This window comes from Chrysochloris asiatica, unplaced genomic scaffold (assembly GCF_000296735.1).
Source record: "Chrysochloris asiatica unplaced genomic scaffold, ChrAsi1.0 scaffold00007, whole genome shotgun sequence".
In the NCBI taxonomy this organism is placed as follows: domain Eukaryota; kingdom Metazoa; phylum Chordata; class Mammalia; order Afrosoricida; family Chrysochloridae; genus Chrysochloris; species Chrysochloris asiatica.
The window spans coordinates 30575393-30645365 of NW_006408525.1; the positions used below are offsets into that span (position 1 = coordinate 30575393).

General features: G+C 46.3%; 5 protein-coding genes across 7 annotated transcripts in view; 2 read left to right on the forward strand and 3 right to left on the reverse strand.

Annotated features, from left to right (window-relative positions):
* EFTUD2 (elongation factor Tu GTP binding domain containing 2) overlaps nucleotides 1-9060 on the reverse strand; it is a 38268-nt gene extending 29208 nt beyond the window's left edge. The window contains exons 1-2 of one of the 3 annotated variants that reach the window (XM_006833514.1): nucleotides 8952-9060; nucleotides 1-113 (exon numbers count right to left, since the gene is read on the reverse strand). The exon at nucleotides 1-113 is cut by the window's left edge and continues 53 nt beyond it. In XM_006833514.1, the coding sequence (XP_006833577.1) occupies nucleotides 1-113; nucleotides 8952-9056 (218 nt within the window). In that variant the 5' untranslated portion in view covers nucleotides 9057-9060. The remainder of the gene's footprint in view (nucleotides 114-8951) is intronic. The other 2 variants (XM_006833513.1, XM_006833515.1) reach the window with 2 other exon arrangements.
* Nucleotides 9061-14237: 5177 nt separating this feature from the next.
* On the forward strand, nucleotides 14238-16818 carry CCDC103 (coiled-coil domain containing 103). The gene is made up of 3 exons (XM_006833516.1): nucleotides 14238-14380; nucleotides 15113-15245; nucleotides 16366-16818. Exons 1-3 carry the CDS (start codon nucleotides 14238-14240, stop codon nucleotides 16816-16818), a joined length of 729 nt encoding a protein of 242 aa, XP_006833579.1.
* Nucleotides 16819-17785: 967 nt separating this feature from the next.
* On the forward strand, nucleotides 17786-19030 carry LOC102821723 (Ig-like V-type domain-containing protein FAM187A-like). Its single transcript, XM_006833713.1, has one exon. The coding sequence runs from the start codon at nucleotides 17786-17788 to the stop codon at nucleotides 19028-19030; it is 1245 nt and encodes a 414-aa protein (XP_006833776.1).
* Nucleotides 19031-21351: 2321 nt separating this feature from the next.
* Nucleotides 21352-28801, reverse strand: GFAP (glial fibrillary acidic protein). Its single transcript, XM_006833517.1, has 9 exons — nucleotides 28284-28801; nucleotides 27380-27440; nucleotides 27091-27186; nucleotides 26178-26339; nucleotides 24581-24706; nucleotides 24219-24439; nucleotides 23616-23659; nucleotides 22141-22226; nucleotides 21352-21393 (listed from the first exon to the last, which is right to left on the reverse strand). Exons 1-9 carry the CDS (start codon nucleotides 28742-28744, stop codon nucleotides 21352-21354), a joined length of 1299 nt encoding a protein of 432 aa, XP_006833580.1. The 5' UTR covers nucleotides 28745-28801.
* A 9456-nt stretch (nucleotides 28802-38257) lies between these two features.
* On the reverse strand, nucleotides 38258-49469 carry KIF18B (kinesin family member 18B). Its single transcript, XM_006833714.1, has 15 exons — nucleotides 49157-49469; nucleotides 48427-48584; nucleotides 48015-48119; nucleotides 47711-47821; nucleotides 47430-47627; nucleotides 47159-47335; nucleotides 46514-46588; nucleotides 46253-46353; nucleotides 45662-45809; nucleotides 44571-44674; nucleotides 40769-40969; nucleotides 39983-40543; nucleotides 39017-39106; nucleotides 38568-38677; nucleotides 38258-38349 (listed from the first exon to the last, which is right to left on the reverse strand). The coding sequence occupies exons 1-15, from the start codon at nucleotides 49467-49469 to the stop codon at nucleotides 38258-38260; spliced, it is 2544 nt and encodes an 847-aa protein (XP_006833777.1).
* Nucleotides 49470-69973: the final 20504 nt, after the last annotated feature.

The window sequence follows — 69973 nt, forward strand, 5'->3', positions numbered from 1 at the left end:
TACACCTCCTCAGCTGTGGGGTAGTACTTCTTGTCTTCGTGCAGCACCACCTCCATCCCAGGGTGGTCATCATCATGATCGCCGATGTCGTCGTCATCGTCGTCGTCATCCATCTGAAAGCAAGAGGGAGGAGGCTGTAAGAGGCACACACCTTTCCTGCTCTATGACTACCAACTGCGGGTACATGAGTAAGAGCGTTGGCTCCCCATGCTTGAGCTTCGTGATAACAAGTCAGCAGGACAGGCTCTACTCCTGTAGGACCCCTCATGAAGAGAAGATGGCATGGCAGGGCTCTGGATGGCATGCCTGCTTCCACTTCGCCCCTCTAAAATGAGCGCCAGACGTCACAAGGGATTGAGATCCAGAAAAACAAATGGACCATCATAACACACTCTTTTCAGGGAAAAATAATTTTTTCCAAGGACAAACACCAGGTAGGAACTAGAAACAAGCCCTTACCTTTAAAATTTCCTCTTAGATTCACAGAATTAAAAACATCATGAAGGCTTTGTAATCTGCTGTTTTCTAATTCATGGTAATTAGAAATGAGACGAGACAAAAAATATCAACAATACATGTATTTACACCTTATACTTTCGATAACTGTGTTCTATCACATACCTTAACTTATTTAACCTATTTTCTAACAGAGATGTTGTTTCTAACACTGAAAATATCATTGAAATAAACCTTTATACACAAATTTCTGTGAACATCACTAATTTTTGATTGAGGTTAAATTCCCAGGAGCAAAACTATTGGACCAAAGAGTATGCTTACTTTTCAAGGCCTGGACATGCATTACCAAGTGGTTGGCAGAAATGCTGCATCTATGCAGTCACAAAGTAGCACGTAAGAGTCCACAACACATTCTGGAGTTGTGTGGTCCAACTGTCAGTCATTCACTCACAAACGTGGCAAAAAATCACATTGATTAAAGGTAGGGTTGCTGAGGCGTAGTGAATTGTTTAAGGTCTCTTCTAGCTTTGGTCTTTGTAATGCCCACTAAATGACTCTTTTCCTACTGGGTCTAGGTAAGAGAAGGTGGAGAAGATAATGATGGTGGTGGTGGTGGTGTGCCGTGGAGTCGGTTCTGACTCACAGAGACTACAATATAATATATATAGTATATAGCAGAACTGTAAGTCTTTACGGAGCAGAAAGCCTCATCTTTCTTCCACAAACAGCTGGTAGCTTAAAACTGCTAACCTTGAGGTTAGCAGCCTGACTCGTAACCACTATGCTACCAGAGCTCCTTGAAGATACTGAGAGGATGGCATGATTCAGCTGTGGATGTTAACAGAGTTCATAGTTACCGGAAACTCTAGCATGGATATAAAATGAGTCATTTCAGAAGCAGGAGGGGGTGGGAATCTCACTACCATCAAAGAAGAGTGGAGTTTGTTGTTTGGACCCTGAGATCCCTGTGTGTTGAACCTCCTCAACCCAAGGAAAGAAAACTTGGGCACTGGAGTGGTAGAAGAGCACAGCAGCAAAACCAGACAGAGTGGTGGGCGTCTCAGCCCCAGACCAAGGAAAGCTGAGTGACTCTGGATAGGAAATTTGCTCAGAGTAGGGTGCTGCTGGACACTTAATTTTTTTGGGGGGAGAGGGAATCCATGGAGCAAGAGCTTAGTGGTGTTCCTATGGTATCAGCAACCCTAAAAGAGCTTGTAGTACTGGCTAAGCAGAGAGAGGCCTGCTGGTGGGCACAGCTGAGGAGAGGTGGTCCTGAATGGAACAAATACACTCTGAGCCTTTGTGCCCCTGCACTGTAACCTGTTAACTTTCCTGTAAACCTCATAATACACTGTGACTATGGAGTCTGAGTTCTGGGTGGCCACTGCAGCGGATTCTCAAGCCCAACCAAGTGGAGTGCTGTGGGAGCAATGGGTTTGTGGTCCGTTTTTGCAGTTGCACAACTGATTAGTATAATTGGTATCGGTAAGCTGCACGCATGTAAAAAGGAGCATTGGCCCAAGTTGTGATAGACAGAGCTACAACAACGGGGAAAGAAGAGAAAGAGCAGTTGCTGAGGATGCTTATGGGATTTGGCTCCTTGGTTTAGAGATTTAGGGTCATGGTGATGGGATATTCCAGTTAGCTGGCCTAATAAAGTTTATTTATTTATTGTTTATTTAAGGTTTTTATTGTGGATTGAGTAAAAGTTTACAGGGCAGATCATCAGTTATACATTCAACAAATCATACACCTTGTTTCATTGTAATGATTATAATTCCCTCCATGTACCATCAGTTAACAGTATTTCTCTCTATTCACTTTAGCTCTTTTTTTTTTTTTTAAACACTCAGGTATATATAATAATTTACACCACCAAAGGGCACATTCTGCACATCTGCCTCCTGGCTGCCAGCTCTTAGTCCCTCTCTTCCCATGAATCTAGAGTCCTCAGCTGCTCCCTCTCTCTATGTCCCCATCTCTGCCTCCATCTCTGGTGTCGCTGCTTCTCTGCATAAGGTCTTGCATTCCACTTGTGCTCTTCTCCCTTATGGTCCTAGGGTCCTTTGTTTCTGGACTGTAAGATTAACCACTCCCCTGTTTTTGTTACAAAACTTCAACCTTTACAATTGTGACAGTCACAATTAGTCATGATAATAATTACTCACTATGGAATCCTAAGAATCTTATCCCCCCCATCTCTGTTAACCAGACCTATCTAGACAAGATGAAAATTATTCATCGGGGACTCTTTATTTCCCCACACACTATTAAACTAAGCTCCCACTTGTAACCTTGTAAGCCAGTCACTTCGCCCCCTCATTTTAGAGAGCCAATGTCTAAGGTGCCTGTCCCTATCTACCCTGTGTACAGAGGGGATAGCACTGATATTGATGTGAAGACTCCTTCCCTCTCTGGTGGTATTTAGAGTTACTACTTCCATGAGTATAGGTCAGGTTCTTCATATTGTAGCAATTTACCCTCGTTTCCTTTATGAGAAATTGTTTGTTTGTTAAAACTCTTCCTCTAGTGGAGCTCTAATTATCGAGCCATCGAGGCTAGGTCAAATGGGTACTGTCTCCAAGTTTAGGTGTTCTTGTGCATCTCCCCTCACTTAATCACCAGCTGGATGCTTCACTCTAAGCTCTAGTCCTCTGTGGCTATGTCCTTGTCCATGGGCTCAGGTGTCCCCAGGTCTCACCACACTTTGGACCAACCAGCCCTTCCTCTTCTCTCTCTCATCTCCAGGTCAATGGGAGTCAATGGACCGTGGTTAAACTCAGCCCATTTCTTCATTGCTGCCTTTCCCCCTCTTCCACTTACCAGTAGACCAATGTGGTCGTCAGCAAGCTTACATGCCTACTCATGTGTTCCCTCTGAGTTTCAGTCTTAGAGGGGAATTTGTACTGAAGGAACTTGATTGCTTGCCTTGATGGCCTCCCAGTGAACAGCTTGCTTAGTCTTATAGTATCCAGTCATACTAACATTTTTATGTTTGGTTTTTCTTGCTGATCTTTGAAGATGTATCTTCTGTCACTCTAGCTGTTCCAGGCTGGTCTGCTTGTGCTTTCTAGTGGGGATGTCCCACCTCAGAAGGTTCTGGATGGAACTCAGGGTTCCATCTAAGGTCCTATGCTCTGCAAAGGCTCTGCAAGAAGTCTATTTCACTGGACAAGTTGTAGAACCCCTTTTAGGTATTCCAATCAGTTATAGGCTGAAGACAGGCTTATAAGTTTTCTGTAATTATGTTTCCCGACATTCCTTTCTATCCCACTCAAGTGTCTAATTTACGATAGGCAAGAGAAACTGATATTCATAAGACAGTCAAGCATCTTAGTATTATTTTCCCTCTTCAAACTATGCCTAGATCCCTGTATCACAGAGCCCTGTTGTTCTAAGGTTGAGCATGCATCACTATTTATCTCTGTCCCACTTAGCCCATGCAAAACTGTCTCAGTGTTCCCCATCTACCTTGTTCTTCCACCTCCTCCCCCTTCTTGTATTGCCCTCCCCACACCCGAACTATGATGTGTCTGCCCTTACCTGTGCTCTACTGTTGCCTCCCTCCACCTCTCCCTAACCCCCCACCACCCCAACCCTGCCATTGTGGTTACCTTACATTCCATTAACTTTTCCCTCTATTTCAGACAGTCTATTTTATCCTGTAATCTACCTGACCTTCTCACCACCTGGATCTCTGTTCCTCCTAATAAAGGTTTCGTGCTTCTGTTCTATCTCTTAAGTTTACTGCACAGTGGCTGGGATTTTAAGTGCTTGCAAGTAGCCATTCAAGGCACAACAATTATCTGTATTTGTCTAGAACAAGAGAGGAAGAAGGAAAAGTCAGGAACAGGAGGAAGAAACGGAATATTTTAATTACTATTTCCATGAGCAAGCACCTGCCTCCTTTGTCATGAGACCAGAAGAACTAGATGGTGCCTGGCTACCATTACTAAACACATTCAATCCAAGAATCTCTGGAAGAATCTTGATCAAATGGGGGGAAACACAGAGCAGAATTTCAAATTCTCAGACTCCAGACTTCCTGGAGCCATGCAGGCTGGATGAGCCCCTGAAACTACTGTCATAAGATGATTTTTGAACCTCAAACCAAAACTAGGCCTTGAAGTCTTCTCAAAACCAAACAATAGTTAAGCTAACTACCAAGGACTGTCTGCCTTGAGTACTGTCTTCTTTAAACATCTATCGATATGGGATCAAACTGACAACAGTACGAGAAAAGGTGAAATAAGGGAAGGAACAACTCAGAAAAGAGAGAATGGTTGCACAACTCAAAGACTGTAAGCAATGTACTGAACTGTACATGCAGAAATGACTGAATCAGTGTGTGTTTTGTTGTGTATATTCTCAAACAACAACAAAAGTACAAATATTTAATGAGCACCCACCATGTGTCACATTAGGTGTTGGTTAAGGGCAGGAAGGTTGCCTTTATTATATATTTATTCCATAATGCCTAATGCATAGCACAGTGTGTGCCTGAGAGAATGAATGTATTCTTCTTGCAGTTAGGTTTCACTCCTGTCCCCATTGAATACTTTCAATAACATGGCCCTCACTCACAGGAAGCCTACCTCCCTGCTGGAAAATTCAGCTAGCAAGTTAAGCCTTTGTAGCTGACTTCAAATTTACCTCCTTCTAATTACTCTACTGGTCATAAGCTTACCGGTCAGGTAGTGACTGGTGGAACCTGAGACTACGGTCCTTGGTCAGCCTTCAGATCTGGAACAGAACTCACCTCCATGGCTCAATTTTTAGTCAAGCAACAGATAGGATATAGGGGAACAACAACACTAGTGAGGTATGCACACCATAAAAAAATCAACCAACTGAAATCAAAAGGGCAGCATTTACCCAAGGACAAAATCCATAAGGGTTGGAAAACAAGAGGAATGGAAACAAGAAACAGGAAGTAAGTGGGACCAGCAATATACCATTGAGGGGATTGTAATCACTGAGATGAAACCACCTGTAAGATAAAACTGCACACAAAATCAAGGGAAACACTACAATAAGTGAATGAATAAATGAAAAGGTAGAAGCCTTACAAATACAGCAAAAAGACATCCAGAAGACTAATACTGAGACTTCCAAAATACTTACTGCACTGAAAGGGCAAACGACTAGAACTGAACCAAATTAGTGACCTTGAAGACAAATCACTCCATACTAATATGCTGGAAAACAATCAGGAAGAAGAAGAAAAAAAATCCCAAGAAAACCTAAGAATTATAGGATACCATCAAGAGGAGTAACTTACATGTGATCAGAATTCTAAAGCAGGAAGAGACCCAAGAAAGCACAGAGAAAATCACTAAAGAGTTGTTGGAGGAAAACTTCCTTAACATGATGAAAGTTGACAAGATATACATTCAAAACAGGAGTTCTTCATAAGGAACTCCTTACTGCACTGGGTTGATTATTGTTAAGTGTCATCGAGTCAGTTCCTACTCACAGTGACCCTGTATAGGGTTTCCAAGCAGCAACTAGTGAGCCTGAGCCACCAACTCTGCGGTCTAGTGCATTAACAGGCAGCGCTGCACTAGGAGTCCATATAGACATGGGCAATCTAGACATTGGCTATCAAAAATGGGGGCTATAAAGGCATGAAATGTCTGACTTATGTGTGAGTGTCCTTAGTTTCAGAATGAGGGGGATAAGGTAGAGTCTTCACTGAGTAGTTTTCCTCTTCTCCAGATGGATCTGGTGAAAGGGGATGGGGGATGATGCTGATAGGATTTTATGATTCAATTATGAGTAACTCTTTGCAAGATTAACTGTGATTGCCACAACTGTAATTGTAGAAAATGTGTAATGAAAAAGGGAGAGTAGTTAACCTTTTATTTCAGGAACAGACGATTCCAGGACCAGCAAGAAGGAAGACCATGAATGGAGTGTGAGATCCTACCTAAAAAAGTGGCAACAGCAGAGACGTTGACAGGTGATGGCACAGACAGATGGAGCAGCAGCAGGCCTAGAGCCCAGCTAGCAGAATATGCCCTGAGGACATTTAAATGATTATACATTTTTTGTTTTAAATTGTGTATTTTTGCTTTGTTCGTTTGTGAAAAATAAGATGTAAAAGGGAAGGCAAGGGAGGAAGTAGGATAACTGTTGTTACTGGAAGGGGATTGCAATCATTGAGATGAAACAAATATAATTTGCTGACTGTAAAAAAAATAAAATACAGACATAAAGCTGCACTCAGGAAGTTGAACAAGCACCATATAGGATAGATTACAAAAGAAAATTACCAACACATATCATGATCAAACTTTTCAAAACCAAAGACAAGGAAAGAATCCCGAGAGCAGCTGGGGAAAAACTAAGTTACCTAAAAAGGAGAACTAATAAGACTAAGCTTTGATCTCCCAGCTGAAACCAAGCAAATAAGAAATGGGCTAACACACAGGAAAAACTTGAAACAAAACAACAACAACAACAACAACAAAAAACAACTGCCAACCAATTACTCAGCAAAAGTGTTCCTTTAACTACAATGGCAAAATTAAGACACTTCTAGATAAACAGAAATTAAAGGAATTTAAAAAAAAAAGCAGAACAACTTCACAAGAAATACGAAGCTCTCCTGACAGAGAACCAACCAACAGTAGACAACTACCTAAGGTTAACATACACAACACCACCATCCACAAACAGGAAAGAAATGGCATGACATGTTAAAAACTAAGGGGGAAAAAATTTTTTTTAAAAAGCCAATCAAGAATCATATACAATGGCAAAATTAGGATATTTCCAGACCAACTTTACATGAACTACTAAGAGAGTACTTTGGGCAGAAAACCAACAACACATTAGACAACAACCTAAGGTTAACATACACAACACCACCCACAAGTCAAATCACATATAGATGGATCCAAAGTAAAACAAACCCACACGACTGAAAATAGGCAACCAGAGTTATAAATTTGTAATGAAAAAGTAAAAAGAAGGAATTGTGGTTACAGAACGTTCAAATGAAGAAGTCTAATAAATTTAAAGACAGAAAAGATTGTTTTAAACTTGGGACGAAATTCACGTGTTACTTGGATGAAGGGGAAACAACACACAACTGAACAGGTGAAGAGGAGGTGTAGGCGGCTGCGGCTGTGCTGATGCGTACCATCAAGTCAGTTCCAACTACAGTGACCACGTATAGCATTCTTGAGGATGTAAGTCTTTACAGGAGCAGGAAGTGTCATCTTTTTCCTGGGGAGCAGCTGGTGGATTTGAACTGCTAACCTTGTAGTCAGCAGTCCAACATATAACCCACTTTATACTACCAGACAAATAAGCTACCAGGGTTCCTTGAGAAGGAATAGGAATAGACCCACAAAACTATAAAGATTTTTTGACAGAGAATTTCGGACAGAGAATATTTGTACATGGGTATTTACTTTTGCTGCAAATATATCCATGAATGTGTAGAAGCATATAGGAGACAAAGATACACAAAAACTTCTTGTTGTTAAGTGCTGTCAAGTCAGTTCCAACCCACAGCGACTCTGTATGAGGGTTTCTGAGGAGCAGCTGGTGAGCTTGAACCACCTTAGAATAACCTACCATTGGAGATCAAAAGGCAGCTTTTACTCACGAACAAAATTTGGAAGGGTTCAGAAAGGAGGAGGAACGGAAATAGGAAACATGAGGAGGAAGTTAAATTAGTGATGTTACATTGAAAGGACTGTAATCAATTAGATGAAGCAAAATGTGTACAAACTGTTGAAAGTAAACTGATGATCTGCTGTGCAAACCTTCACCCAAATCACAATAAAAAGTGAATTTATACATATAAATATATTCAACACAAGTAACAACAGTAGCAACAAAAAGAGGACATGTTCCGTTATGGAGAAGACAGATGACAACCAAGACTTTTGTTCTGCTTTTCGGCTGTCTCTTGTTAACATCACTTTCATTGTTTAAGTAGTGGGACCATCTACTTATTTATTTTGTTTCAACCATTGCTGAAACATAAAAGCCACCTTTGGTGTCTTTTGTAAGCCTCAGACCATTCTAGACTTCATTCTCTACAGCCCACCTGATAAGGAGTCACAAGAATTTTTTTTTATCTGACTTGGATATGTGCCTTCACGTTCTATTCTTTTTATGCATCTTTTAAACCTGAGCTCATGAGAGTGCCCCGTGCAGCTGCACTTGGAAAAGTTGACTAGTTGTTCTATGTTGGAATTATTCATGGGTGTCCATTCAGGCACATGGAAGAAGTGCAACTCCCAGGTGGACCAGAGCTCAGATTACAAGACAACCTCAATGATGAAACTACTGTCTATTTCCTTTTGGAGTCTCGGTAGCTAAACTTTCATAGGGGAAGTATAAAACCTTAGTAAATCTTATTATAAAAAAGGCAATATACAGATGTACATAGAGCATTGTGGGAACACAGATGATTTCTTGTTTTATTGCCTTTTTGTATTTTTTAAAGAGAGTTTAAAATATATTTTTGTTACCTCATCAAGATCTTTGGCTTCTCTGCCCAATTCATCATCATCTTCATCAGAATCAAGTTCTGGTCCAATATAATTCCCAAACTCATCATACAAGTCAGTATCCATGATGCTAAAATTCAAAAAAAGAAGAGTTAAGATTCTAGCAAGGTAATCAAGGTGCTCCACAACACACCCTACCTTTATGGCAGACCATATTTCTTCACAAACCTTTCCATTTACATCGACTGACTGACTGTCCCCTCAAAGTCTTGTACTCTCTCCCTTCTTGCCCTACTAATTGCTTACTTATCCTTGTGTGTTGACATACTTTCCCTCACTTTTTTTAATGCTAAAGAAAACTTTTATTTTAAAATAATTTAAAACAAGTTTTAAGAATAATACAAATAACATTCTTTTCCCTAAATTACTTAAATGTCCTAAGGAGGCCTCCATAACCCCCAATACTTTAGTGCAAGAGTCAGAGAACTATGACCCACAATGCCAAATCTGGACCACTGCCAGTTTTTATATCATCCATGTGTGGCACTACAGGTTAAGCACTGGCCCGCAAGTTCGGTTTCAACTGCAGTGTAGGCAGTTCAAACTCACCAGCCACTCCTCGGAAACCCTACATTTGTTAAATGCCATCAAGTCGCTTCTGACTCAAAGTGACCCTGTGTAGGGTTTCCAAGGAGTAGCTGGTGGGTTGGAACTGTCAGCCTTGTGGTTCGCAATCCAGTGCTTGATGCTACAGCGCCACACCAGGAAACCCTATAAAGGATCACTGAAAGTGCTGAACCAACTCAACTTATACCACTAACAGCAACATGAACTTACGCTATTTATGTTTTTGAAGTTAGAAATTTTAAAAACACTTCATGATATTTGTTGTTGTAAGGTGCTGTACAGTCAGTTCCAAATCATAGCAACCTTGTGCAGAACAGAATAAAACACTGCCTAATCCAGCACCATCCTCACAATTGTTACGCTTGAGCCCGCTGCTGCTGCCACTATACCAATCCATCTCTTTTTCGCTAACCCTCCACTTTACCAAGCACGATGGTCTTCTCCAGGGACCGATCATTCCTGGTAATGTCTGAAGTATGAGAGACGAAGTCTCACCATCGTCTCACCATCTGGATTCTAAGGAACATTCTGGCTCTACTTCTTCCAAGACAGATTTGTTTGTTCTTTTGGCAATCCATGGTACTTTTAATATTCTTCTCCAACATCATTAACTCAAAGCAATCAGTTCTTCTATGGTCTTCCTTATTCACTGTCCAACTTTCACACACATGAGGCTATTGAAAATACGATGGCTTGGGTTAGTCCTCAAACTATCTTTGCTACTGGACACTTTAAAGAGGTTTTGTGCAGTCAGTTAGGCTAATGATTTCTTGGTTGCTGCTTCCATGAGTGTTGTTTGTGGATCCAAGAAACTGATGTCTTTTCTCCATTTATCATGATGCTATTTTATTGGTCCAGTTGTAAGGATTTGTTTACTTTACATTGAGGTGAAATCCATACTGAAGAATTTGATCTTCATCAATATCTTAAGTCCTCTTCACTAACAGTAAGCAAGGTTGTCATTTGCATATCAGATTGTTAATGAGTCTCCCTCCAATCCTGTCACATTCTTCTTTATGTAACCCAGCTTCTCAGATGTTTTGCTCAATAAGTATGGTGAAAGAACAGAATCATGGCGTACACCTTTTCTGTTTGAACGACTGCTTCTAGTACATGTTCCTAATGAAAACAATGAAATGTTCTGGAATACCCATTCTCCACAATGTTACCCATAGTTTGTCATGATCCACACAGTCAAAAGCCTTTGCATAGTTAATAAAGCACAGGTAAAAATCTTTCTGGTATTCTCTACTTTCAGCTAAGATTTACCTGACGTCAGCAATGGTATCCCTAGTTCCAAGTCCTCATGTGAATTCGGCTTGAGTTTCTGGCAGCTCCCTGTTGATGTACTCTTGTAACTGTTTTTGAATTGTATTCAGTAAAATTTTACTTGCATGCAATATTGATATTATTTGATGATTTCCATATGCCATTGGGTCACCTCTCTTTTGGAATGGACAAAATATGAATCTTTTCCAATCAGTTGGCCCGGTAGCTGGCTTCTAAATTTCTTGACATAGATGAGTAAATGCCTCCAGTGCTTCATCGGTGTGTTGAAAGATTTCAATTTGACTTGTAAATTCCTGGAGCCTTATTTCTCACCAATGACTTCAGTGTAGCCTGGATGTCTTCCTTTAGTACCATTAGTTTTTGATCATCATATCGGAAAACGTATCATATAAAATTCAACAATATTGGTGCCTATAAACAAAACATTAGTGGAATACACCCGCGTTCATTTATATTGTCTATGGTTCTTTTAAGGAGCCCTGGAAATACTGTAGGATAAAAACTGGACTGTTAATCACAAGACTGGCCATGGAAATCCACCAGTTACTCCTTGGAAAGGAGATGAGGCTGTCTCCTCTTGTAAAGATTTACCAACTCAGAAACCTTATACAGGTCATGAGTAGGAATCGACTTGATGGCAGCGGGTGGTTTATGTTTCCTTTAGAAGAGTTCCTGGGTAGCACAAACGTTAACTGTTCAACTACTGACTGAAATGGAGGTGGTTCAGACTCATCCAGAAGCATTTTCCGGATCTACTTCCATGAAGTCACACTCTTGAAAACCCTTTGAAGCAGTTTTACTTTGCACAAATGGGGTCTCCATGGATTAAAACAGACCCCACGATGACTGTTATCCACAATGCTATAGGACTTTGTGGCTTCATCAGCATTTGTCTTTGAATGGAAGTTAACTGTACTACTGAGGCTTTCTGCTCCCGTAAAGATTTACAACCCCAGAAACCCTGTACAGGGTCTTCGCTATGAGTCGGAACCGACTCCACGTCACATAACAACAACAGTACCCTCACTGTTTATCTCCCCAAGCCCAATTTAAGAACAGACTTAGTTTTGTTCGCTTAGAACAAAGCAATACATGTTTAATGAACGACGACATTAAGGCATAGAGTAATTAGACGACTTGTCCAGTTGCCAAAGCCACTTAATGACATTCGGTGTCAGCCGTTACTGTAGCTTCTCGTTATCATGCAGAGTCCCAAAAGAAAACTAGATCAAGACGAAGGGCTGAAGGGGACCCAGGCAAAAAAGAGGGTGAGAAAGGGAACTAGACAAAGCATGACCCTGCTGAAGGGATTTCACTAATGGAAGATATCGAGGGACTTCCAGGATGGGGGAGGGGAGGGGCTTTCTGAATTGGGCCCTTTTCTGTTCCTGGCCTCAATTTTCCCATCTGTAATGAAAGGAGGGCAGGCAGCATGCATTGTGTCTTTCAAATCTGACCGTTTTCAATTTCCCATCCCACCCAGAGGAACCACGCCTTGCGGCGGACGGCGCTGTCTCACCTCTAGTCTGTTCATACAGGAGCCCCAGCCTCCGAAGACCGCGCTTCCGCTCCACGCCGCGCCGACGCCTGCGCCCGCCGCCAGGAAGGACCCTGCAGACGCCGCGGTCGCGTTTCTGAACTGGAGGACAACCCTCCGCCTGAGGATCGACTCGTCGGAGTGTTAGCCGTGGCGATAGGAACCGGCGAGAGGAGTCGTGGGTCTCCGAACTAAGGCGCGGGCTGTCCCAAAGAGTATGGCCAGAGGAGGCTTGAATTTGATCAGGCGTTTCGGAGACACTCTGAAAAGGGGGCCTTCGGGAAGATCACGTGGGCAGGCTGTTGGGACAGTTGCTGGGCAACCACAGCTACTGGGTGTGATTTGCACTGAGCCACCCTCCTGTCCCGGTGTTTCAAGGGATACCCCAAAAGAGCAAGGGAACCGAGACCCGGACTGCTGGGGTGAAGGTCCGGGTGTCTTAATTAGGAGGTGGAAGGGAAGGGTTAGTTGTTCTATCTGTTCAACATCTACAGAGGATTTAGAACTAACTGAAGCCAGTATGCCTGACTTCGGTTCCGGACTTGGCCCATCCCAGCCCCTTACTGGCGTTGTGGTTGGGGGTGGCTGTGGGTTGAATGCAAATCTCCTGTTTCCCTGTCCTGAGATTGTTGATGACTCTCCCACAAAGTCTAACCCACTAGGAGGTTCAGAGAGGTCTTAGAGCAAAAACAAAACAAAAAAGTCAAAGATTAGAACTCTTAGGTAGGCCTGTTGTTGTTAAGTGCTGTGGAGTTGATTCCGACCCATAGCGACCCTGTATAGGGTTTCCAAGGAGCAGTAGGCCTGTAGCAAGAGTTTATCGACCAGTTTCCGATATGTGTAGGCTGAAGAAGTCTAGTGGTAGAACTAAAGCGATTGCCGAAGTACATAGGGGCCTGTTCTCCAACCATTGGCTAGACAGAGGAATCTGGGAATAGGAATCATTGAGCTCCTTCCCCTGCCGCCTCTACTTGATTTCCTGCTCAGTCAGTGCATCTGGTTTGGGTGAAAAGTATCCTTCCCCATTAAAGGCATTTAATACAAGATGAAAATTTCTCCTAGGGCTCTGGAGTAGCTGACAATTGTTCAGCTTTAATGTGAGGTCCTTTATCCCAACAATTAGCTATAGAATAAAGGGACTGACTTTTGAGACCCAAGTATCCAAAATGATTCATAGAGGCAGAAAGCAAAATTAACACAGGGATCAAAACTGAGAGTCAGGGCTCCCTAGTCTCTTTTTCTTTTCTTTTTAAAAGATGTTTGTTGTGAATTATGTGATAGCTTACATGGGAGAACATTAGCTTTACATTCATCCTATCATATATAGTTTTATTGCCACAGTTACAATCAATCCCTTCTATGCATCATCAACCAATCAAAGGATATACTCTGCAAGCCTGTGCCACCCCCCCACCCCCCCATCAGCACACAGCCCCTCTCCCTCTCTGGGTCTAGAGTCCTCAGCCGCTCCTTTTGTCCACGTCATTGTCTCTGCCTCTGCCTCCATCTATGGCGTCACTGCTTCTCTGGGTAGGGTCCCACTCTCTGCTCTTCTCGCTTGATGGTTCCAGGGACCTCCGCTCCTGGATTGCAAAGTCAATCACTCCCCTCCTTTTGCTACAAAACGTCCACCTTTACCTTATTCTCTTTTTCATGACTATAGGTCTTGTGCAAATTCCCACTGTGCAACTGCTCTCCGCTAAAGTAAAAGCCTTGATTTTTGTACCCTCTTCTCAAGATAAATGAAAGATCCCCCTAGAGACCTGGAGGTCAAAAAATCCAGAGGCTCCCTCTTCCCCCTTATATTGACCCTCTACTGATGTCTACTCCCTTTGCCTTCTTAGACACAAACCATGGAAAAGAATGACATCATCAACTTCCAGGCTTTGGAGAAAGAGCTGCAGGCTGCACTCACTGCAGATGAGAAGTACAAGCGAGAGAATGCTGCCAAGTTACGTGCAGTGGAGCAGAGGGTGGCTTCTTATGAGGAGTTCAGGTTGGCTTACTACCATTTCCCTGTTACTGTGAACTACAGTGGATGAAAGCAGAGGTGGGGTCCGACAAAGCTGGGCTTCACTTCCGGCCTCATCCCATCTCCCCCCTCCCCATTTAACTGTGTGATCTTCTGCATGCTATTTAATTTCTTGGTGCCTCAATTCCTCATTTATAAAATGAGAGTGATTAAATGAGTCACTGTATTAGGGTCTACACTTAGTTCAGTGTCTAGCACATAGGAAGTTTTTTGAAAAAGCAACTATTTTTCTTTTTTACATCTTGATTTATGTCTTAGTTTTTCTAGGGGTACTGTAATAGAAATACTACAAGCCAGTGGCTGTTACGAACAGATCTTTATTTTCTCACAGTTCCAGAGGCTAAAAATCCAAATCAGGGCCTCAGCTTTGTTGTGTTCCTTGGTGATGCTCATCTGGCATCTGTCCTCCTGAGTATGTGTTTTGCCTCTGTGTCTAATCTCTTTTTATAACTAGAAGTGGTTAGGTTTAGGACACACCATACACTGATGTGGTCTATTTCCAAACAGAATTACATCCACATGTATAAGGGTTTAGATTCCAACACATATTTTGGGGTTTAGATTCCAACACATATTCAGTCCATAACAGGCTATTAACAGAGTCAGCCTGGGTCTGTATCATGCCGAGTCCAGCTACCTCATATCCACTTGTAGTAGCACTAAGTCCACCCCTCAGTCTCTATCCTTTGTCCACAGGGGTATTGTCCTTGCTTCACATCTGAAACCTCTGGAGAGGAAGGACAAGATGGGAGGGAAGAGAACTGTACCCTGGAATTGTCATTCTACTCAGGGAAGCATCTCCCAGGATGAAGCCACTGAAATATTCCAGGTAGGTAAGGCCCAGCCTAAAGTTTAGCCCAGCAGGTTCTGCCCTGAACTCCCAAGCCTGTCTCTTAACAACATATACCTCTACCTTCTTTTTCTTTTTCTTTGTTTTTTTTTAAAAAAAAATTTTTATTGTTAATTAAATGAAGGTTTACAGAGCAGATCATCAGTTTTACATTCAACCAATCATATACTTGGCTTCATTACAATGATTGCATTGCCCTCCATGTACCAACAGTTAACAGCATTTACCTTTATACACTTTAACTTTTGCATTCCTCCCTGTGTCTCCCGCTACCCTCATCTTTCTTCTGTCAACTTCCCTCTTATTGTATATTGCCTGCCCCATCACCCACGTTAACCCGTGTCTACCCTCTAGCCCATGAATAATTTTCCCTCCCCATCTGCCTTATTTTTCATGTCAAGCCAAGAGAAGTACCTTTCTATCTCTGGTGCCAGAAACAAAGCAGTCAGCCAGTAGATGGTGAGGCCAAGTTGGGTCAGAAAGGTGGGCTAGGCAAGCCCCCATCAGCTGGTTCTTTGACTTTCATTCCCTGAGCAGATTTGGGTTCATTTACTGTTATTATATATTATATAAGTATTATATATAGTGTGTATTATATATAGCACGAGGGGACTTCAAAGAGTTTGTGGCAAAGTTCTGTTGTCTTTTAATCCCATAGTTCCACAAACTTTTTTTTTTTTAAGAGACCTCTGCGCATCAGCCCCACCCAGACTTTCCACAAACTTTTTGAAGCCCTCTTGTAATGACCCTGTGGTAGTATTGGCGGAAGACCCAGCCTGTCAGATTCAGAAGTTTCTCCCTGAAATTTCCAATCATTTTCTCCACCCTGCTCAGAGTAAACACTGACTTGCTCTCATAGTCTAGGGCTATGTTCCATTTTTCAGAGGGAAAATTCTAGTACAACTGAGAAGCTCCCATAATGGCATAGTTTTCCTTCAAGGCCTCCTCCCTTCTCTGGAGATGAGACCCTCAGGACTACTGTCTTCCCAGTGCTCAGAGAACAGTACCAGAACAAAGATGAAAACTTCCAGACTGCCCTCCAGGTCCTAGAGCTGCTGGAAAGCTCTGATCTCCATTTCCTTCTACCTTGGTTATCTAGGAGAAAGTACTCCTCCAGCCTGAGACCTCGGCAGAGTTCTACCGGAATTGGCGGCGACACTTGCGAAGTGGGCCGGAGCGCTACCAGGCTCTGCTGCAGCTCGGGGCCCCAAGGCTGGGCCATCTCTTTCAGATGGATGTGGGGTTTGGACTTCTGGGAGAGCTGCTGGTGGCACTGGCTGATCATGTGAGGCCAGCTGACTGGAGGGCTGTTCTAGAGATCCTCCGCAGCCTGGCAGGCACGAGGCGCTTTACCTTGAACCTGAGCCTGCTGAGCCAAGCAGAGACAGAGGGCTGCAGAGATTTGTTTCAGAAGCTGCAGACCATGAGTACGCCCAGGCCCATGAAGGAGGGGCTCAGCCAGGAGGAGCAGGGTCTGGAGACACAGCCTGGGGAGGCCCAGGAGGGGAAGAGGCTTCTGCAAGAGCTGCGAGGGCGGTACCAAGTGAACTGATTAGGACCGCCCGTCCTCAGAGGCCCCCAGTGGCCACTGGAGGCCTCTTTTGTTGTCTTGGGGGCCCATACCTGATTGTCTTTTCAACTTGGAATGTTCAGAGCAAAGCAGGAATTGAGCTTTCCCCACTTTGCCAACCCCTCGGTGGCTACGGGGGCAGTCAGGACCCAAGAAGTTGAAAGCAGTTTGGCTTCCTACCTTTAGATAGCAGCCTTAGAGCTGGCCAAGCCCTTATCCCTCTGGTTCTGATGGGTGTGTGCCCAACCAAATGCTGTCTACATTTATACCCTCCACTCCAAGGAAAATAAAAGCAAAGCCTTTCATCTTCCATGGTAAGTAAGTACTGATCTCCACAGGTCTCGATAACAATGTTTGCAACCTCAGATCAGTGAATGGACGTTTATCAATAAATGATCAAATGCTACTTCATTGGGGTGCAGCAGTTTTCGACATGGACTGAGTTCCTGTACAGGCTGCTGGGAAGGCCCCAAGTTACTAGTTCACGCCTGGCTAGCCTCCCAGGCTGCTTCCGATGGTTAGACAAGCAGGCAGAACAGTTTCCTCCATTTCCTGAATGAACAAAAAGGGAAGACTTTTTCTACCAGGCAGGTGACCAGGGCCTGGAAGAGTGGGCAGAGATTTCTCGGTCTTACTTCCTCAACCCTTGCTTCTCATTCTAGTCTTCCCTCACCCATTCTTGGGTGAGTGCCAGTGTTCTAGAAAGGGAAGTGAGGGCTAGGTTCTAGAATGGTTTTCCCATGAGAATGGGTATGGAACATTAGAAGGGCATCTAGAACGTCAACTGGAAATAAATTGTTTACCTTTGGCAGCTTCTGCAGACTATTATTGCTTGCTTTCTTGGATGCTCAGTCCTTTCCTCAGAGACTCCTCTTCCTGGAAGTGAATTTCAGGAGTCCTGACAACCTTCCTGCCTTGGTTTTGCCTCTGACCCTTCTCTCCTGCTAACATGAACCTGGCCCACACCACTGTGCTCCTGTGGGTGTGGGGCAGTCTCCAGAGCTTTGAAATTGTAGAGAAGGAGAACATTTTTCAGAAAACTCCTTGCCCAGCTTTCTTGATGTTTGACAATGCAGCTTACCTGGCCGATATGAGCTTTGAGCTTCCTTGCCACTGCAAGCCTGAGGAGGTATCAGCTGTGGTCTGGTACTACCAGAAGCACCTAGGCAGCAGCCACACCAAAGTGCTGACTGACTTTGATGGGCGGGTGCTGACGGAGGCGGCTCACGTGCGCGTGGGGAGTGACATGCTAGTCCGCTTTAGTATCCGCATGTTCAGCCTGCTGGTTTTCCGGGCCCAGCCCGAGGACTCAGGCTTGTATTTTTGTGGCTCCCGTAAGGGGGACTACTTTTATGCCTATGACGTGGACATCCAGAGTAATGAAGGGATGGTGGCCACCTTCCAGGATGAGGACCAAGAGCCCTTTGAAGATGAGTACCATGGGGACCTCCATGTCTTCACTACTTTCTGGGAGTGGACCCCCTGTGATCGCTGTGGGGTACGTGGGGAGCAGTGGCGCATTGGCCTCTGCTACCTACAGAGCCCAGGCCTCTCCCCACGTTACCGCAAGACGCTGCCCAATGTGGTGTCCTGTGGTTCGCAGGCTGTGCCAAAGAAACTGTGGACCATAGCCAGGGCCCACACACCTGAGCTGCTGGTTCGGAGCTGCATAGTGTCCTGTGAGAAGAGGAAGACGATCCGCGAGGGCCTGCTGGCCATTTTCAACTACGTGTCTAAAGTGGGCAGCCGGCCCTGGGTGCCCCAGGTGCCCATTCAGTTCCACCAGCAGAGGCTGGGGCATGGACTCATCATCTCCTGCCCTGGTGCCCGGCCAGAGCATGCTGTGGCTTGGGACAAAGACGGCCAGCACCTATACCGCACACACTATCTGAAGGGCGTCAACAGGTCTATGCGGGTGTTCATTGACCATGGCAACCAGCTCCACATCCGTTTCACCCAGCTGAGTGACCGAGGCATCTACTATTGTTGGCGGCAGGGAGTGCAGATCGCCGGGTTCCGGCTGGCTGTGAAATCCCGTGGCCATTACCATGTCTCCTTCTCAGACCCGGAGACTCGCTCTGTCCTCCAGCTCACCCTGATAGGCTACCTGCTTATCACAGCAGTCTTTGTGTCTATTCACCTCTTCCGTTGCTGCTGTTACGTATTTCGCTGTTGTCCCAACTTCTCCCCCTAGGTTTTCTTCTCCCCAGCCCTGAAGATCAGTTGTGCCTAAATGCATTTCTGAAATGATACCAGATGCCTCCGAGTGGGCATCCTGGGCTGGGACATGTGGCAAGGAGGTGTGGACAAATCTGTTTTACAACCTGCACCTCATTTTCATGGGTGGGGCTGAGAGTCTGGTCTGAGAAGTGGAGAAGCCAGTGGCTGGTGGGCATTTGGGGACTCGGGTCATGCTGGATGGAGGTAGCCAGGGTCCACATGTTTTCCGGCTTACACTCAGACAAAAAGAAATGAACCTAGTATTTAGCTAACAGCCTACGTGTATTGAATAGTGTTTGAGGTACTTTTACCTTCTTGCCTTTGAAGATTGCTAAACGGGCACTGATTGAACTTGGAATAGCAAGAAGACAGAAGAAAACAGTGGGATTCTAGTCTCTGTCCCCTTTGGCTTACTCTCCAGCTTTGTCCTGGACTGGCAGGAAGAAATTGAAGGTTTGGGATAAAGTGCTCAGCTGCTAACTGCAAGGTTAGAGGTTCAAGTCCAGCCCAAGGAAGAAAGGTCTTAGGATCAATTTTTGAAAAATCAACCATGGACAAGCTGATAGAGCACAGTTCCACTCTCCACACGTGGGGTCGGCATGAGTCAGGGCGCACTCAGTGGCAAACGGGTTGTTGTGATTGGGTGCTATCCAGTTGGTTCCTACTCATAGTGACTCTGTACACAACAGAACGAAACACTAGCCAGTCCTGTGCCATCCTCACAACTGACAACTGGCGGTATGGGAGAAATGGGCGATGAATGTGGGATCAAATTCAGAGCTTACCTGAGATTGCCCAGGATGGGTCTTGGGAGTAAGAAGAGAGAGAGGGATGCTGCTATGGTGGTCTTGGGGCAGGGATGGGGCTGGAACATCCCAAGATGATCAGTGATAAGCAAGCTGGGCCTTATCTGAAACCATGTCATCCCCCAGCCCTCCATCTCTGAGAGATCCAAGTCCACTCTGGGGAAGGCTATATAGCGTTTGTCTTTATTTTCTCCTCCATGACTAGGCAGCAGCAGTACCCCAAAGGTGAACAGTAGCCAGTGGCCAGAGGGGTGGAGAGGAGAGAGCACCAAGGGAAACAGGGCTTTTGGCTTTAGGGTGGAGAGGGGACCCCACTTCTGGGCTCCTCACTGGCAGAGCAGTGCTGTGGGTAGAAGTGTGTGCCTGGAGCGGCCCTTCTCTAGACTTGTGCCTGAAGTTTGAGGCTTGTAAGATATGATGCTGCCTAAAATACAGGAGTATATTTTGTGTGTGAGTGGAGGCCCTGGCTGGGGCCCCTGGCTGAGGGAAAAGCAGCTGGTCCTACGGGACAGAGTCAGATGCGTGGGATGGCTTCAGTCAGCAGCATTTACTAGAATCAGGAGGTAGCAGTCCCAGGGGCTCAGGGGCCTGGACGGACAGGGACTAGAAAGGAAGAGGCCTTTGGAACTAGAACAAAGCTGTGTCCCCACCCCACCCCACCCTGTTCTGTTTCAGCAGCATCTTCTTGATTTCCATGACCCAGAAGTCAGTGTTGCCCACAGCCCCCCACCATACCCATCAGCACTCCCTCCAATCTGTAGGGGGTGCTTGTCCTCTCTACTCAGGGCTAGGGGCAGCTCTCCCAGTACTCCTTCCTGCCCCACCACTTCCCTCTCCACTTACACTATCATCCATCCCTCGAGTGCTGGGAAACAAGCTCCCACAAACCCTCAGGATCCCACAGGGTGGTTCCCTGGATGGTGGCTCTTTGGGGCCAAGACATTCAAGTCACCACTCGGGAGCCCTCTGGGACCCAGGCCAGCTGTAAATTCTGTCTGGTGACCACACCAGGTGACAAGACTTGTCTATCTACTCTCAGGCTGGCCAGCATCAGGCTAGAAGTCTCCGGCGAGGGCTTCCTTGCCTGTGGGGACCCCCTTATCCTGCCTCAGAGTCTCAGTTTTCCTCTAGCAGCCCGAGGAAACTCAGAGACCCAGTTCCTAGGCACTTGTGGAGACAGGCTCTGACATCAGTTACCATAACAACAAGGGTTGAGGATATGGGGTGTGATTTATCAGGTTCCCCTGGCTCTCTCCAGCTTCTCCCCTCCCAATTTTAAATCAAGCTGCTGGCCACACCCTTAGGGTGAGTAAGTGAGTGCTGTTAGTGGGGGCTGCTTATTGGGTGCTATCTGGCATGTCTAACGTTGATAGGGCCTAGGGCAGCAAGCTAGCAAAGAGGATGGGAAGTCAGGTCTGGGGAGACTAGCTATCATAGGAGGGGCAGCTAGCCTGCCTCCTGCTGCAGGCCCCCAGGAGGTGGGCCTGTGTTACATCATGTCCTTGTGCTCCTGCTTGGACTCCTTGATGACCTGCAAGGGACAGGGAAGGTGCACAGTACAATAGTTAGGAACTCACATAGAGCCCAGGCTAGCCCACTGTCTGTCGCTAGGAGGTGTAACCTTGGGCAAGTCCCCAACCTCCCTGGAGCTTTCTTTTCTAGGATAATAACCAGAGTCAAAGAAGCAATGATACGATGCTTGTAAAGCATTTATACATATACCAGGCAGCTGGTAAGTTAATGTTGTTGTTAAGTGCTGTTGGGTCAGTTCCAACTCACAGCAACTCTGCATAGGGTTTCCAAGGAGCAGCTGGTGAGTTTAAACCACTGACCCTGTGGTTCAAACTAACCTTGTGGTTCAGTGCTTTATCCTACAGCACCGTACCAGGACTCCCTGGTAAGCTAATGGCATAAGACTAGATAGATATATTTTTTTTTTGCTGGTGGGAATGGGGAATGGTGGGAACAGAATGGGAACAGACTAATGCAAATCTCTCCTCCTCACCTCTCTGACAGGTTCCTTTAACCAAGGGGGACATTGAAAGCCCTCCCACTTCCCAACTGTTGTAGGTGAAACCGAAAGCCATAACTTTCTTTCCTGAGTTTGAGGGTAGGAAAGGGTGAAATCCTGAGCTAGCACCCCACGTCATGGCATAGGCACGCAGGCACCCCTTAGAATGGAGTTAGACCCAACTCCCTGCAGAGCTCCTGAGCATCCTCAAGGCTTTTCTGTGGGCCAATCCCAGGCTGTGCCCAAGAGTGGCCTCCGAATCCTCACCTCTCCATCCCGCATCTCCACAGTCTTCACCACGATGTTCCTCTTGAGGTGGCCTTCAGACACGGATTTGGTGTCCAGGCTGGTTTCTGCAGGCATGAGGACAGGAGGCCTCCCATGGGCTCTTGGGGACTAGGCATCCCTTCCCACCACTGGCCTCTCTGTCACACACCCCCAATCCTGAGTGCAAGAGCCCATCCAACTAGGCAGGAAGTGGCCGAGCACTTCTAACATAGGTTAAGCACCTGGGACAAATAGTGCTCAATGCATGTGAGTCCCTTGCCTGTCCCCTTTCCTATTTCTTCTTGCCACTTATTTGCCTAGTGACCTTTACCACCTGGCATCTGGCAATATTACCTCTACCTGGTCAGCTTGGTTAACCCTTTTGAACTAAGCCCTGAGACATGCATGTCAAGTGTTCCTTAATTTTTTAGCGCACAAGAAGAAAATTTCCTCCTATCCTTGGAAACCCTATACAGAGTCATCATGAGTCAGAACTGATTCAATTGCACTTAGCAACAACAACAAGTAAAAAGTAACTGTGTCCTCCCCCATCAACCTCAGAAAAATATAACATGTCCCAGTTACTCCTATTTAAAACGAAGAACAGAGAACATAAAACTTTATTCACTACAAGAGTAGCAGTTTAGGAGGAAATAATCCTCCGGGCTGAATCAGCAATGAGCTGAGCAATAGAGCCTCGAGGACCAAGGAATCCCACAGATCCAACGGGCTTTCCCTGCGAGACAGGGATGAGGTGAGGCCGAGGCTGGCCTCAGAGCCTCTGTTCTGAGCACCCAAGGACACACCATGGTTAGCACTCGCCAACTCGGATTGTTTAGCCCACATACACTCTCCTGTGTTGGGCACTGCAGTTGCTGGAAAATGACAAAGTCCTGACCCTTCTGGGGATGCTGAGAGGAGGGAGGCCAAGAGGCCCAGAGAAGTAATCTTTAGTGAGGCTCACTGCCTGGTCAAGCGGAAAGCAAGCAGCTAACCTAGAGCCTGCAAGGCTCCGTTTACAATCTGCTGCATCTCTATTGGGATAACTTGTATTGTAAGCCTTTTGAGATGTCTTGTGACCTTGTGACCTTCCCCTTCTCTGGTGCTTTTGTCCCCTGTAGTGACAAGCAGTGAAAAAAACAAAATCATAAAACAGACAGGCAGAACTTGCTTAGGGACCTGTCAACAGGGCAGAGGTTGAGCCCCTCTGCCCTATTCTGCAGTGGAATGGGGTGCATGCAAGGATGGAGAGTGGGGCACAAGCCAGAGCAGGCCAGGTGTGGCTGGAAGCCTCACTGGGAAGGGTGTGGGAGGGTGAGATCTGGTTAGCAGCATTGCAGTGCATCATGAAGCCCCCAAAGAGAGGTCCAGACCTCTCTGCCTTGGTCCTTGGCCCCAAGCCAAAGCAGCAGCCCACAGACTAGGGGAGGAGATAGGCGTCCAACACCCTTCCCACAAGGCCCTGCTCCACTGACCTCTGATTTGCAGGTTGGAGAAGGTCTGTACAGGAATGGTGATGCTGAAAGACAGAGGGAAATAAATGGGTCCTGGTCCAGGGTCATCACGATAGCCTTGAGGCCATTAGCTTGCCAGGAAAGGCCAACCCCATGCCCTAGCTCTCCCCAGCAGTGAAGGTGCTTTCAGGGACTCCAGATGTTTGTGAGAGGCTATGGTTTTATCTGCAAGGGGACCATTTCTGTCCCAAGGAGAGTGGTGCACAGACAGTGACCGAGGAGACAGTAGAGTAATGAAGAATGCTCTAAGGAGGCAGAAGAGATAGGTCTGGATCAAAGAAGCCCAATCTTTGTTTGGGGGAGGCGTAGGGGGTGAGCCTTTAAGTTGATCCAAGTCCTTGGCGGTGGGATTTAATCAATATTGGTTGAATGGAACCCATTCATTCATCAAACATTTTTAAAGTACCTTCTCTGTGTTAGGCCAGCACAGTTCTGGACTCTAAGATAAGAGGGAGCTGGACACAGGCTGAATACGACAAAGCCCCTGAAGAGAGCAAGGCTGATTCTCCCTAGGGGCAGCAAGCAATAGCATTGGGATGCCCTAGGGCTGTGGGCAGGGCTCACCGGTTCTCCTCGCCCTCTAGCAGCTTCCTGTAAGTGGCGATCTCGATGTCCAGGGCCAGCTTGACGTTGAGCAGCTCCTGGTACTCCTGCAAGTGGCGGGCCATCTCGTCCTTGAGGCTCTGCCTATCCTCCTCCATTCGGGTCAGCGCCTCCTGATAACTGGCCACCTCCCGCACATGGCGCTCCTCCTGCTCCCGCATCTGTCTCTCCAGGGACTCGTTCTGTGGGGTGGAGCCGGCGAATCCTTCAGGCCCCGCCAGAGCTCCAGACCCCGCCCCTGCCCCACCCCATAGTGGAGAGGAGGCTCGGCCCTGGGCGAGCCTCCTAGCTTGTCCACACCAACTGGTCCTGTCGGTGCTCACTGTGCCGCGCAGGGACTCCAGGTCGCAGGTTAAGGCCTGCAGCTGGCGTCTGTAATCGTTGGCCTCGTGTTTGGCCTGGCGGAGCAGCTCAGAGTTGCGGGCGGCAGCGTCTGTCAGGTCTGCAAACTAGACGGGAGAGCGCCTTAAGCTGGGCAGGGGAAGGGGACTGGGGCCAAGGGACCGAACGGGGCGCACGCATATCGCGAGAACTTGATGGCCAAGAAACTTTTACACTAGTACCCAACTGAACGTCGTTGCCCCCCACCATTTTTGTTGTTAAGTGCCTTCGAGTGGTTTCCGACTCATAGCAACCCTGTATAGTTTCCAAGGAGCAACTGGTGACTTTCAACCATCAACTTCGTGGTTCAAACCAACCCTGCGGCCCAGTGCTTTATCACAGCGCCACACTGGGACTTGCCCATCATAGTCCTGGATTCTAAGAAACCTCTCTATTCCATCCCGAAGGATCCCTGGTGGCACAGTGGGTTAAGTGTTGGGCTGCTAATCCCAGGTTGGCGATTCAAACCCACCAGCGGCTCTGCTGGAGAAAGTTGAGGCTGTCTGCATCCATAAAGATTTACAGTCTTGGAAATCCTGTGGTGCAGTACTCTGTCCTTCCTATAGGGTCTCAGGGAGTCAGAGCCAACTCGACAGCCTCCTAGCTCCAGCCTCTCCTCTCCTCAGAAGCACTACTGGTTTCAGCTGTCTACACTTCTCAGCTTGGCACTATGGGCCATATTTCAGGGCCCTTGTCTCTGCTCCGGCTGTGACCTCCACTTGAAAAGCCCCTTCCTTCCTCATTTGCTTGCCCATAGCCTGTCTGTCCTGCTCAGCCCAAATGCCTCCTTCTATGACATCTTCCCTGATCCAGGAACTGCATTCGTAAGTTCTCTCTGGTGCTGTTCTCTGTGGATGCCTTAGGACTTCAGATGTGTGGAGGCAGGTGCTTGCTTGGGTGATCTCCTCGGTCAGACACCTCTCTGTATCCTGGGCCCTGCCTTGCACTCGGATATACAGTAATGCAGGACACAGGCTGGTGGAGGGATCAAGAATGGTATCAGGCTTCAGAGTGAGATGGGCTGGCGTTAGAAATCCAGCTCTACTACTTAGGAGCTGTGTGACTTTGGGCAAATTACTCAAGTTCTCTGGACTTCTCACCTGTCAAAGAACAGTGGTGGTGGTTATATGTTGTGGAGTCAGTTCTGACCCATACAAATCCTGCATAGAGTCTTTACAGGAGCAGAAAGGCTTATCTTTCTCTTGCGGAACGGCTGGTAGTTTCAAACTACTGACCTTGAGGTTAGCAGCCCGACTCATAAGCACTATGCTATCAGAGCTCCTTATCAAAGATCAGTACTTACTCCAGAGTAAGATAATCCATGTAAAGGATTTAGAACAGGAGCTGGCACACAATCATACTTAAGTCCTTGTTGGAGATAACAGTGTTTGTGTTGCCCTGGACAAGTCTCCTCACTTCTCTGGAGGTAGGTAACACAGAAAAGATCCTCTCCCACCTTTTCTACCCTTCCTCCCAATTCTCTTGGATGGAGCAAGGAGGGCTTCCTGGAGGAGGCAGGCTCGCCCACAGTCAGACTACCTTGGACCGGTACCACTCCTCCGCCTCATGCATGTTGCTGGACGCCACTGCCTCATACTGCGTGCGGATCTCTTTCAGGGCTGCTGTGAGGTCTGGCTTTGCCATGTCCAATTCCACATGGACCTGTTGCCGGGCCAGCTGCTCCTGGAGCTCTTGCACCTCCTGACCAGGGTGAGAGAAGGAGTCCCAGGGCTCAGGGCCTAGACCACAGCCTTCCACTAGGACATGGTCACTGGCTGAGTGGCCCTAATGGGAGGAAGTGGCATGGTCCAGGCTAAGGTAGGCAGGGCTCCTCCTCCTAGAGCTGGAGAGGTGGGAGCCAACACGGGAAGTGTGCCCACGGTGTTTAGGGGATATGACAATATTGCTGTCTGGGGGTGTGTCCGTGGTTTTTAGGGGATATGACAATATTGCTTCAGTGGGTGTGTCCATGGTTCCTGGATCCATGAGGCCATGGATCCTGAATCTATGATCTGAGGAGTGGCTCTCATTTTAAGGGTGACAGATGGCAAAGTGGGTGGAATCAGACTTAGCTGTGTGACTGGCAGGTGCCATAACCTCTCTGGGCCTCAGTGAATCTGTGAAGTAGGGATGATACTGGAATGGCTCCTACATCATTGCGTTATTATGGAAAAAACAAACCGAAGCAATGGGGTCCATTGTAACACTCCATTAATGGGGTGGTGATGTGTGTGTGCGTGCGTGCGTTTTACCAGGGATCCGGATACTCTCTTGCCTCTGCCTCCCTCAGTCTCTCTCTGCGTCTGTCTCACTCTCTTCTCTCAGTCTCACTCTCTGTCAGCCAATCTCTATCGGTTTCTCTCTTTCACTCTTTGTCTGTTTCAGAGTGTCTCTCAGTCTCTCTCTGTTTCATTCTCTGTCTTGGACTCTCTTCCCTCTGTCCCATCCTTACCTCCTCATGGATCTTCCTCAGGAACCGGATCTCCTCCTCCAGAGACTCAATCTTCCTCTCCAGATCTAACCGGCCCAGAGTGGCTTCATCTGCCTCCTTGAGTGAGGAGACAGCCAAGAGCCACTCTGACCCCAGACTCTTCATTCCCCAACCTTGTTTATCCTTTCTTCTGGGACCAGTGGGGAGCAGCACATTGTTCTAGAGGGCTGGACTGGGCAGGGGTCTCTATTGGGGTAGACTGCCTTCATGCCTTTCCCTCCTCCTGGCCCCACCCCTTTATCTCCCTGACCTGTCGGTAGGTGGCCAGGTTGTTCTCTGCCTCCAGCCTCAGGTTGGTTTCATCTTGGAGCCTGGTGTGGGGGAGACACATTCCTGGGGCCAAACTCTTCTGAGGACTCTTGAGTCCTTCCCCAGGCTCCCAGGACTGGTAGAGTGGCAGGAGAGCTAGGGACAGAGTGGTCCTAGACAGAGGCCTTGGCTGGGAGGGTGAACAGTCGAGGGCCTTTGCTTTAACTCATTACCTTATCAGGACTGGTGCACCTGCGCCTGCTCAAACAGGTGCTTCCAAGACACCGTGCGTGGCCACATGCACACACACATGCACACACACACACATACACACTCCTCCTGCACTTGCAGCCCGTCTGTCTTGCTCTGTCAGCTCAACAAAGCACCACGTCCCTGGGGGCTCCTCCGATCCTGGCCAGCTACCTCCTGAAATAGGTTTTATTATGACCCACATCAAGGCTGCACAGGTTGAGGTAGCGTGCTTAAAGGTCACGAACTGGTTACAAGCAGTGTGCTTTGAACCCAGGCCTGCCTGCTTTTCTCCCTTCAAGTCATCCTTGTAGATGCCCACCTTCTCCTCTTTTACTTCCTCTTTTAGACAGACCCTGGCTCAGGAAAGGTGAACTCCCTCCCTGTGGTCACCAGGCCCAGCTATGGATGGAAACCCAATGACCCCATCTGTGCAGACTCCCCCTGGTTGGAGGTCCTGAGGCCTTTGGGACTCAAGTCTCCTGCGACTTTGGGCCTTTTCCCGGTCCCTCCCTTTGTTTGGGGAAGAAAGGATTTCCTTCATGTTCCAGAGGTGAGGACATGGAAGCAGGATCTTGTGTCCTGAGACCCTTACAGGCCCTCCTGGGAGCTCAGCACCCTACTCAGGAATCCCTCTCCTGGATACCCCTCCTCACTTCTGCCGCAGGATGCCCAGGTCCTGGGCCAGGTTGTCTCTTTCCACCTCAAGCCTGGTGCTGTTGGCGGTGAGCTGATCGAGCCGCAGCCGTAGTTCGCGCAGCTCTGCCTGGTAGACATCAGCCAGCTTGGTAGGCTCCTTGGCCCTGAGCTGGTTCAGCTCAGCAGCCAGTGCCTTGTTCTGCTGCTCGAGGAAGCGCACCTTCTCGATGTAGCTGGCAAAGCGGTCATTGAGCTCCATCATCTCTGCCCGCTCACTGGTCCTTGTCTCCTTGAAGCCAGCATTGAGTGCCCCGGCCAGGGAGAAGTCCACCCGGACTGGGAGTGGAGGGGGCATTCGAGCTAGGGAAAGACGGGTGCCAGGTCCCAGGCGGCGGCTGGGACCCAGGCCCCCCATCACTGTCTCTGAGGAAGAGACATAGGAGCGGCGAGCCGCTGAGGTAATGCGTCTCCGCTCCATCCAGGCTAAGCTCTGGCAGCTCCTAGCATCTGTGGGCTTTATAGAGGAGTGGACTGGCCTGGCATTGCCCAGGCTGCTCCGGCAACGCTGCCTGGCATGGCCTGAGGGGGTGGGGTTGGACCGCAGCCCAACCATGAGCAGAACTTTTGTCACCCCACCGAGGTCACTGTGCCCAGAGGCAGTGCTTCCTGGACATGCCAGCCTCCTCTAGGACTGCAGACAAGGGTTTGATGGGTGGTGTCTGGGGCCGGATGCTGGGTCTGGGGTCCTAACCACTGGACAAGGAGGCCCCTTTTCTAGGAAGGTGGACCAAGCAGGGGCTGGATCAGATGACTTCTGACCTGCCTTGCAACAAGTGCCATTCCCCAGTCACCCCTTACTGGGCACCCCTTCATTAAGTGCCTCCTGGATGCTGGGAATTTGGTGAAGAGTAAACCTAGCAGCTTCCTGGATACCCTCTGGAGACAGATGTCCCCTATTCCAGCTTCAGTAGCCTTCTCTGGAGTTCTGGGATTGGGGCTGGATGGGACACCAGCTCTCTGGCTGGAGGATCAGTTGAGCCTCTCTATCTGGCAATCTGGGAATGATAGAGGAAGCTTTGGGGATGTCTCTGTAGGGAAGAGGGACCAACACTATACTGGGGTCACTCTGGAGCCACTGTTATCTCCTCTCTGCATCCCCTTCCCAAGCCAGGCCTTGACAGCTTCACTAAGCAGTTATGAATGAGCTGGCTGTCCCTGCTCACATTCTGTTGTTGTGATGCCCCGTTTCCCTGGCCACCCCCTCACTTGCCTCCTGGAGATTTATCTCTTTACAGTTCCCACACATCAGGCTGGGAAGATGGGAAAACCATCTCGGGATGGGTGGTTTTGGCAACTTGGGAGCCACTGGGTCCAGACCAGGAGCCTGTTCACCCCTCCACTCTGGCCCCACCCAGCCTCATACCGGCCCATGTCCTTGGACCTATGGGAGGAGGGCAGCAGCACACTGCCCATGCCTGGGACGCCCAGCCCTCTCCCCAGGCATTTGCTGAAAGGAGCCTTGTTCTCCACCACCCGTGAGGGCAACAAGGCGCGAGGGCAGCCCCCAGGAGACTGTGCTGCTTTTATCTCAAGAAGCCAAGCTGTCGGGCCAGGGCGTGGCCTGAGCCCCCTGCTCAATGGGCTTCTCGGAAAGCATTTGAGGGGGGCTGAGTGCAGTGGGAAGCAGGCTCTGTTCCCACCCCATTGTGCCTGTGCCAAGGTGAGTCATCTGGTGGGCCTAAGGGGAAAGCTCTAGGGGGCAGCTAACGCAACACTGCCAGGTCTCTAACTTGGCAGACAGGCCTGACTGGCCGCCCCTCCCCAGTGTACAACCATTTCAGGCCCCTGAGCCCCGGTGAGGACATGCTCTTTACTCGGGTATGTTATTTGCTGCCTGCTGGGGTCACACTTGAGGCTTCTTCCAGGAGTCCTAGCTCTGAGGGGCAGAGATGAGACTGCCCAAGTCTCCAGCACAACTAATTCTGAGTCTTCACCAATAACATGGGCAAGGGACTCGTGATGCAGGGACACCTAGAGACCTTTCATCCTGCTGTCTTGGAGTGTTGGGGACGGAGACTTTAGAGACAGAACAGGACTGAGGATGAACCCTTGGATTACAGAGTCTTGTCCCAACTCTGTGGCTAGAAGAGTGGCCTGCTCTTCCTGGTTGCTGGGCAAGTCACAGTCTAGTGGAAATTAGTGTAAAGCAACTCTGGAGAGAAAAGTTGTAACAAAGGAGGAAGTTGTCAGAGAAGCTAGGTGAATAGTACCTTTATTATGAGACACAGAATCTCAGGGTGCTGCAAATGGGTAACAGACTCTGCTTCTAACTAAAAGGTTGGTGGTTTGAATACACCCAGAGGGGGCTCAGAAGAAGGACCAAGCAATGTACTTCTGAAAGAGTAGCCATTGAAAACACTGTGGAGCACAGTTCTATTCTGACACACATGGGGTTGCCATGAATTGGAGCCAACTCTAAAGCAGCCGGGTTCAGTCAGCACCAGATAATGGGATCCCTAGATCTCACCCCCTTTATCCATCTGCTAGAGCCCTTGTTTCAGAACTCAGGTTCTCTGGCCCTATTCTCCATCCCTAGATCTAGCCCAACACTTAACCTTTAACTATTCAAAGTTTTTGGGAATAGAGAAGCAAAGAGGCCAACAGACTTGATGGTAGTGATTTTTCCAAACTTTCATCATTTTTATTACACATTGATTGTAGAAAAATTAAAAGATAAAGAAAGATAAGCACAACAAATTTTAATTAGCCATGATTTCACCACCTGGAGATAAACATTACCAGATTTCTCCCCATACATATAGACAGTGTGTTTTTTTTTAAGTGGACTCATGTTGTACAAATTATTTTGCAATTTGCATTTTCCACTCGACAATATGTTGTGAACATCTTTCCATATCAATAAATATGTATCTACATCATCATTTTAACAGCTGCGTGGATTTCCACTGTGTGCATTAATTTAACCAAGCTCTATTGGTGGACAATTACCTCCCCTCTCTCTGTTGTCAACCATACAGTGATGCTCATTTGCCCCAGTCAAACACAACCAGCTGGGATAGGCAGATCCTCAGTCCTCTTGGCCCCTAACTGTCCTCCTAGCCTGCCTCAGACCCATCCTATGCTACACCTCCTCCTGATTTCCCAACCTCAGGTCCCAACATCCGAAGCCTCAGGCTATACCCTAGCCTGACAGCAGAACGCTTCTGGCCGGGGAGAGAGGATGGCTGAACACTTCGCCACAGGGCATTCAACCACACTGCTCCAGGCTTCAAGCCAAGATGGGGACAAGATGACCTCCCACTTCATGAACCTCCCCTTGTCAGAATCTTTGAGGATGCTCTCCTGTCTAGGGAAAAATCCAGATGCCTCCTGGGACCCATCAATGCCACATCTAACCTCGCCCCCGCACACAAAATTCTCTCTTGATGACCCTTTGGCAACCACTGGGTCCACGCCGGTGTTGGGGAGCTGAGCCCTCATGGCCACTAGGTGGCGGTGCTCAGCTGCCCAGGTCCAAATTGCCAGGGGGGTCACAGCCAGGTCACAGGCAGGGAGAAAGCCTAAAGCTCGTATCTGGATCACCCAGATGGATCACTTTCTATTATGTTGTTGTTGTTAGGTGTTAATTGAGTCGGTTCCAACTCATAGCGACCCTGTATAGGAGCTCCAACGAACAACTAGTGGATTTGAACCACCGACCTTGTGGTTCAAATTGACATTGCTGTCCAGTGTTTATTCTACAGTGCCGCAGCAAGACCTTGGCCACTCTATCATTGTATGAGTTGGGCAACTTCAGGGATCTTTTTTGCATCTTCTTTCATACATCAGTCAAATGGGGAGTCATCATGCCTACTTTCAAGTCCATTGTGAGATTTAAGTTAGTGAAAGTCAGACATAACAGGTGCTTAATAAGTTGTCATTGGGTGCTGTCGATTCGATTCACTCTTAGTGACCCCATGTGACAGAATAGAATCGCCTTATGAGGTTTTCAATGCTGATGTTTACTGGAGGAGATATGATGGCACTGTAGGATAAGCACTGAACTGCTAACTGCAAGGTCAGCAGTTCAAACCCACCAGCCACTCTGAGGGAGAAAGAGGAGCCATTCTGCTCCCATAAAGACTTACAGCCTTGGAAACCGTGACTCGATGGCAGTGGTTAGGTTGGTGACCTTCACTGGAGCAGATCTGCAGGTCTTTTTCTGCCATGGAACCACTGATGAACCTTCCTGGTGAACAGCAGAGCCCTTAACCATGACATCATCAGGGCTCCTTTAATAAACCACAGCTTAACACTTGCCATGCACTAAGGAACCCTGCTGGTGCTGTAGATACAATATTTGGCTGTTTCCTAAAAGGTCAGTGGTTTGAACCTACCAGCCACTCCAAGAGAGAAGGCTGGGGCAGTCAGCATCCATAGATTTATAGACTTGGAAGCCCTCTTGGGCCAGCTCTACACTGTCCTAGAGGGTCACCATGAGTTGGAATCAACTCGACAGCTGTGAGATTTCTGATTACCAGGTGCCTGATGATTTCCCTTTATTAGCATCTATGTTTGTAAAGTCTGTGATGAACTTGGCCTGAAGCCAAGCTTGGGTCAACTTCACTGAGCTTGGGGCATAGGCAGCATGTGGGTTGTTGTTAAGTGCCATCGAGTCAGTTCCAACCCACAGTAATCTTATATAGGGTTTCCAAGGAGCAGCTGATGGATTTGAACCACCAACCATGTGGTTCAAATGGACCTTATGGTCCAGTGCATTATCCTGAAGCACTACACCAGGACTCCAGTGTGTGGGTTGTTGTTGTTTAGGTGCTGTTGAGTGGGTTCCTTCTCATAGTGTCCCCATGAACAACAGAACAAAACACTGCCCAGTCCTGTGCCAACCTCACAATCGTTGCTATGCTTGAGCCATTGCTGCTGCCACTGTACCAATCCATTTCATTAGGGGTCTTCCTCTACTTCGCTGATCCTCCACTTTACCAAAACATGATGTCCTCCTCCAGAGACTGGTCCCTTCTGATAATATCTTCGAAGTATGAGAAGTGATGTCTGATTGTCCTGGCTTTTAAGGAGCATTCTGGCTGTACTTCTTCCAACACAGATTGGTTGGTACTTTTGGCAGTCCATGGCACATTTAATATTCTCCTCCAACACCATAACTCAAACGCATCAATTCTTCTGTGGTCTTCCAGATTCATCGTCCAACTTTTACATGTATATGAGGTTATTGAAAATACCATGGTTTGGGTCAGGTGCACCTTAGTCCTCAAACTGACACCTTTGCTCTTGAACATTTTATGGAGGTCTTGTGCAGCAGATCTGCCTAATGCAACAAGCCGCTTGATTTCTTGACTACTGCTTCCATCACTGTTGATGGTTGATCTGAGCAAAATGAAATCTTACACAGCTTCAATCTTTTCTCCATTTACATGAGTGCTGTTTATTGGTCCAGCGGTGAGATTTTTGTTTTCTTTACGTTGAGGTGCAACCCGTATTGAAGGTTGTGGTCTTTTATCTGAATCAGTATTTTAAGCCCTCTTCACTTTCAGCAAGCAAGGTTGTTATCATCTTGTTGTATATCACAGGTTGTTAATGATTCTTCCTCCAATTCTGATGCCATGCTTTCCTTCATATAATCCAGTTTCTTGGATTATTTGCTCTGCATACAGATTGAATAAGTATGGCCAAAGAATACAACCCTGGTGCACACCTTTCCTAATTTTAAGCTATTCCGTGTTACCTTGTTCTGTTCGCACAACTGCCTCTTGGTCTATGTACAGGCTCCTCATGAGCACAATTAAGTGTTCTGGAATGCTCATTCTCTGCAATGTTATTCATAGCTTTTAACACAATTACCTGGCTATGTGTTAGGACACAGTGGGGAACAACCAGTGAAGAAAGGGTTGGAGTCGGCACTGTTTGCTCCAGGCTTCTGGCCTCCTGAAAGAGGAGGCTGAAGAGGCGAGGAGACGTTCAAGTTATCCTATTACCCTGGAGGAGGCTGAGAGTCAAGGATGTTTGCTAATGTGTTGTTCCTCCCAGATACTACCAGTAGGCTCCAAAGATGCTTCCTCCATCTTTGCCCTTTCTCATTCCTAGATTTGATCCAAATCTACTACTCTGTCCAGTTTGAGATGATGGGGGGCTTCTTGATGTTAGAATACATGCGTTTCGATCAGACTAAGGATAGGGACTGTTTCCTGTCTCTTTATTAAGGCCCCTACCAGACAGAAGCCTGCCTCCTTGGGTAGCGACTCTCAGACTAGAGGCTCCTTGTGGACAGGGGTTCTCTCTCTCTCAGTTGAAAGGGGGCTGCTTCAGGGTAGCATCCTCCTCATCTTCAACCCATGCTCAGCCAGGATCTGCAGGTTAGAAAATTCCAAGTCCTGTGGCTAGAAAACCCTCCAGATTCATTTCTCTCCCCCTCCAAACACTTTGGAGGCATCAGCTCACTCACCTTCACAGACCCCAGGGGGCCAGGCGGTTGCACTGGGGTTAATAAGCTTGAGCCCTTTTCTCTCCTTCTCCTCACCCCATTCAGGACCCACTCCAGCCCACATTCCCTCCCAGCCTCTAACCCAGAGACCAGCTTTTTAATTGCTTTCTCCAGTCTGCTATGCTCCTGGCTCCTCTCATCTCCCTGCCTGACTGCATCCCTCAGGGCGGGAGGGTGAGGGGCGGGCACCAGATGTGGCCCTGGCGGGAGGAAAGGGCTGCCAGGAGGCTTGTTATTTCCAATCCAGTGGTCCTCCAAATGGACAGGACGAGGCAGGGAGCAGCGTTGGGGGAGCTGCCGTGGGCTATGGGCTAGCCGAGGGGAGCCCTTGAGCCAAACTGACAACCACAGCCATGCCTATGCTTCCTGGGGTGACTGGGCCTCCGTCTCCTCACAGCCCCCACTTCAAATTCTTGTGGGTTCCTCTTCACAAAAGAACCAGGGAGGCATGAACTGGCTGGAAACCAGGATCTCCCAAACACATAGAGCAAGGGGACAGATGAGGAGGGGTCTGGCCAGCAGGGCTCCTTGGTTGCTGCCATAGAGGCTCCTCAGTGCCCGGTGAGGGACCAAATGAATGGCTACGTGTAGGGAGGGGGAATGCAGAGGAGATTTTGGATTACACTCAGGTGACAAGGACAGGTACCATCCCTGACCGCTTACATGGAGGGGAAATGTCTTGTTCTGTTTTCAGTTCCTGGTGCTGTGAACTAGACAGAGGCCTGTGCCAAGGGTGGGGGTCCAGGTATTTGCTGGGAGGTGGAGGCAAGCAAGGTGAGGTGGGCACATGATGACCTTCCCACAAGTCCCTCCTAGTTTCAGCATCTGCTAGGAGGCTCTTACGCCCACAGGACAAAGTCCAGGATGAGACAGGGAGAGGAGGGCCTAGGCCCACAGTGGATGGGAGCCATCGATCGCCATGTCTCACAGATGACTCTCTTTATGTAAGAACAATCCAATCTCAGTGCGTCACCGCCCACGGAGGTCAGCTGGGAGCTGGCTGTCAGCTTGATGCCCCCTCAGCCCCTGCCGGCTCCCTGTGAAGCTCGGGCCACTTAGGATAACTCCCTCCTGGCAAGGACGCTTCCCAGCATGCACTCTCAGCTGGACCCTGTGATTGAGGGCAGGAGCCACACGCGCTGTAGTCCATCAACTGTCTTTGTACATTTCATGGGTCACTCGAGAACACATTCTGGCCCACCAAGCCCCAATGTTTGCCAAGCGAATGGGCAGTGGAAGAACATCTTTGTCAAGCGTGACCTCTCCACTTGCCAGCCGCCCCAGCCCAAGCAGAGTCCACCTCATGCAATGAACCCTATGGTGCAGCTTGTACTCTGGCCCGTCTCCTTCGCCTTGCCCTGCCTTGCCTCTGCACTTGCAGGGGTGACTGTGATGATAAGAGGAGATAATGGATGTGAGGACTCCCAGAAAAGGAGTGCTTCCATTTGAACCAAGCAAACACTCCGTGGGGCCTTGTGAGGTCAGATACCACAGCAGGCACTGGGGGCTACAGACCTGAGGCTGGGACTGCTCGTGTGGGAATAACAGTGCACATGAGGGAAAACTCATTAAGACTAATTGGAGGGGAGGCCAGCCGGGCCTTGAAAAGAAGTGAAGTCAGCTGGCTTGCACAGGGCAGCAGCTTGGGGCAGCACAGAGCCAGGTCCTGACACGGCGGAATCTTGACTCTGCCACTTTCTGTCCAACTTTTTTGTGAGTCTTTCTGAGTTGCTTTCCTCATTCTCTACCTCAGAGGGTTTTGAAGTTTCCTGTCGCTGCCTGGCAGTGCTGGATGGGGAGGGGCTCACCAGGTAGAGTGGGGCTGCTCCCCAAGAACAGAGAATATCATTTGAAATTAACAGCATTATTTACACACTCCTCACAACGTGCTAAATACCATTAACGTATTTGTTTTCAGAAGCAAGTTAAACACAGACTCCTGTAATTTGTTTACACTATTAATTCATTCAGCCAACCATGTCTTCATGAAGAACAAGGGGAGATGTGGGTGGAAGTAGAAGCCAGGAGGAGCAGGCTGGAGTTGTTGAGATGGCAGGGTGGGAATGGGGAACAGATTGCCCTGGGCTCAAGCTGGCTGGAGCTTAGCTATAAGCCTCACCTCAGACCTGGACCACCAGACTCTCTGACTGGCAGCACGGCTCCTAGCAACCCATCCCCAAAATACAGAGGATGGAACAGACCTCAGGCATAATTGCTGCTTAACCACTGGGGAACAGGCACCTTAACAGAGGATTGGAGGTTTGGGGTGTGGAACATGGAGCACAGCTCTGAACTAAGGCTGAAGGAGGAAGCAGGATGGAAGTTGTTTCCTAAACTTAAAGAAGTTTCTTGAGGTTCTTCAAGCGTGGAAAGGTGAGAACAGGAAGGTGTTGCTACGTATACAGAGAGAAATCCACACTGAGGATGAAGACAGTTTATTAATTATAATGAAAATATCTGTCTCTAACTGGATGTATATATGTATGCATATATATGTAGATATAAATATGTATGTGTGTATGTACATACAATCTGCTTCTGTAAGATCACAGCCCAGAAACCCCCATGGAATGTAGTTCTAATCTATAACATGTGGGGTTACCATGAGACTGAATCGACTCAATAGCAACAGGTTTTAGATGTATGTTGTTGTTAAGTGATGTCGAGTAGGGTTTCCAAGGAGCAGCTGGTGAGCTTGAACCAGTTCAAACGACTTGGCAGTCTGATGCATTAACCCACAGTGCCACACTAGGACTCCTTTAGGCATATGAGGGGGCTTCAAAAAGTTCATGGAAAAATGGAATAAAGAGAGAATGAATTTTTTTCATGGGCTTTTTGAAGCCCCCTTGTATATAGTATACAAACACACACAAATCAAAGATCAAAAAGAAACAAATCCAACTGCAGGCAACAGTTGGTAGCATTAAGGCTGAATTTCCCTTTCTTCTTTCCACGTTTCTTTTACATTGAACATCTATCATGTTCATAATGAGATAAAAACAATGAAGCTATCTTTGGTTGGAAATCATATCATGATCATCATCTTCTGCATCATCACCAGATTGCAGCCTGGGTGGGGGGCAGTGGGGTTGAAGATACCCCCCTCTCAGAAATCAGGAAGTGTATTCCCATCCTCATCGCTCCTTCATTGGGCAGTGACCTATGTTAGCCCTTAGGCATGAGGGACAAAACAAATAGCCCCCAGTCTGCACAGAGTAGGGTGTTATAAACTAGGGGGCAAAAGTGGCAGTGCCCTTTAAAATAGCAACACATTAACACTCACAATTGAAGCTATATACACTGAGAAGCTGGGTGTAACAGGAGATTAACAGCGAAGGTGAGTAGCAGAAAGAATGGCTGGGGGCTGGGTGTTAATGAAGGAAGCAGCGGCTGCATTCATTGCTAGGAGCTGGGGGAGGCAGGCATAGGAAGCTCAGGAACCAAGAGGGGGCAGCCAGCTGAGGGGCCCTTGGGTCAGGCCACCTTGGTGATGCAGCTCCCAGCTGACAGGGTTTCCCCAACACCCACTAATTCCTTCTGGCTCCTCTGGGGACTGGAGGGGCGCTCTGCAGACCAGTTGGGTGCAGGGAGAGCAGAGAGAAAGGGCAAAAGTGAGACTCTGTCTCTTTGGGCTTCTTTCTTTACCCCGCCTCCCACTCATCAGGGTCCCTGAGATGTTTAGAGGAACTCCAGACTTTCCTCTTGGTCCACCTTGCCTGCCCCCATTTTCTATCTTCATCTGCTACCAGGGCCCCAGATTCTCCCTGTCCCCAAGGCCAGTCACCTGGGATTGCGAAGGGCCCAGCTGGCCTTTTCAAGGTGCTGCTGGGGAGACGGGCAATACGGCTTCGGCTTCGGCCCCGGGCCACTCCCAGGGAGCAGGAGACTGAAGAGCTGTGGGAGAGAAGCAGGGAAGGATACAGCTCTGCCTATGGACTTGGAGGGTGGGCTAGGCTAAGCTAGACACTAAGACTTGAGAACAGATGGTGCTTCCAAGGCCAGATCTGAGGGAAGGAGACGTAGCATGGGGGAGATTCGTGGGGGTTAGGACATAGGAGGGAAGGTGTGGGGCGGGTAGTCCAATCACTGGATTAACAATGAACCCTGCCTGAATGTCTCCCTCATGGAACCTCCAGCAGAGGACCAGCTGCCGGCCCTGCTCATAGGCTTCAACCAGCAGTGGGCCCAGGTGTCCACTGATCTTTCCCTCCCCCTACACCTCCCAAAGCTCACCTCCCAAGGCATCTCCTCTTGAAGGCTGAGGTCCCAGGGAGGGAAGACGTTGGCTTGGGACCCTTGGTGGTGAACAGGAACACAGGTCCACTGGCAGAGGGAGGGAGAAGGGAGTAAGTAGATCAGGAGGGGACAAGAAAGTGAAGTCAGCCACTTCCTCCCTCCAGTCCCCAGCTCGGGGGCGAGGAGACTGTACAAGATGACCTCTGAGGCTTCTTCCTACTTCAGAGGTGGACTCTGTTCCCTGCCTCCCTCGATCTAGGCTGACAGTTGAGTGACAGGCCCGTTCTGGGAGAATCTCCAGATGTCAGTGTCTGGTGCGTCCAGGGAACCAGAGTTCAAACAATTTCACCCTTCCACCTGCCCAGCTCAGAGTTTGTTATTGAGAGGTATTTTGGGGTCTCTGGGAGGGGTGGCAACAAGTAGCTGGCCAGCCTCTGCCTTGAAGTCAGTTGATCTGCCACTTGCTCTCAGTCTGTCCTGAGCTGGTGGCTTTTCCAGTCATGTGGGTGGAGCCTGAGAGCAACAGCATCATCTACTCACTGAAAATACCTCTGAGTAAGGTTTTCTGAGGACCCTCTTCCCAGTGCCAGCTGCTGGTCTGGCGGGAAAACTCTGGTGGTGGTTGTGGAGGAAACAACTATTTCCCAGTGGAACTCAGAACTCATGCAGAGAAATAGAGAGTGTTGGGTTCCCCCTCTTAGTCACTGTCCCCTGCAGACTCTTCCCAAGCTAGGGTTCCATTACCTACTCATGGGAAGACCACAACCAGCAGACACTGTGGGCCTTGAAGGAGGGCAGACAAAGCAGGACCCCCACAAGAAAGGACACCTCCGTGGGAACTGTGTATACTGCTCTAATGGTCTGGGGGACAGAGCTGATGCCCTGCTTCCACAACGACGGCCAGCACCACTGTCTGTTGCTGACCTCTGGCCCACTGCTGGGAGGCTTGGAAGGGAGACCTACCTGGGGACGAAGGGCTGCTCCAGACTGGTCAGCTCCTGGGGGACATTCTCCCAGTTAAGACATTCACTGAAACCAAACTTGCAGAGGGGCTCCTCGGAGAGATCAAAGGTGGCATTGAGATCACGAGCTGGAGGGGCCAGAGGGGTGGAGCAGTTCTGCAGGGCGGAAGGGCCCAAGGGTACCCGGCTTTTGATGACTGTGGCTGGGCAGAAATGAGGGGAATGACAGGGAGAAGAGGTCCTTCCCCGCTTGGGGGTGTGGGGGTCATGTGCTGGCTGGGCCTCAGGCAAAGAGCCCCTCTCCAGGGAGGGCAGGAAGGACTGACGCTGGCGCTTGGTTCTCAGCTTTGGGACTGGAGAGCTGTCTGGTTCCAAGGGACTCAGTCTCCTCCTCCTCTTCTTTTTTGGGGGCAGCTGGGATGCCTGGGTTGGGGTGTAGTCAGGCCTGGCTGGGATCCCCAGAGTGGGCATGAGGCCACTCAACTGCTTTGCCATGGTTCGGGTCACAGGGCCAGAGTATCCTGGAGACTCTGGGCAGAGAGAAGCAACATGCTGAAGGAGCCTGGGGCCAGCCAGAGGGGAGGAGGGCGCTGCTGGGAGACCAAGGATGGCCAGAGGGGAGGAGGATTTATACACTTTGTGAAGTGACATTTGTAGAATTTGGGAAGGATGAAGAAGCCCCTAAATCCTCAGGTCCATCACAACTCTACGTTCCACTAGCCTCCTGGTTCTGCCCCCCCGCGCCCCCCCCCGCTGTCTTGGAGGTGTACTGATAAACGTACTTGACTCTGAACACCGCTCCTGGGTCAGAGGTGCCCCCTTGGCCAGGCCAGGAGTCCTGGAAGCCTCCACTCCAGACTCAGTATCTTCCTCCTGCACCAGCTGCTGTAGGGCCTCGAATTCTGCAATCATGTCCGGGGTCAAGAGGTTGGCTGCTTGGAGCAAGGAGTACTGCCGCTGGGCCAGGCACAACACCTTGTGGGTCAACCTGGAACGGAAAGAAGAGGACCCGTGTGCCTCTCCATCACTCCAGGTGGGGTGAAGAACATAGGTGGCCTGGCCGCACGGCTCCCTGCTGCCAGAGGTGGTCAAAGGTGATGGTAGGAGGCTTCACCCACTAATCATGCCACACAACAAAGTCAGTGACTGGGGAGGTAGGAGAAGAGAGTCAGTGGCCTTGCATTTAGAAGGCCTGAGTTTCCTTTTGCTCTAAGATCATGTTGTTGTTGTTATGTGCCGTCGAGTCGGTTCCGACCCATAGCGACCCTGTACAGGGTTTCCGAGGCTGTAAATCTTTATGGGAGCAGAAAGCCTCCTCTCTCCCCCGTGGAGCGGCTGGTAGTTTTGAACTGCTGACCTTAAGGTTCGCAGCCCGATTCGTAACCACTACGCTACCAGAGCTCCTTGTACCCAGGGGCAAAACAAGGTAACACTGAAGAGTCCATGTTCCAGTCAGACTGCCCGTGTTCACATCCTGTCTCCAACACTTTCCAGCTATGTGATTCTGGATACATTCCTTAACCATAGTCTCCATACCCTTACAAGGGGGATAGTAAATGCGCCTACCTCATAGGGTTGTTGGGAAGATGAAATGAATGCCTTTTATACCAAGTGTTTTACACAGTGCCTGGCACATAGTAACAAGGGCTGTGCTGTCTGTAGTTGCTCCTGAGTAAATTCAGAGACGTGCCCCCATAGGCTATGGGGCAGAACTGCTCTGTGGAGTGTTTTTGGCTTTATGGGGCAGTACTCCGAGCTTTTTTCTGTGGTGCTTCTTGGTGGGTTCAAACCATCAACCTTTGGGTTAGTAGTTGACTGTAAACTGCCTGGGCCACCCAGGCTCTTAAGCACTGTTAACCCAAACCCACTGCCTTCGAATCAATTCCAACCCCCCAGTGACTCTGTACAGGGATTCCAAGGCTGTAAAATGTTACGGGAGCAGAGAGCCTCATCTTTCTCCCATTAAGCACCTGGTGGGTTTCAACTGCTAACCTTGAGATTAGCAGTCCAGTGCTTATCCAACAGTCTTACCAGGGACCTCCTTAAGCACTATAAAGTTAGCTAAATTATTGTTTTTGTAACATGGAAATAATACCATCTATTTTGTTAGGGTTTTGGGGTTGGCTGCGGTTCAAACCCACCAAATATTCCTCAGGGTCACTATGAGTTGGAGCTAACTCCAAGGCACTTAACAACAACTTTGTTGATATAAGAGATGAAATAAGACTATTGTTGTAGTTAGGTGCCATCCAGTTGGTGCTAACTTATGGTGACCCTGTACACAACAGAACAAAACCCTACCCAGTCCTGTGCCAGTCTCAGAAATTGTTAGATCTGAGCCCACTGTTATTGCCACTGCATCAACCATCTCATTGGGGTCGTCCTCTTTTTCACTGAACCTCCATTAATGAAGTATGATGTCCTTCTCCAGGGAAAATAAGATAGGCTACATTGATCTTGGTTCTGAGAAGATGCTCGTTAATGCTCTCAGTCAGAGCTTCCTATTGAGTAGGTGGGTTCCTGAAGAAGTAGGTGTGAATTAACACATACTTCACATGCACTGGAAAGCAGCTATTTAATCAGTCCTGGTGGTGAAGCATTCGACTGCTAACAAAGGTCAGCCGACTGAGCCCACCACCAGCTCTTTTGGAGACAGATGTGGCAGTCTGTTACTGTAAAGATTACAACCTTGGAAACCCTATGAGGTCACTTCTACTTCTGTCCTATAAGGTCGCTGTGAGTCACAATCGACTTGACAGCTATGCGTTTGGTTTTTGATTTGGAGAGCTACTTAAAGGAAATGATGAGTGTAATGTGATTATTGATGTAAATTTAGATTCTAATAAAGCAAATGCTCTTTCCGTAAGGCACACCTATGATAAAAGAATAACCCAATTATCTCAGTGGGGATTATTCATGGCAAATAATTTATCCTTAGGTAGCTCCAGCAGCCGGGACATTTACGAAGCCCCTCCGCTGCCCTCAGTGTGTGCTCAGAGAACCTAAACTCATTTTACAAAGCAGCCTCAAGGCCTTTTTCAAAGAAGGCAGGATACAAATGAAAAAGGAAACAAAGAAACAAACTCATTCTGTATCCACCTGAACCACACATGATAAGGAAGATTCTGTTACTGAGTGTTTGGAGAAAAAAAAGCATTGGCCTGGATGTCATATGGCTCGGGACTGACCCTGTCCCCTCTTGCTGTGGGACCTGGGGCAAATGCCTCAGTACCCAGTATGACAAACAGAGAGCTGATCGTAATCAGGGGTTTTCAAATTAGATTTAGAAAACACCGCAAACAGCAGTCCTGGTTTTGTCTGCTCTACGTTGGACTTCACCGCAGATTTCATCTGAGGAAAGGACTGTACAGTTAAAAAAAATTCTGAAAAATCACTGAACTGGAAAATCTAAGATCTACTCAGTGCCCTGGTGGTCTAAGATTCTAAGTTCAAAGCCAAAGAGAAATTGCTGATTGCTAGAGGGTTTCCAAATATGGAGACGATCTAGAATGTTCCACAGCCCCTCTGGTACTTGGCTACTGTTGTACTTTGCTCCATTTAATTCATATATCCTTTAACCTGGTGACGCAGGGAGAACAAGGACTAGGATCCTTATATCATAGCCAAGGATGACATAACTTGTCGTAGAGGGGATCACGAAACCACACTGAGTCAAAGCACCTGGTGTCCTGTCTCCTCACAGTGAGGGGGGTGGGGGAGTGGGGGAGACACCCAGCAGAGACCCTGAGTCATCAGAGGGAGCCTGTGGTGCCCCCTAGGGGCTGAGGGGACATCCCACCTGTGCATCCCTGTCTCAGGGCCTGGGAAGCCAGCAGCAGGAGACAGATAATGAGCTGCTGATTATTCAGGCTGCAGCGATTTTGCTGAGTCGGGAACAGGCACTCCCCAACAAGAAATAAAATTAAACAGGCCCGTCTGTCCGGAAGCTTTAAATACACTGCCTAGCATGAAGCGTGCTGAGGAGGGAGAAGTGGGGTTGGCAGTAGCAAAGCTAAGTGGCAGGGGATTTATGTACTGGGGGCCAAGAAAAAAATACTAGCAGCACTTCTCCATTAAGCACAGAAATATTAGTCCAAAATCCATTGCTCCTTGGCTTTGGGTGGTGGCTCCTATTTACTTCTGAGAAGAAATAGTTGCAGTAAGTCTGTGGATGGAGACGTAGAAATCCCTGCCTCAGGAAGGCTGCCCCTTCCCCAGCCTAATGCTCAACTTCTCTTGGCTGCTCTCATCTTGCTAAGGATGAGCAGCTTTGCCACCAGACTGGAAAGCAAAGCGCAAGCCCAAGCAACCCTGCTCTAGCTTGACGCTTGCCATCTCTCTGGACAGATTTTGGTATTTAGCTTCCTTCTCCTGTTGGGCTGCCAACTATGTGGAGGAATTAGTGGAATTGCTAGAATCCAGGAGTTGAAAACAGGTTAAGGGACAATGTTGAGGAACAGAGACTGGGCTGCCAACTGGGGCCAAAGCAGGGCTTCTGTGATACACAGAGCTCCCACCCAGGAGGCCGTGCAAGGCTGAGCCCCATTACCTCCCATCCTGGACTCAGACAATAACAAGAAGATACATACTGCTTAGAGTGATCCCTGTCCTTGACTGGCTTGGGCTGTAGGCGCAGGCCAGAGGACCCTGGAGCTGGGTTTCTGGGGCTCTGCACTGGCATGGCGACTGGAACCTAGGAAGAAAGGAAGAGTCACAGGAAAAAGCCCTCCCGCCCCTTCACTAACAAGGAGCTCTGGTAGCGTAGGGGGTTGAGTTAGGCTGCTAACCACAAGGTCAGCAGTTCGAAACTACCAGCTGCTCAGCAGGAGAAAGGTGAGGCTTTCTGCTCCCATAAAGATTTACAGCCTCGGAAACCCTGTACAGGGTCACTCGCTGTGAGTCACCACCACCCTTCATGCTGTTGGCTGCTGTCCAGTTCAGTCTGGACTCATCGTGATTCCATGCCCCAGCTGCCTGGTCCTGCACCATCGCCATCAATTGCAGACCCATAGGGTGTTTGACTGACTGATTTTTGGAAGTAGATTACCAGGCCTTTCTTCCTAGTCTATCCTAGTCTGGAAGCTCTGCTGAAACCGACTCAGCCTCAGAGCAACATGCAACCTCCACTGACAGGGTGGTGGCTGCATGAGGTGCACTGATTGGGAATTGAACCCAAGCCTCCTTCACTGAGGGTGAGAATTCTACCACTGTACCCCCAATGGCCTCCTTTATTTATCTGTTACTTATTGTGGCACTGTGGGATAGGCTTGAACCACAAGGGTGGCGGTTTAAACTCACCAGCCACTCCTTGGAAACCCTATACTGGGTCGCTATGAGTCAGAACCGACTCGACTCTATGGCACTCAACAACACACAGCTCCTAAGATCTTCCCCTCTTCCCAGAGGGTTTCCTAGAATGGCTTTCTTCCTCTCCCAGTCTCCTCCAGCCCCCTCCCTACTTCCCTTCCAGGAACACAGAGGCTCTTCACTTCCAAACATACAAGGATCTGAGAGAACATTTCTCCTTCCTGCGGGTCTCTGAAGGCCTCCTAGTGACTAGTGACTAAGAAGTAAGACATCCAAGGACTGAAGGGACTTGGAGCAGAAACAGCAATTTCTCTCAATATCCTACCAGCTCTAAGCCTTCCCTGTGCCCAGGCCTCATGTCCCCATGTCCTACCTCCTTGGCTGGGCCTTCATTCTTTTCCTCTGGGGGTTGCTCCTGGTCTGGGGACTTCCCTACCCCAGGCCTTTCCTCCTGGGGCTCCGTTTCCAAGTTCTCCTGAAGGACTCCAGATCCTGGCGGGGGCTCTGGGGTACGGTGCTGGCTGGGAAGGCAGGGCGCTGATGGGGAGCCAGGAAGACTAAAGAGAAATGAAGGAGAGAAGTAGGGTGTGACGGCAGGTGGAGAAAGCAGGGAGGGGCAGGGCGGGGTCTCCACGGCACTCGGGTGATATAGAACCTACAAGGGACAGGGCTTGCACACCAGATGGACATTAGCCAAGTGGGAGGGAAAGAGTCAGGGGTTTTCTGGTTTAGGTAACAGTGGCATCCAACCCCTAACTTCACCCTCTCTTGGATGGTAGGAATGCTCAGGTGGGCTGCAGTGGGGTGTCACTTCCTCATTTGAGCAAATTCTAGGTGACAGAGTGCTGGTCACTCGGTGTAGAAACAGAAGCAGAGTCCTAGCCCCCCAGAGCTAGAGGATGGGTGCCTCCCCATCTTAAATGGCAAGCTGAAGCGGGGGGCAGGAAAGTGCAGTAGAACTCACTGTGGTTGTGGCAGGGCCAATTTGGGGGATACTGGCAGCTCCTGGGGTGGAGCCTGGGCTCCCGCCTCATACACTTGCAGCTTCTCCCTCAGAGCAGCCACCTGGAACCCAAGCAACCCAGTCCCTCAGAGCCCTTAAGTGAGGTGGGAGGAGAGGGGAGGGCCCAGAGCCCTGGCCACATCCTGGAGCTCCCGTCTCTCACTCCTCCCATCCGAGCCTGGGTGCCCTGTCTCCCAGTCAGGCTCCTGGCCGGCTACTCACCTCAGCCTGAAGTTGTTGGCAGATGGTGGCGTACTGGCTGATGTGACAGTCCAGGCTGACCACATTGCTTTTCAGCTGGGATAGGGGCACAGGGGAGAGATTTGTGTGTTCAGTCCAAGCAGCTTTATCAACTGCCTCCAACAGTCAGACGCTGCACCTGGCACCTTATTCACAGTGGCAGAAGATGTTTTGAACCCCAGACCCCTGATGGACAATTCTCACTATTGGGTTTTTGATAGCAGCTTCAGGAGGACAAGGGCCCCCTAGAAATGGGGTAGGGAGTCCAGTGCAAATTGGCTTTTCATCTGTTTTCTATACTGGTGTTTGCTGAAAATATGGTTCTGGTGCTAAAAACAAGTCTGAAGGAAAAATCACTGGATGTCCCCACTACAGTTACCTCACAGTGTGTATGTAACAGTCTAACCCAGAGTCTGTGTGAGTCTTGGAGACTGTGCCCCGCTTCTCTCCCCACTGGAAGTTTCTCAAGGGTGGGGACCAATGTTGTTTCTATCACAGACAGCTTCATAAAGACGGAGGCTGGGAAATCTCTTTCCTCTGCATTGGGAAACCCTGGGCCCTGGCATCTGAGGAAGCCAGCTGGGCCCTTTCCCCACACAAGTTAAGATGTCGCCTACCAACACACACCGAGAGTTTGATCTCCTTGGCCCGGTCGGCATACTTGAGGGTATTATAAGTGTCTTCATAGGTCAGGCTAGAGGGGCTGACGGCAGCTATCATCACTGTGCGGCAGTTGCCGCCGATGGAGTCCTTGAGCAGGCGAGTCAGCTTGCTATCCCGGTAGGGCACGTGAGATTTACGACCCTGTAGGACAGTGAACAGGTGATGGGTGAGGTTGCTGGGTTAGATGGGCCCAGGGAAGGATCTCTGGAGAGAAGTCAGATCTGTGCAGAGGTACCTTCGCATCGGCCAGGGCGTTGAGGACGTTGATGAGCGCTAGCAGAGAACGGTTAATGTTGGCGCCCTCCCGTAGCCGCTCCCCCTTGGCATGGGTGCTGGACGCCCGTTCCGAGCCAGCCAGGTCAATCAGGCTCATCTTGGCCACCTGAAAGGCCTGGGTCAGTCCTGGAACCCGGTCCTGCTGCTTCACGAAGATCTGGAAGCAGGCGGAAGAAGTGGGTAGGGAGCTACAGCATCAGCAGGCCCTGTGTCCAGGCTCTCACCTGTGACCCCTCTCACCTGGAAGATGGCATGGGAGCGGGAGGAAGTCGCATTGGCGTCTGTGGGGTGCTGTGTGCGGTTACGGTTCCCCCTGGTCAGCATCTCCAGCAGCTGCTCAGCTGACGTTGGCTACAGAGATGTCCAGAAAGGGGACTCTGGTCTCCCCGACCCAGGCCCTTGTTCCTAACAGGAAGGGCTGCTCTACAGAACCAAAGACACCCCCGAACTGCCACCACCACCACCACAGGCCCAGGGCACCCCCAAACTGCCTTGAGAGGAAACCCAATGGGAATGCCTGTCCCACCGGAACTCAATCCCACACCTGGTGGAAGGAAAGGCCTTGCACCACCACCCCCTTGTCGGGGTCCTCACGGATGGCAAGGGGCCCCTTCGGCTCCAGGAGGTCATGGATCTGCTCATTGTACACCTGAGGAGGAAGGATGCAAGGAGAGACCTGAAGCTGGGGGGCTACCTGGAAACCTCTCTCTAGAGGCCAGTCGGGGGGCTGTGTGCTAGGGGGCGGGAAGCCGATGAGCAGACTGGTATTTGTGACAGCTTCTCCCCAGTGGCACTTGGTGAAGAACAGGCAGGTGTCTCCCTGAGCAGCCTCTCTCTCATTTGGCCCCAAACCATCTACTTGCTATCTTCCTTGCCTCCTCTCACTGCCCCCTGCTCACTCCGCCTCCCTCCCTCTTTAGGGGGCTGTGAAGGTGAAGGAGGGTCATCAGCCTTACCTCCTGGTAACTGATGAGCACCTCAAACCGCTTCTCCTCCTGGCGGGCCTCAAGACGTCGGTACAACTCCATGGTGGTCAGGTACATGATGCCGGGGTCCCCCTCTCGGCCGAGCATGGTGTGTGTCTTTCCAGCCCCAGTGGCTCCATAGGCGAACACTGGAGAGGACAGAGCGGGGATGGGGTTAGTGATGGGGCCAGATCTCCCATCTCTAGCGTCTTCCGCAGTTCATTCCCATCGGCTCAGCCCTTCCTTCCTCCCCTAGGCCTTTCTTTGGGTTTCAATACTTGCATCCCCCCAAGTTTGTGCTGCAGCAGGTATGAGGGCTCCACATGTCTGTCCTGGTCCTTAATAGGTTTGTGAAGTCCAGGGGAGAGGGTTCCCCATGGCTCGTGGGGACTTATCTCTTTCACAGTGAAGCCTTCTCCAGTCTGGATCAACTTCTTCTACTGAAGACTCACAGTTTGTAACCCCTTGTTGGTAGGATTTTGTGATTTGCGTCTTCTGCCGCCTCTAGACTGTAAGCACCATGAGGGCAGAACCATGTCTGCTGGGTCTGCTATTGTGTCCTCAGGGCTTGGGACAACGCCTTGCACAAGGCATGAAAGGGCTGAAGGCCCCTGCAACAAGTCCTACCCAGTGAGGGGAAGGCGTTCACATGTCAGGAGTCATCAACCATAGAGAACCCCTAGAAGAGAGCAGGGACACCAGGTCCCTGCCCAGTTCTCACCTGAGCAGTTGTAGCCCTGGAGGAAGCCATCCAGGATGCTGTGGGTGGTGTACTGGAACACATCCTGTTGGGTGGCCACCTCACCGAAGACCCGGTCAAAGGCAAACTTCAGGTCTTTGCCCTTCTTCTTGGGACCATCATGGGTGTTGCCCCATTTCAGACCAGGAAATCCCCCATCAGGCTCCTCGGGGTCGAACACAAGCACCCGCTCGTCCACCACCTGAACCACAGGCCGCCGTTGACTCTCTAACTCCCGTGAGGTGGGAGGTCGTACACGCACCACCACCTGCACCATGCTGTCCTCCACCGCCATCACCATGGCAACACCTGGGCAGAGACACAATGGTGATGAGGACCTAGTGGACCCCAGGACTGACCAGGTGCCCCTCAGTCTAGTGCTCAAGGGCCTCCACCCAAGTCCTCTCCAGCAGCTGATCTCAATTTCAATACCTCAAGAGAAAACCCACCAACACCACTGACTGGCTATGTGACCCTGGGCCAGGACCCCTGGCCCCTAGGTCTGTTACTTTACTTGAAGGATAACAGCACCTAAACCATCAGCATGCTGTAAGGAAGGACTGAGTGAGGACTGCTGAGTGACAACGAAGACTTGCTTCTCTTGAGTTGTTGACAGCAATCAGATAGGACACTGTAGCTTGAAGACTTAGGCTCTTTCTTGTCCTTCGTTATATCCTTCTTAATTTATCTAAAATGTGATTAATCCTGACTATGAAGTATCATTAATCTTCCCCAAATTTAATTTCTAATTATACTCTTATTAATATGTTATTCTTGTCACAAAATTTCTAACAATAAAAATAAAGTGGAAGCCTCCTTCATCACCCAGCCTTACCAGAGGTTATCACTCCTGGTAGTTTTGTGAGTCTCCTGCTAGTCTCCATACACCATATTTTTGTTAGTTGCCGCTCAGTAGGCTCTAACGCATGGTGGCCATGCACCACATACTGAAACACTGCTCAGTACTGATCCGTTGTTATAACCAATCATTGGTATGCTCAAGGCCACTGTGTATTTTGAGAGCCTTCCAACCTAGGGGGCTCATCTTCTAACACTATATTGGGTGATATTCTGTTGTGATCCATAGAGTTTTCACTGGCTAATTTTCTGTAGATTGCCAGACCTTTCTTCCTGGTCTTAGTCTGAGAGTTCTGCTGAAACCTGTCCACCATGGGTGACCCCACTGGTATTTCAAATACCAGTGACATATTGCCCTGCATTATAACAACATGGAAGTCACCACAGTACAACAAACTGACAGACTGGTAGAGGGCCATTCATTTACACACATATTTGTATATAAGTCACTATAGCTTTGGTGTTTTACAGCCATGGTATTGTACTGCAGATTGCTTTACAACTTGCTTTGTGCATCGTGGAGATACATTTATCTTATTCTTTCTAGCTCTCTTATTCTATGATATGGATTTTCAACATTTTTTTTTAATGTTGTAAAAATACTTAAGATAACATTTGCCAATTCAACATTTTTCTCATGTACACAATTCAGTGACACCAATTACATCAATCATATTATGCAAACATCGCCAATATCGATCGCCACGGATGCTTCATTTTAAATGCTCTAATTTGGAGTCTTGGTATGACACTGCAGACTAAGCATTGGACCACAAGGTCGGTTTGAACCACAAAGTCGGCAGTTCAAACTCACCAGCCGCTCCTCGGAAATCCTTCACAGGGCCACTAAGAGTCGGAACTCGAAAGCACTTAACAATAATTTAATTATTGTCCTATTGACTGATAGATGTTACTTCAAATACTTCATATATACAACAATGCTGCAGAAACATTGTTTTCATGGCCCCTTTGAATACAAGCAAGAGGCTCTCTCTCTCTCACGGACATTACTAGGAAGTGAACCTGCTATGCCAAATGTGGGAACAATTTTATTTTAGAAAAGATTGACAAATTGTTCTCCAGAAAGGGTGTACTTTTATTTACACCACTACTAATAGGAGTCCTGGTGTGGTGCCGTAGGATAAAACACTGGGCTGCAAGGTCAGAGGTTCACACTCACACGCTGCTCCTTGGAAACCCTATACAGGCTCGCTAGGAGTTGGAACCAACTCAATAGCACTTAACTACAACAGCATACACGAGTATCCATTTCTTTACACCCTTACCAGCAATGGACCATTTTAATTTCTGGTCAATCTGACGATATCTCATTATTGTTTTAATTTGCATTTCCTCAATTATAAGCAAGATTAAGCATTTGTATTGCTTTCTCTCTGAACTGTATGTCTTATTTGCTCATATTTTTCTGGGCTGGTTGTCCTTTTGTTAGAAATTTATAAGAGCTTTGGACATTATTAAACACTATATTATAAATATTTTTTCCCAATTTATCATTTGTCAGTTGGTTTTGTCTATGACATCTTTGCCTTACAAAATGTTTATATACTTAAAGAGGCAAAGATGTCAATTTTTTCTTTTAGAGGTTGAGGATTTTCTACCTTCATTAAAAAGGTCTCTAACCCTTGGGCTGAACAGAGTCTCTTAAGTTTTCTAAGCTTTGTTGTTGTTATTTTTAATTTAAAATGTTAAGCTCTCTGGAACTGCTGTTTTAATATGGAATAAGGTAAGTATATAACTTTATTTTCTCCCAGACAGAGAGCTAGTGTCAGTACCACTTATTAATATCCTTTTCTCACTTGATAAATGTCACTTTTGTCATATCCAAATTATTCTATTTTCTGAATTCTTTTACTGAGCTTTCTTTTACATTTCACTAAGCTATGCCAACCCCATACTGCTTCCATTATGTTACTTTACACTACGCGTGCTAGCTACTAAGGCAAGACCCCCTCATTAGTCTTCTGTTTCATAATTTTCTTGGCTATTTTAAGGCATGTGTTATTCTATTTGACTTTATCATTTCCAACCCAATCCTAGAACCTACTGCCCCCACAAAACACTGTTGGAATTCCAACTGGAATCACATTCAATTTATATATTTATTTAACTATATTAAACCTTCTAATTCAACAATGTGGCTCTGGCTTTTCTATTTGTTCAGTTATCTTTTATGCCCATCAATAAGATTTTACAGTTTTCTATCTCTTCAGATAGATTCTGTAATTTCCTTTTAATGTAATTCTCAAGTGTTTTATGTTTACGGACTTAATGGCTCTTCTGAATGGATCATCTTCCCTCATTTTCACTTCCGGCTGGTAACTGCTACTCTAAAGAAACAGGATTGATTTTTAGACACTTGTCTTATATCCATCACCCTCTCCAAACACTTATTAATTGATTGTCTAAATAGAGCTTATTGAACACTTTAAGAATATTACGTGAAAAAAAAATTTTTTTGCCTTTTCTTCTTTATATTCATATGAAACAACACTTCATTTCTTATATTATTATAGTCTCTAGAACTTCCAAACAATGTTAAATAATATTGATGACAATGGGTATCATTGTCTCATTTCTGATTTTAATAGTAATGACTTTGTTCTTATTTGTTGCTAGGTATCTTTAAGTTGGTACTGACTCATAGTGACCCTATGCATACCAGAATGAAACCCTGCCCAGTCTTGTGCCAACCTCACGGTCGTTGCTATGCTTGAGCCCACTGTAACGACATTAGCATTTTACTATTTACCATTTAGAAATGAGTTTCTGGACATGTAGTCCTGTCATAATAATTTCTTCAATTTCTACTTAGCATCATTAATGTCTCAAATTTTATCTAATGCTTTTTCATCATCTTTTGATATATTTATGTGTTTTTTCCTCTTATTTTGTTGATCTGATAAAATTGTGGTATTATTCCTGGTATAAGACCAACCATACATTCCTAGAAGAAAAGATCTGTCCTAGCCATGTGAAGTTTTCAATTTTGAAATGTTCAAATTTGTCAATCTTTTCTGTTATGGCTTTTAAGTCTTACTTAAGAAGATACTCCTTCTCCAAGGTACAGAAAGGCTTTTCTTACATTTCCATGTAATATTCCGTCTTTCTCACATTGATGTCTTCATTCAGATGGAATATACATTTTTGTCAAAGGTTTCTAAACACCTTCTCTTTCCAAATGGTAATCAATTATATCAAGATCATTTACCAAATAGTGAATTTTTTTATTCAACAATTTGAAATGCCACATTCAACATTAAGTACATTTTTATACAGACATGAATATGTTCCTGACTCCCCATTCTGTACTACTGGTCTGCCTAGTCCTTTTCCAGGACTTCACTGTGGTAATTAATATTGTTTTAAACTAAACTATTATATTAATTCAAAAGAATAACACAATATTTGACTGACTGCTTAATGAATACAAGTTTCCATAGTGATGGAGTTTCATGGTTACTGAGTTCACATTATAAAGACGCAGAAAATTTTGGCCCTTTACCCATTGTTAGTTATGAGACCTCTTGATATTAAAATTTGGAAAAGCTCAGAATCTTTTTCATTAAGTCACAGATAATTAATAACTTTGTTATCGAATAGTCTTTGAACATGGAAAAAAAGTTTCTGCAACTTTGAGTGAGAAAACAAAACAAAACAAAGCAAAAACAGGCCAGCAAAGCCCACTGGCAAGAAAATTCTGGGTCAGGAATTTTTAGGTTCGCGGACAAAAAAAGTCTCTTGAAGTAAAAATAAAATGTTTTCAATCAAGGTTTTACTCCACAATCTCTCGCCGTCTGATCATGATTCAATCAGAATCTTGAATCCCTGTTTATCCATCAACATACTGCCCTTCTTGACTATTCTTGGGCAACTTGTCTCATATGCTCTTCTATGCTTATGAGGCTCTGTGGAAAATTCTGCTGAGATTTGAATTGGGATCATTTTGAATTTACAGATTTACATCAGAAGAATTGGCATCTTAGAATATCAAGACTTTTCATCTAGGAACATAGTATCTTTTTCTATTTATTCACATCTTTCTAATATTCATAAAACTTTTCATTTTTCTCACATGGGTTTTATATATTTCTTGATGGGTTTATTACTACTTATTTTACAATCTTTGTCATATTGTGAATTGGCTTTTGTTTGAAATTACATTTTCTAATTCATTTTTGGAGTCCTGGTGTGATGCTGTAATACTGGACTGTTAACTGCAAGGTTGGAGGTTCAAAGCCAACAGTTCCTCCTCAGAAATTCTACACAGGGTTACTATGAGCCAGAACTGACTGGGTGGCACTTAATAACAACAACAATAGGAAAACTACTAATTTCAGTATGCTGATCTTATATCTGGCCATATTACTGAACTCTCTTATTAGTTCTGATAGCTTGCCATTGATTTGCTTAGACTTTTCAATTAAATGATAATATATAGTTTGCAAAATAATGACTGTTACTTTCTATTTTTAATTCTGCTCTATTTAGTTCTGATTGGCACAGTGGTAGCAGCAATGGGCTCAATGATTGTGAGGATGGCGCAGGACCAGGACACGTTTCCTTCCACTCTGCGTAGGGTCACCGTGAGCTGGCACCGACTCCATAGTACCCAACAACAACAACATATTTAGTTCTATCCCTTTTGCCCCATTAAGAATGTAGGAATGGAAGGGGGGAAAAAAGTAGGAATGGGTTTAAAATTTTATCAATACTTTTTTGGCATTTACCAAGAAGATCAGTATTTCTCCTTTAATCTGTTCATGGAGAGGGAGGCAAGGATAGACTTCCTAATGCTGCCCTGATAACAAATCCAAACACTTATTTGCGTATTCACTCTTCTAGTCCAGTGTGCTCTTTGAGTTCTTCATATTCTCCTGTGAGCTGGCATCCCAAGGATAAGCATGGAATTTTTGGAATGTAGGAGTCACCAACACCCTGGAAAAGTTCAGCCAGCTCTAGGGATATATTAACAGGGGTAAGGAGCAGAGTGAAGGATATGAATACATGAATGTTTTCCCCGAACAAACAAAAAATTACTAAGGTCATTCAACAAGGAAAAAATGGATTTCTACCTAATAACTCTGGAGTCCTCGTGTGGCACTATAGGGTCAGCCCTGGACTGCTAACCACAAGGTCGACAGGTCAAACCCACCAACCGCTTCTCGGACACCTTATACCGGGACGCTATGAGTCAGAACGGACTCAGTGGCACTTAACAACAACAACCTAATAAGTCTAGCAAACAAATGCTTTCCTTGGGGAATGAAGCAGAATTAAGTTTATTGGAAACATTCGTCTCCTCACTCCCAAACTTATTAACTTGTTCCCCACACAAAACAAGGGAAAGATAGCAATCAGCGACAATCCTTTCACATGTGTAGAAGTCTCTTCCGGTCCAGCACCCAGAATGCCACAATAATGAAAATCATCACAGTGATCACCGGGTCAGGGACTGTAGTAACCTTATATAGTGAAGCCTGTGAGAGCTGGAACTCAATAGAATGATCATCTTGTTGTTTTTTTCCGGGTCTCACAAGTTTTCTACCTTTAAACAGTTTTTTGCCACTTTTCTGTAGTTGCTTTCAGTGGAAAATATTTAAGTTTTCCTTCTCTGACTGGTTTCTGCTTCTACGGGTTTCTGTTTTTTGGGAGGTTCTACTGGATTCCCATTGTTATCCCAGAGGATAAATACTATTATTATATTCATCTTTCAATGAGAAAATGGAGACAGAGGGTTCAGCAACTTGCCTGAGGTCCCAATGCCAGTAAATGGTGCATCGGACTCCCAACACAAGCGTTTGGACATCGGAGCCTGCTCTATGATGATCACACTGTAAGAAGCCCTGTTCACACAACAATCATCAGCAGTTTCTGTAACTAGCACAATGTGATCTGCCAACCCTTTCAGCTGTATGGAACCGTATGGGGTTTTCAATAGTCTGAGCGAGTGCCTATCTTCCAGTCTTGCATTTCCACCCTCGGGGATGCCACTCTTAAACCCACACTGGGGAAGGGAAGACAGAAGGTTCCTGGTCCCCACTGCCTGGGTCCACATTGGCTGTCGGGACAATAGTCCCAGCTTCCCACAGGGAGGATTTTCACTGAGGAGGAGCTACAGAGCAGCCTAACAGTCTAAGCAGGAAATTAAAAAGGGCACCGCAACAGAGTGCGCATAACCTTTACAGTTCTCTCCTCCCGCCTCCTGAAGGCTTGGGAGGCTGACTGTTTGCCTAATGAGATGTTTTCCTTCTTCCTGAGACAGTACTGGGGGGTGAGGGTGGGATGTAGAGGAGGGGGTGACACTCATCATGGCGGGTGGCCTCAGCTAGAACACCTGGGTCCTGGTGTCTGCTCAGAGTCTGCCTGCTGGAAGGTCTTTCCAGAAGCCACACCATGTCCGTGTCACATAAACTTTCCTCTCTGAGGCAGAGAGAACAGCTACCGATCTGCTTCTGCCCCAGGGGGAAGGGGAGATTAATGAGAGAGCGTTTGTCAAGTTTGCTTTGATCCTCTGTTGGAAAGAGCATTTCAGCCTAAAGTACAAGGGAGATGATTCTTTAATAAGATCTTCAGGGTTCTGAGGCAGTCAGAGTCAGTCCTGTTTCTAACCCAGGGCAGCTCATTAAATCCCAGAGGCTAGTGAGCAGTTAAGCTGAGGCTGGGAAGCCAAATTCAGTTGTTTTCAGGGTGGTCTCCTCTGCCCACCCCAGAAGGGACAGACCAAATAAGTCCCAGCTCCTTAGAAGCTTCTGGAGAATTTGAGATTTCCCTGCAAACATTGGGAGCTGGGAAAGTGGGAAAGACCCAAGTTTGGGGAAGTTGTTCTGTTTCTAGAGTGGTCTCCAGAGTCCCCCTTCATTGCTCCTCAGTCTTCATTCATTGGTGATGGTTGTCCGTAAAGATCAGGATCCACTTACGGCATACTCAGTGAGTCCCAAGTATGTGGGCACAATGTCTAGTATGCATAGATGTTCAATATTTGTCCTTTGAGTATATAAAATCCACAAGAAAGCAAAATGCATGCTCAAAGGTGCCAATCCATTATTATTATTCAGTCATCATGTACCCATTGAGAACGTACTATTTATCAGGCACTATGCTAAATGTTTTTCAAATGGTATCATTTCAACAATAACCTCAGGAGGGAGTGGGTGGTGATATTGATACAAACTGTTACATTTCTACTTTACAAAGGAAACCAAGGCTAAGGGTCACACAGGGTGAAACTTGACCTTGGTCTTGGTCTGCCTGTGCTCAGAGGCATTGCTCTTCATCCTTAGCCTAGTCTGCCCTGATGTTGGGCTCGCCTACCTTCCTCCTCCCCTCACCTTAGTATTCACAGAACCCACAGAAGAGCAACACAGAGCCAGTTGGTTCTTCCCACCTGTGCCTGTGCAGCAGAAGGAGCTGTGTGCCCCAGTCGTCATTCCCAAGGAGTAGTGTAGTGGTTACGAATCGGGCTGCGAACCTTAAGGTCAGCGGTTCGAAATTACCAGCCGCTCCGTGGGAGAAAGATGAGGCTTTCTACTCCCGTAAAGATTTACACCCTCGGAAACCCTGTACAGGGTCGCTATGGGTCGGAACCGACTCGACGGCACTTAACAACAACAACAACAACAGACTTCTTGTTGTTGTTGGTTGCTGTGGAGTCGGTACTGACTCATAGTGACGCTATGCACAATAAAACGAAACGTTGCCCAGTCCTGCATCAACCTAATGCCTAAGCCCATTATTGCTGCAACTGTGCCAATCCATCTCGTTGGGGGTCTTCCTCTTTTTCACTGTCCCTCCATTTTATCAAGTATGATGTTCTTCTCCAAGGACTGGTTCCTCCTGATAACACGTACAAAGCATAAGAGATGAAGTCTCACCATTCTGGTTTCTAAGGAGCACTTCTTCCAACATGGATCTATTGGTTCTTTTGGCAGCCCATGGCACTTTCAATATGTTCCTCCAACATCATAACTCAAATGCATCAATTCTTCTAGTCTTCCTTATTCACTGTCCAACTTTCACATGCATATAAGGCTACTGAAAATACCATGGTTTGGGCCAGGTACACCTTAGTCCTCAAACTGATATGTTTGCTCCTCAACACTTTAAAGAGATCTTGTGAAGCAGATCTGCCTAATGCAATATGTCACTTGATTTCTTGACTGCTGACTCCATGAATGTTGATGACTGATCTGAGCAAAATGAAGTCTTTGACAGCTTCATTCTTTTTTCCACTTATCTTGATGTTATTTATTGGTCCAGTAGTGAGGATTTTTATTGTCTTTGCATTTAAGGTGCAACCCATACCAAAAGCTGTGTGGTCTTGCTGTGTGGTCTTTGGTCATCAATAAAGAGGATTTAAAGGTTATATCAAGGTTATATCATCTGTTGTTAATGAGTCTTTCTCTAATCCTGATGCCGTTATTTTTCTTCATATAATCCAGCTTCTCGAACTGAGTAGGCAGAGTGGCATTTCCTCATTTTCTACATTTCAATGTGCAAAGAGGGAAAAAATACCCCCTCCTAGATCCTCAGGTGAGGAGTGCATGTTCCCCCATCACTCAATAAAGAGGATCTCATATTCATCCAATACTTGTCCATTATGTGGGCCACTTAAAGGCAGCACTTTCTTTCATCTCACAACCTAACATAGAATTTATTCACAAATGTTCTAGGGCTACATGTTTTTACTGTTTCCCAACTAATTGTTGGTTACTACTAATGGTTGTTAACTACCATGTCTGTCAACTTGTCCTACTGTGGTAAGCTGCACGTTGCCATGACGATGGAGGAGTCCTGGGGTAACACTGTGGGTTAATGCACTGGACAGCAAGGTTGGTCTGAACCACAAGGTTGCCAGCTGCTCACCAGTTGCTCCTAGGAAACCCTATACAAGGTCACTATGGGTCAGAACCAACGCAACAGCACTTAACAAAAACAATGATGCAGGAAACTTGGCCACCAGAATTTCAATAGCAACAGGTTCAAGCATGGTGAGCAGGTTTCAACAGAGCTTCCAGACTGAGATAGATAAGGAAGAAAGGTCTGGCAATATACTTCCAAGAATTAGCAAATGAAGATCAATGCATCACAGTACAATACTGCCCTAAATTGGGAGGTACACAAAATACAGTGGCTACCACAATGTTCAACCATTTCAAGAGTAGCATATGATCAAAAATCAATGATGGAGGGAGTGGAGGAAAGTATAATCTCTACTGAGTCGTATCCAATCTGTCTGGGTGAGGCTGATGAAAGGAGATGCGATACAATAGTGAATACAATAGTGAATAATTGTTATCAGGACTGATTGTGAGGGTTGAAAATGTAAAGGTAGACGTTTTGTAGCAAAAGGAGGGGACTGAATGACTTTGCAGTCTAGGAGCGGAGGTCCCAGGGACCATCAAGGGAGAAGAGCAGAGAGCGGGAGCCTACCCAGAGAAGCAATATCACCAAAGATGGCGGCAGAGATGATGACATGGAGAGATGGAGTGGCTGGGGACTTAAGACCCAGAGAGGGAAAGGGGCTGTATGCTGACAACGGGGTCAGGCTTGCAGGGTATACCCTTTGGTTGGTTGATGATGCATGGAAGGGATTGTAACCATGGCAATGAAATGGCATGATAGGATGAATGTAAAGCTAATGTTCTCCCATGTAAACTATCACATAATTCACAATAAAAAATTTTTAAAAACCAATGATGATGAAGGAGGAAGTCCAAGGTGCATTGAATGAATTGGCAAAGAACAAGGCACCATGAATTGATGGAATAAAAATTGAAATCTTTCAAGAAAGTGAGGTGGCACAGGAGGCACTCACTCATCTATGCCAACCACCACCACCACCATCATCACTAATGAGCTGGAATGGACTGGCATTGGCCATTCTGAATCTGACAATTATATGGTTTACTACATGTTGTTGTTGTTAAGTGCCGTCGAGTCAATTCCGACCCATAGCGACCCTGTATAGGGTTTCCGAGGAGCAGGTGGTGAGCTTTAACTGCCAACCTTGCAGTTCAAATGGCTTTGCAGTCTGGCGCATTAACCCACAGCGCCACACCGGGGCTCCGGTTTACTACATAGGTAATGTCAAATTGAAGAGCAGTGGTATCGCATTCATCATCAAAAAGAAGATTTTCAAGATCTATCTTGAAGTATAATGCTCTCTCTCTGAAAGGATATTTATACACCTACAAGAAAGACCAGTTTACACACATTATTCAAATTTACACAACAACCACTTAAGCCAGTGAAAATGAAATTAAAGAATTTTATCAACTTATTCAGTCTGAAATTGATCACACATGTAATCAAGACTTATTGATAATTACTGGGGATTGGAGTGCAAAGTTGGAAAAAAAGAGGATAAACTATTCGGTGTTACCTTGTTCTGTTCGAACAACTGCCTCTTGGTCTATGTACAGATTCCTCAGGAACACAATTAAGTATGCTGGGATACTTATTCTCCACAATGTTGTCCATAACTTGTCGTGATCCACACAATAGAAAGCCTTTTCATAATCAATAAAGCACAGCTAAATATCCTTGTGGTATTCTTTGCTTTCAGCCAAGATCTACCTGATGTCAGCAATGATATCCCTCATTTCATGTCCTCTTCTGAATCTGGCTTGATCCTCTGGAAATTCTCTATCAATTTATAGTTGCAGCCATTTTTTAATATCCTTAGCAAAATTTTGCTTGCATGGGATATAAATAATATTGTTCAATAATATCCGCATTCCACTGTGTCACCTCTCTTTGGAATGGGCATAAATATGGATCTCTTCCAGTCAGTTGGATCTCTTCCAAACAGTTGGTCTGATAGCTGTCTTCCAAATTTCTTGGCACAGATGAGATTTCAATTTGTATTTCATCAATTCCCAGAGCCTTATTCGTGGCCAATACCTTCAATGCACCTTGGACTTTTTCCTTCAGTATCATTGGCTCTTAATCATATGCTACCTCTTGAAATGGTTGATCAACCATTTCTTTTTGGTACAGTGACTCTGTGTATTCCTTCCATCTTCCTTTGATGCTTTCGACATCAATCAATATTTTGCTCATAGAATCCTTCAATGTTGAAAGTCAAGTCTTGAATTTTTTATTCCATTCTCTCAACTTGAGGAATACTGAGTGTGCTCTTCCTTTTGGTTTCCTAACTCCAGGTCTTTGTACATTTCATTATAATATTTGTCTTTGTCTTCTCGAACTGCCTTTTGACATTTTTCTGTTCAGCTCTTGTACCTCCTCACCTCTTTCATTTGCTTTAGCATCTCTACTCTGGAAAGCAAGTTTCAAAGCCTCTTCTGACATCCATTTTGACCTTTTCCTTCTCTCCTGTCTTCTCAATGACCTTCTGCTCTCTTCCTGCATGAGGTTCTTCACATTATCCCACAACTCTTCTGGTCTTTGGTCTTAAGTGTCTAATGCATCAAATCTGTTCTTGAGATGATCTCTAAATTCAGGTGGGATATATTCAAGGTCATATTTTGGCTCTTGTGGACTTGTTTTAATTTTCTTCAGGTTTAGCCTAAACTTGCATATGAGCAATTGATAGGCCTGTTCCACAGTCTGCCCCTGGTCTTGCCCCTGGCCTGATGATATGGAGCAAAAAAAACTCTCTTTTTTAAATTAGTAAATTTGATTTCTGTGTGCTCCATCTGGTGACATCCATGTGTATAATCATATTTTATGTGTTTAAAAAAGATAGTTGCAATGAAGAAGTCACGGGTCTTGCAAAATTCTATCATGTGATCTCCAGCATCATTTTTATCACCAAGGCTATATTTTCCAACTACTGACCCTTTCTCTTTGTTACCAACTTTTGCATTCCAATTGTTAGTAATTATCAATACATCTTGATTGCATGTTTGATCAATTTCAATCTGAAGAAGTTGGTGGTGGTAGCTATGTGCTGTGGAGTCAGTTCCAACTTATAGCAACCCTGTACAGGGTTTCCGTGGCTGTAAATCTTTACAGGAGTAGAAAGCCTCAATTTTCTCCTGTGAAACAGTTGGTAGTTTCAAACTGGTGAACTTGAGGTTAGCGGCACCACTCATAAACACTACACTGCCAGAGCTCCTTAAAGAAGTTTGTAAAATTCTTCAATTTCATCTTCACTGGCTTTAGTGGTTGGTGCATAAATTTGAGTAACGGTTATATTAAATGGTCTTGTTTGTAGGCAAATGGGTATCATCCTATCACAGATGGATGTGATATCACTTTAAGACCATTTTGACACATTCTTTTTGATGATGAATGTGATGCCATTCCACCTCAATTTGTCATTCCCAGCATAGGAAACCATGTGATTGTCAGCTTCAAAACGGCCAATGCCAGTTCATTTCAGCTCACTAATGCCTAAGATGCATTCCATTTCGTTTTTTACCATTTCCAATTTTCCTAGATTCATACCTTGTACATTCCATGTTCCAATTATTAATGGATGGTTTTTTGTTTAGTTTTGGTTTTTTCATTTTGAGTTGTTCCCCACCAGCAAAAGAAGATCCAAAGGCTTTCCTCCATTTACGTCATCATGGTCAACTCTACCCTGAGGAGGGAGCTCTTTCCTAGCCACATTTTGAGTGGCTTCCAACCTGAGGCACACTATATCTGATAATATTCTGGTGCTGACAGTGTTCCCCTGTTATTCATAAGGTTTTCAGTGACTAACTACTCAGAAGTAGTCTGTCTCTTTTTCTTCCTAGTGTGTCTTTGTCTGGAAGCTCAGCTGAAACCTGTCCACCATGCTGCTATTTAAAATATCCATGGCACAGCTTCCAGCATCTTGCAACACACAACACATCCAGCATCACAGCAACACACAAGCCACCACAATACGACAAACTGACAAATGAGTGGTGAACCGATAAAGTAAGAATTACCATTTCAACTCACTCACCATGATGATGAACCTCACAACCTCAAAGGCATATACAATGCATATGTTGAAATATCCTCCGCCAAACTGATATATATATGTTCATGGGTATACACTTCCATACACCATCCCACACTTACTCAGCTTACATATCTACTTATGTAGCCATTTGTAAGTTATTGTTTGTTGCTACTGTTATTACAGGCTTGTGTCTATAATAGCATTTATTTACTATTGCTGCCTTTTACTCTTGCATACCTCCCAGTGTCTTCCTTGCCATGGTCATATCGTGTTGATTTCACCCTTATTTTATATTGCTTTTCTCTTCACCAAGTTAATACATGACTACTATCCTGTGGCGCTGTGGAGTTATGCATTGGGCTGCAAGGTCTGTTTGAACCGCAAGGTTGGTGGGTTCAAGCTCATCAGCTGCTCCTCGGAAACCCTATACAGGGTCACTAAGAGTTGGAACTGACTTGACGGCACTTAACAACAAATCTAGTTAGTGATTCTTACCCGCCTTTCCCCCTCCCATCCCTGGTAACTATCCAGGGTTTTTTTTCAGTGTGTAAACTTTATCTTGACTTTGCTGCTTTGATTTGCACCTTTTCTGGCGGCTAATGACTCCTGAGCACTTCTTCATATATTTGTTGGCTACCTGACTGTTTTCTTTGGTAAAGTTTCTGTTCATGTTCTTTGCCCAATTTTTAATAGGATTGTTTGTCTTTGCTGTTGCTTAGGTATTGAAGTTTTCTATAAATTTTAGAGTAGTCCCTTGTCAGGATTGATCCTAAAATTTTTTTCGCAGTCCATTGGTTCTCTTTTTACTTTTATTTAGGAATCATTTGATATGTCAAAAAATAAACAACAAACCTATTTCCGTCAAGTAAATTCAGACTCATAGCTAGCAATAGCAACCCTCTAGGTGTACATTAAGTATTTAATTTTTAGAAGGTCCCAGTCGTGCAACTAATTTTTATATATCAATCATACACCCAGTAACTACTGAATGCTATTAAGCCTAACAATTTAATCATCTAATAATTTATAAGTTTGTTTGTTTAAGATAATCATGTGCTCGGCAACTGATAGTTTTATTTCATTTCTAACATTAACATTTTATTTTGTTTAGAATTTTTGCAACTATATTCATAAAACAAACTGACCTGTAATTTTGTTTCTTTGGTATTATACAGTTGGCTGGAGATGTTCCCTCTCTTTTTAGGGAGAGTTTATATAAAATTAGAATCATCTCTTATAATTGCCTGAAATTTTCTGGTGGGGTTTGGTGAGATTTTCTGATTTATATGTAGGTCGATTTAAAATTAATTCTATATTCCTAATTTCCATAATCTCTTGAGTTATTTTTATTTAGCTGTGCTTTACTAGGAAATTACCTAAAAGCACTAGCAAAAAGGTATTCCACTTGTTTCTCTCTCTAGCTTATTCTCTCTGTAACTGAAGTTATATTTTTATTTTCATTCCTAATATAATTTTTTGGGGTGTGTTTTCTTTCTTTATTTCTTCATCAATATTACCAGAGGTTTGGCTTTTTATTTGTCTTCATAAAAACATAATTTATAGGTTAGTAAAATTCTATTTCATTAATTTCTGTTCTTATCTTTTTCTTCTCTTTTCTATACATTTAGTCTGTTGTCTGTCTTATTAAAAATGACTATTTACTTCACTAACTTTCAGCTATAACAAAAAACAAACACCATTTTAATGTAAGCATTGGTTGTTGTGTGCTGTTAAGTTGGTTCTGACTCATATCAACCCTTTATAGAATTTCTGAGAGCAGCTGGTGGGTTTGAACTGCTAACCTTGCAATTAGCATGATTAGCAGCTCAGTGCTTATCCTACAGTGCCACACCAGGGCCCTATGTAAGCATTTGGGAGCATAAATAGCTCTGTAAGTGTTGTTTTGATGTATTCCACAAGTTTTACGTGCAGCATTTTTGTCTTATGCTGAATATCTTTTTATTACATTGTGATCTTCTATTTGACCAATGAGTTATTCAACCTTTTCTATTTATTTCCAGACATGTGCTTACTTTACTTTTTACTTATGTATTTTTAACTTTATTGCTTGTGGGGAAAGAATATGGTTTGTACAAAGTTTTGTTTAGATTTGCTTGGTGGCAGGTGAAGGAAAATTTTTACAAATTTCCCTAAGAATATGCTACTTGTATAATTTCTCAAAGAAAGGGTATAAATGAGACTGGATTGGATAATGTAAAGATCAATAAATTGAGACACCTTAAAACATATTTCTGGGATGGGGATCAGGAGCAAAATAATGAAATAGGCATAGCAGGGTTTGGGTAGGTGGCAGTTGATGAAACATGGGATACAGTGATGAAAGAGAAAACAGAATAGGGATGACGCTGAAGAAAACAATGTAACATTAAGCAGAGGCTTATGCAGAAAATTTTGTGATGTTTCCCTGAGTTGGGGTTAACTTCTCTGTGCCTCAGTTTCCCAACCTGTACAATGTAATATTAGTATCTACCTAATATTGAGTCCTGGTGTGGCACTGCAGGATAATGCGCTGGACCACAAAGTCAGCTGTTGAAACCTACCAACCACTCCTCGGAAACCCTATACAGGGTCGCTATGAGTCAGAACTGACTGGATGGCACTCATCAACAACTTAATATTAAAATGGACTCCTGGTGTGGTGTTGTAGGATCAGCACTTGACTTTGAACTACAAGGTTGGAGATTCAAGCTGCTCCTCAGAAACCCTGTATAGGGTTGTTATGACTTGCTATGCCAAGCCAACTTAACAGCACATAACAACATGAAAAAGGGAGTCCTGGTGCGGCACTATAGGATAAGCACTTAAGGATCTATACTGGGTCCTTATGAGTCGGAACCTACTCTATGTCACTTAACAACAAAAAGCTTTCCCCATGAGGCCTTAGAACCAATGCCTTCAATAACGTTCTCTTCAATAAGCCACTGTGGCACAGACCAGGGTTTACCATTTCAAAAAGCCCCAACTAAGGGACTACCTAGAAACAGTAGCCGAAGGCCTGGCTTTCTGTCATACAGATTCAGTTCTTTTTGTCATTCATTCCAATGTTTACTAGTACCCGGGTCCTAAGTAAGGGTCACAACACCTATAGCTCTGCAATCAGTCCTTCAGTACGGATGTGAGGAGAGGGGGTCTAACTACTCCATACAGATGCCCAGAGGGTCTCCTGCTTCGCAACCTTCGCGTGCAGAACCCAATTTTTCCTTACACAGGGATAGGAGGGCAGCTTCCTTTCCCCCAAACATGAAGATATGCTGGCAAGGCCTGACTTCTGTACCTAAGAACACAGGGGTCCCGACCCCTCATGCAGACGCGTAAGGAAGCGCCCGGCTCCCTTGACCGCTTCCCGTCCTGTTCAGAGGGGCCCACCCTGAACCTGCCCTCCCACGGTCGGCGTTCGGTACAAAGGAGACCGGGTTTCGGCTCCATCCCCGCAGCAACCGAGACCGCGCGCCCCAGATCTCAAGGCGGGAGCTTACCGTTCGTCAGTCCTCGCCACTGGTGTAGCCAATCGCTCCCGGGTCCCTTTGACCGCAGCCCCCGGTACAGAAGAATACGCACCCCACAACCTCGCCCACCCACGCCAACCTCCGCCAGGCGCCGCGCGTTCAAATAGACGGGTCTGCGATTCAGCGTCTCCCATTGGTCACTTTCCTGGCCGCTGATTGGCTGTTTCCTAAGTAACAGTGACAAGCTCGGAGATGGCGGGCTCTGGCAACAGTGCGCAAGCGCACTTCCCCTTTTTTTGTTTCCCCGAGGATTTAAAACATGTTTTCAAAGCTGGAACGACTGGAGTGGCCTGTAGAAGCCTGAATGGGATTAGGAAATAGGGTTTACAGCACATCTCTGTAGTTGTGATCATGATCACTATTAGCTACCAGACTTCCAACAGATGTTCAAACTTGTATTTTCTGTTGGCTAGATCCAACAGGGGGTTCTTAACCCCTGTATATGGTCTCTTCCTGCTTCACCACCTTAATAGCAGCCTTGATGTGGAAAAGCCGGCGGCGGCCTAGAATGATAATTACTTCTACTTGGCCTTGCCAGTGTTAGGGGCATGTGAACTGGTGGTTGTACTTGAGTGTTGGTCTGTATGCCACAGCCATCCATACCTTGGTGGAACACCCTCATGCTGATCTCCACAGGCTGTGGGGTCAGAGAAAGCCTTGCATTGGAATCAGAAGAACTGTGTTTCCAGTCCAGGCTCACTAACTTATGCTGAGACTGCATAAGTCCCTTCAAGTGCCCACAATGGCATCACTTGGGTTGGTACCACCTATTGTGGTAACTCATGGGTATTCCAGAACACTTAATTGTGCTCATTGAGAAACCTGTATACAGACCAGGAGACACTGTTAGAACAGAATAAGGGGATATTGAATGGTTTAAAATAAGGAAAGGTGTGTGCCAGGGTTGTATTCTTTCACCATACTTATTCAACTTGTATGCTGAGCAAATAATCCGAGAAGCTGAATTGCATGCAGAACATGGCATCAGGATTGGAGGAAGACTCGTTAAAGACTTGAGATATGCAGATGTTACAACCTTGATTGCTGGAAACTAAGATTTTTACTGATGAAGAGCAAAACCTTCAGTATGGGTTGTGCCTCAATGTAAAGAAAACAAAGATCGTCACCACTGGACCTATATATAATATCATGATAAATGGAGAAAAGATGTGTGTTATCAAAAACTTCCTTTTGCTTGGATCCACTATCGACACTCATGGAAGCAGTAGTCCAGAAATCAAATGACGTATTGCATTACGCAATGCACAAGAACTCTGAAGTGTTCAAGACCAAAGATGTCACTTTGAGGACTAAGGTGCATCTGACCCAAGTCATGGTATTTTCAATAGCCTCATATGCATGTGAAAGTTGGACAGTGAATAAGGAAGGTCATAGAAGAACTGATGCATTAAAAGTTATGGTGTTGGAAAAGAATATTGAAAGTACCATGGATTGCCAGAAAAACAGACAAATCTATATTAGAAGAAGTACAGGCAGAGTGCTCCTTAGAAACCAGGATGGCTAAACTTTGTATCTCATACTTAGAACAAATTATCAAAAGGGACAAATCCCTGGAGAAGGACATCATGCTTGGTAAAGTAGAGGGTTGTTGAAAAGGGGGAAGACCCCCAATGAGACGGATTGACATAGTGGTAGCAGCAGTGGACTCAAATGTACTAACAACTATGAGGATGGCACAGACCAGGAAGCAGTATTTCTGTTGTGTATAGGATCACTATGAGTTGGAACTGACTCAACAGCACCTAACAACAACAACAACAACACATGGTGTCATCCCCCCTTCCAATGGACCTCCTTCCATACCTGACAATATAGAATCTTTAGTACTATTCATTATCAATTTAAAATATAGAATAATATATGATATGGTTGTAAACTGCTTAACTGTAATATTTCTTACTCAGGTTATATGTTGTTAGGTGCCATTGAGTTGGTTCCGACTCATAGCAACTCTATGCACAACAGAACAAAAAACTGCCCGATCCTGAGCCATCCTTGCAATCATGTTTGGGCCCATCATTGCTGCCACTGTGTCAACCAACCCACCTCATTGGGGGGGGGAGGGGGTCTTCCTTTTTTTTTGCTGACCAAACATGGTGTTCTTCTCTAGGACTTGATCCCTCTTGACAACATATCACAAATAATGAGAAGTGAAGTCTCGCCATCCTAGGTTCTAAGGAGCATTCTGGCTATACTTCCTCCAGCACAGATTTGTTTGTTCTTCTGGCTGTCCAGGGTACTTTCAATATTTTTCACCAACACAATAATTTAAATGCATCAATTCCTCTAAAGTCTTCTTTATTCATTGTCCAATTTTTGCATGCATGTGAGATGATTGGAAATACCATGACTTGGATCAGGTATACCTTAGTCCTCTGACATTTTCACTCTCTAATACTTTCAAGAGGTCCTGAAAGCTTTACACCATATATATCAATATGGTCAACTCTACTTTGTAAGTAAGCAGCTCTTCCTCAGTCATATTTTGAGTGCCTTCCAATCTGAGAGGCTCATCTTCTGGCACAATATAGTGTCCAATATAGGACAATGTTCCTCTGCTATTCATATGGTTTTAAGTGGCTAACCATTCAGAAGTGGTTTACCTCTCTTCTTCCTAGTCTGTCTTCATCTGGAAGCTCCATTGAATGGATGACCCTGCTAATATTTAAAATATTGGTGACATAGCTTCTATCATCACAGCCCACATAAGCCACCACAATACAACAAACTGAGAGACAAGTGGTGGTTAAATTATAACGAGATGCAGAAATCATTGAACAATATCATTAACATCACATGCAAGTAAAATTTTGCTGAAGAGAATTCAAAACCAATTGCAGCAGAATAGTGACAAGGAGCTGCCAGAAATTCAAACCAGATACAGAAGAAGACATGGAAAGGATATCATTACTAATGTCAGATAAATCTTGGCTGAAAGTAGATAATACCAAAAAGATGTTTGCTTGTGCTTTATGGACTATGCAGAGGCATTTGACTGTGTGGGTCATAACAAACTATAGATACCATTGTGAACAATGGGAATTACAGAATATTTAATTGTGCTCATGAGGCACCTATACATCGACCAAGAGGCAGTTGTTATGAACAGAACAAGGAGATACTGAATGATTTAAAACCAGGAAAATGTGTGTGCCAGAATTGTATTCTTTCACCATATTTATTCACTCTGTATGCTGAGCAAATAATTCGAGAAGCTGGATTATATGAAGAAGAACATGGCATAAGGATTAGAGGAAGACTCATCAACAGACTGTGAAATGTAGATGACACAATCTTGCTGGAAGGGAAAAGCATTTGAAATACTGAGGCAGATCAACAATTGTAGTCTTCAGTATGAATTGCACCTCAATGTAAAGAAATTTGAAATTTTTACAACCGGATCAATAAATAACATCGTGATGAATGGAGAAAAGATTGAAGTTGTCAAAAACTTCATTTTGAACCATCAAGGCA

Excerpts from the sequence above, each read along its gene's own strand:
- CCDC103 (XM_006833516.1), top strand. The coding sequence starts at position 14,238 with ATGGAAAAGAATGACATCATCAACTTCCAGGCTTTGGAGAAAGAGCTG. Across the intron at positions 14,381-15,112 it reads GCTTCTTATGAGGAGTTCAG|GGGTATTGTCCTTGCTTCAC; the intron begins GTTGGCTTACTA and ends CTTTGTCCACAG. Across the intron at positions 15,246-16,365 it reads AAGCCACTGAAATATTCCAG|GAGAAAGTACTCCTCCAGCC; the intron begins GTAGGTAAGGCC and ends TTGGTTATCTAG.
- LOC102821723 (XM_006833713.1), top strand. The coding sequence starts at position 17,786 with ATGAACCTGGCCCACACCACTGTGCTCCTGTGGGTGTGGGGCAGTCTC.
- GFAP (XM_006833517.1), bottom strand. The coding sequence starts at position 28,744 with ATGGAGCGGAGACGCATTACCTCAGCGGCTCGCCGCTCCTATGTCTCT. Across the intron at positions 24,707-26,177 it reads AGGAGTGGTACCGGTCCAAG|TTTGCAGACCTGACAGACGC; the intron begins GTAGTCTGACTG and ends TCTCCCGTCTAG. Across the intron at positions 23,660-24,218 it reads CTAGAGGGCGAGGAGAACCG|CATCACCATTCCTGTACAGA; the intron begins GTGAGCCCTGCC and ends TCTGTCTTTCAG.
- KIF18B (XM_006833714.1), bottom strand. The coding sequence starts at position 49,469 with ATGGCGGTGGAGGACAGCATGGTGCAGGTGGTGGTGCGTGTACGACCT. Across the intron at positions 40,970-44,570 it reads GACAGGGATCACTCTAAGCA|GTTGACCCACAAGGTGTTGT; the intron begins GTATGTATCTTC and ends TTTCCGTTCCAG. Across the intron at positions 40,544-40,768 it reads ACCCAGGAGCGGTGTTCAGA|GCTCCTTCAGCATGTTGCTT; the intron begins GTCAAGTACGTT and ends GGCTGGCCCCAG.